This window comes from Pollachius pollachius (genome assembly GCF_949987615.1).
Source record: "Pollachius pollachius genome assembly, chromosome: 13".
Lineage (NCBI taxonomy): Eukaryota > Metazoa > Chordata > Actinopteri > Gadiformes > Gadidae > Pollachius > Pollachius pollachius.
In genome coordinates, this window is record NC_136946.1 from 22,385,119 (window position 1) to 22,450,994 (window position 65,876).

The following is a 65,876-nucleotide window of genomic DNA, read 5'->3' on the forward strand; positions in this document are numbered from 1 at the left end:
TCAGGTGCTGGGCCACCTGAGCTGTGTCGGGATGGTGGTGTGCCAGCACCCGTCGGGCGTCCGGCGGCAGCCGACGAAGGGTGTTGTCTATTATCAGCCTGTCGATAGGGCTGGGTCCTTCTCCTGTTGCCAGCCACCGCTTCACCAGTCAACTGTGCTGGGCGATCTGCGTCCGTACGGCGCCCCGGACGTCGAATCGCCAGTCATGGAGGCGTTGCACGCGAGCCGCGAGGTTGTGACCGTAGTACGCCAGGATCGCCTGTTTGAGGGCCGGGTACTGTCCGGCAGTCTCCGCCGGTAGGTCCTGGCTCGCCTGCTGGGCGGGCCCGGTGAGGAACGGGGCCACAATATGGGCCCACTGCTCCTCTGGCCAGCTTTCCCTCTGGGCGGTCCGCTCAAAGACCTCCAGGTACGCCTCCACGTCGTCGTCGGGCCCCAGCTTGGTGAGCCGGCTGGCAGGGGCAGCGGTCGGGGTGGGTGGACGGCGTGCTGGGTGAGCCGCACTACGGCCTCGCGGAGCAGGGCAATGCTCTCCGAGGTCTCCCGCTGCTGTTGCTGGGCGGCCGTCGCCGCGGTTCCGTCCGGGTTCTGCATGCCGGACTGGTGGTGTAGTGGGGTCCTTCAGACTGCCTGCATTCTCCACCACATGTGGTAGCCCGCTTCCCAATGTGCCAGGGTTCAGGTACGAATCACACGTTGAACAAGGGTTAAGCCGCACTCTGCATTTATTCAACAAGAATCAGAAATACAGGTACTCGATCTAGGGTCTCCGTGAGCCTCTAGTCCGCGGGCGTGTCGAGTAATCCCTTTGTGTCGCTCTTCTCCCGTCTCCCGCTCTGTGGTCCTTTTTAAGATGGCTCCGGGGCTTTCTCCTCCCTGCGGCCAGGTGTTCCCCATCTCGCTGATTGGGGGGAGAGACGTGGTGCTCTCTGCCACCGGTTGGTAGGTGGCGGCGGTATACCCCGTCCACCACTGATTCTCGGACCCGCCCGGGTCGAGGTTTAAGGGGCGGGATGCCACACTGTGTATGTGTGTGTGTCTATGTGAGTGTGTGTGTGTGGTGTGTGTGTGTGTGTGTGCGCACTATAACCTACTCAATGACTCTCTCCTTGGGGTTGGACAGTCCCAGAGAGTCCAGTCCTTGTTTACTCATGACCTGCAGAGAGAGACAGCTAGTTAGCCACAGCTAGTTAGCCACAGCCAGTTAGCAACTGCTAGTTAGCCACAGCCAGTTAGCCATAGCCAGTTAGCCACAGCTAGTTAGCCACTAGTCATAAGGTCAGGTCTCCATAGAGTCATTCAGTAGGGTTGGTTAAGTGCTCTCATACTGGGACTGGTTCTGCCTCTCCGCTGGTTTCCAGTTCCATGCCACTCATACAGATCCCGCCCCCGGCAACATGATTGGTCGACCAAAACTCTGTGACCTCGGATGGCCCAGCAGCTCAAAGATGGGTGGGGCCTTCCTCTGAGGTGGGCTTGGCCTCCTCTCTGAGGTGGGCGTGGTCTCCCTCTTGGGTGGGAGGAGGACAGGAAGTGCATGGGGAGGAGGACAGGAAGTGCATGGGGAGAAGGACAGGAAGTAAATTGGGAGGAAGACAGGAAGGGGAACATGAAGAGGAAAGAATACGTTTTCTATCTACAGTGGTTTCAGTTGGCTTGCTAAGGTGAGGCCGTCCAGTACACAACACTGGACTACACAATGCAGTGACGCTGTGCAGTACTCCCAGTACTGGAACATGGCAGCACAGCCCCAGGAGGAGCCCTGACCTGAGCGCGGCCGCAGACGGCCTCGTAGACGGGGTGGAGGGCTGTGACCTGGTAGTCCAGCAGGTTGGTGGAGACCTGGGCCAGCTGGGGCTCCTCCAGGTACCAGCCCAGAGCCTGCACCTTCTGGGGGGGGTCAGGGGGGCTCCCACCGCACACACGCCCCGGGGCGGACCCCAAGGGGGCCCTAACCCCCAGATGAAGACTATCTAACCCCCCTGTATCTGGTCCTGGTACCTCCCCCCAGATGAAGACTATCTAACCCCCCTGTATCTGGTCCTGGTACCTCCCCCCCCCCAGATGAAGACTATCTAACCCCCCTGTATATGGTCCTGGTACCTCCCCCCAGATGAAGACTATCTAACCCCCCTGTATCTGGTCCTGGTACCTCCCCCCCCCCAGATGAAGACTATCTAACCCCCCTGTATCTGGTCCTGGTACCCCCCCCCAGATGAAGACTATCTAACCCCCCTGTATGTGGTCCTGGTACCTCCCCCCAGATGAAGACTATCTAACCCCCCTGTATCTGGTCCTGGTACCTCCCCCCCCCCAGATGAAGACTATCTAACCCCCCTGTATCTGGTCCTGGTACCTCCCCCCCCCCAGATGAACACTATCTAACCCCCCTGTATCTGGTCCTGGTCCTGGGGGGTCTCCCCAGCTCCCTGAGGTCCAGCCCGGTGCAGTCCTCCTGCTCCTTGGTGCTGATTGGTTTACGTTGAAGGTGAACAGGAAGTGACACGCCCCCGTTACCATGGTGCCCCAGGAGGGGACGAAGGAGGCGGGGCCAAAGTCAGGGCCCCCATTCATCCTGCTCCAGCTGGGAGGATGAGAGAGAGAGAGAGAGAGAGAGAGAGAGAGAGAGAGAGAGACCGGGTCAGAGCAGGTAGAGGGGAAATAGAAAATATCAACTCATCAGGTTCAAATGTGCTCATGGCTCTTAAAGGGGATGGGAGACGGCACTATCATTGGTTTATTGCACGTTACGCCCAAACCACACCTACGGGAAATTAGGCTACTTCAGGGCAACCCTTTTTAGATTTGCGTCGGGCGCAAGACTAATGTATCCACCATTATAATAGCAACAGAGGCAGAGCCCCGCCCACAAAGCTACTTCCGTTTTGCGCTTCTCACTTGCGTTTCAAACCGCTAAAATAGGGCTCTAGGAGTCTATCAGCGGTGTTCTGAACAAGCAGGAAGCTTTTCTGACAGATTTTCTCAATTGTTTAAACACGTTTTCTGAAACTATAGCTCAATTTCTCAAAACGCTAAGGACAAATCTGAAAAGAGTTTACCATTTTGTCAAATCTCCACAAATCTCTTTCAAAATGAACCACAGCACTCAATACCATGTTTTCTCATCTCAAAACAGATTTTTTTCCACCAAAACGAGAAACACAGTGATCATATGAATATCTATTAGAGAGCATCAATTAAACACTTGTGTGATACATTTAAAACACTGCCATCAAAATACTGTTTACCTTTGTTTTGACTTTATGAGGCCATGTTACATATTCAAATGTATTCAATTGTTTAGAAAAAACGTCTTTTTTAAAGTTGCAATTATGTGGTACATACAGTATAAATATTCTTGCCATATTTTAATACAATACTGTGAATATATCACATCATTATTGCATTGACACAATTGTATCTCGATAGGATACAATGCATATTTGTCTATCCAATGAGCTTCAATGGGCTAAACTCACAATCCCAGAGTCATGCTTTACACCTATAGTTGATACTGCAACATTGTTGGAGTTCTGAAAATACACCAATGTTACCAATTTTGGCAAAACTCACAGTACAGTAATTGCACTGATAAGTAAAATGAAAAACACTACAGTAAGAGAATGTTTTTTCAGGGGATTTAATGATTAAATCAGTGCACAAGTTCAAAAATGTAACTTATTTGTTACTGTAATACAGTTAAATGTTCAGCTGAACTGACTGCAAAAAAAGCTTCCCTTAGGCCAAAAAAAATAGAAAGATTATAAATGAGGTGAAGGTGAAACAGATCTATACGTGTTCGATTTCTGCTCATTTCTAAACTGTTTGTAAAGACTGCTTTGTGTATTTCTCCCTCGTAGTAGTAATTCTTGAAGTGGAAATCAAATCAACTTGCCAGGTTGGGTCAGAGGGTTGAATAGCAGGTTTATTGGAGGATGTAATACAGCACAGGTACAGATTTAGGTGGGATAGTCTCAGTGTAGGAGGTGAGGAACAGTCTCCAGACGTGCTCCTTGGCTGTCGATCCCTCTTCTCACCGAACCAAAGGTTTAAGGCCAGTATTATAGGAAAGAAAGCGTGAATAACAAAATAACAGTGTCTCCCTTGATAAGGTATATGGCCCTGGCTATGTCCAAGACGACCGGGTTGGTTCGTCCTTGTTGGGACATCACAAATGATGGAATGGAATGTTGGAAATAACACCTTGTACAGTAGGAGAGGCACTGGCCTGGTCCTAGACTAAGAGATGTGAACACAGAGAGGCATTAAAATACACCAACATTCTACATTCCTCCCTCTCCATCATATTAAACATAGTTTAAAGATCACCCATTAAAATGACAATTCAGTGTATCTACTGGTAAACAATTAACAATTATCTAAATCAACAAAATGAAGCATAAAAGGCAATAGCAAACATAAAAAAGTATACTCATCAACCACAAGTAAACCAGGTGTAGGCTAATTAAAAAATAAAAAACTCATTAGGTTACTCATGATTAAACCAAAACAGATTTAAAATTGTAAAATAAAGGAAATGGACTGTCCAGACACCTCCCTCTGCTGGGCGGTGAAGCTCCACCTTTCTCTGACAGCTCTCTCTGTCCCCAGCAGAAAAGTGGTTCTGTTAGTCTAACAACATTAAAGGGCCCAGAGGAAGGCTCAGCCTTAGAAACGTTGGGGAGTTTGGGGCACCAGACCTTGGGACGGGGTGGGCTCTCTAACACAGCTACCCTGAGGGGGGGCAACAAGATCGGGTCAGTCCCCGGGGGGGTCGGTTTGGGGGTCGGTCAGCCGGTGAAACACACAGGGAGATAACTCGATGACCACATAGAGCATAATAACGGAAAGGACAAACGGCAGAGCCATTTGGACTATCTGAGAAAACATAGAGCCACCCAACCCGCTGAGCCATCCCACACATGTAAATCAGTCTGTATCCCACCTCCATCCTGATCAGGCCAGAGCAGCTCATCTCCAACACAGCAGAGCTCACCTGAGGCCTCTTCTATGCTCTCACACATGACTCAAGGGTTCTGCCAGTTGAGTTTGAACAGGAGAGAAGTGAGCGAGACCAGTTGGTAATTGGGTGTCTCACCCTCCCCCCCCTCCCCAAGCCCCCCTCACACACCCTTCATGTGTGTGTGTGTGTGGGCGCATGGTTGTGTCATGTATGCATTATGTAATGCATACATACATGTACTGCATTAAGTGTTATGTATGTGCGCGCGTGTGTGTTAATATATGAGAGTGTTGAGAGAGAGAGAGAGAGAGACTATAACTGACACAGAGACACTGAGGCCCCTAACCCAGAACACAGGGACCCTCAGAACCCCACTGTGTGTGTGTGTGTGTGTGTGTGTGTGTGTGTGTCTACACCCTCACCCCCCCTCCCCCTTAGCCCCCCCCCAACTCCCACTCAGAGACACTGAGGCCCCGCCGACCCCCGAGGACCCTACCCAGCACCCTTTGTGTGTGTGTGTGTGTGTGTGTGCGTGCGTGCGTGCGTGTGTCTACAACCGACAGAGAGACGCTGAGAACCCCCGCCCCCATACCCCGACCCCAGGGAGGAGGTCCTCCTGGGTGAAGGAGGACCAGAAGGTGTGGAGGTGTGTCAGTGTGTCTGAGGACCCTCCTCCACCTGGGGACACTCTGTAGAAGGACAGAGAGCCAGCAGGCCGGTCCAGATACACTCCTACTCTGGTGGAGCCAGCGGGGGGGAGAGGGATGGCTGTATGTCTACCGTTGTACCAGGCAGAGTAACGATCATCATTACAATAAAGACTCCAGGACTTTTTGTTCTCTCCAAGCCTGCTGTCACCACCCACTCCTCTCCTTGTGATTCCTCTGTATGTCACTCCTATCTCAACAGCTCCTTCCCACTCTACCTCCCAGTAACAGCGGCCAGTCAGAGCCTCTCTACCCAACACCTGGAGCGGGGAGTCAAATCTCTCTGGGTGATCCGGATACGACTGGTCCTCTCCAACCCACGTCACCTTCCTGTTGTCCTCAGACAGAGAGAGTCGTCTGTGAGCCGTGTTGGGGTCCAGGGTGAGTTCACAGGCATCTGAGGGAGAACCAGACATGATGAGCTGCTGAACCGCTCTTCATCCTCATCATCATCATCATCATCACTAGTACTGTTCTCCTGCGCTTTTTTTTTTATTCTCTTTCACTCTTTTTGTGATCGTTCTCTCTTCTTCAAACATTAACATAGAAAGACAAAAAATATATCATATGATAGGTACTATATTGGAATCATGTGCTGTATATTTTCTAAGCAATAGGACACATTGTGTTTAAGATAATTAAAGTTAAAGTTGATTGGAAATCCCATGTGTGTGTGTGGCTGTCTCAATCAAAACATTGAAACGAGGACAAATGTATAAAGTGCATTTACTCCCTCAGTATTTACTTTACATTAACATATCATACAGCAAAATGTTCGGTATGATGAGCTTATTACACCCATGAAATATCTAAACAATATTTGTAATGTCTTCCAAGATATTCCACTTTTGGATTTCCCAATACACATACATGTCACTCAACCTTCAAAGGGACACCTGTGTAAAGAACAGACTGAAGGAGCTGAGCTCACATACAGGCTGGAGATGGAGTGATGAACCATAGAACTGGTTCATTTATTATAGACATGTACTCAGACATACACCTGCTCACCTACACATACATATACACATCACTGGGGGCACTTGGCTAGGATTCATATCATACACACAGACAGGCTGGAAATTAACTGTCAAAACTTGTATGTATACTATGAATGTATGTATACTACATATATATTGTGACATAATTCACACATTCTAACAGGCCACATATGCCCTTGCCAATTAAAGAGGCTTCTCTCTCATCTTAGGGAGGGATCCTGAGCCTACGGAGGCGTCCAGCTCATACAGGAAGCCATTCATCATGTGTCAATTCTAGAGATACGAGCGGTTAAGATGTTGGAGAGACCCAGACGCTCAAGTCCACAAAAACAAGAGTAACTCCCGCACATAGCCACAAGAGATCAGCATAGAGAACACAGGAGGCGGGAGTTCAGCACCATGCTTAACCAATCAGAGCACATAACTGAGTCCACGCCTGCCCAGTATTAAAGTCCCAACACATAGCCCAGGGGGCAGAACGCTCCAGGTAACGCATCCTTCAGATGCCCAACTAAGTGCATCTCCACGCGTGCCTATACAATTCCCCTCCTTTTGCTTCATAGAGACTAGTCCAAACCTTTACCAAATACAGTGAGTTAAAGTGATCCTTGCTCGGCAAACTATTTCCAAAAAGAACACGGCAGTAGGTAGGTAGGTAGGTTGTAACGTGAGCGTTTGGCTGAGCCCAAGTGCACAGACTGGCGAAGAGCGTGGAACAGTGTCAATCGTTTATTCGGATTCAGGATCGGCAGGCAGGATAGTCACAGGCGGGGATCAGGAGCATGCAGGATAGTCGGACAGGCGGGAGTCAGGAGCAGGCAGGATAGTCAGACAGGCGGGGATCAGGAACCGGCAGAATAGTCAGACAGGCGGGGATCAGGAGCAGGCAGGATAGTCAGACAGGCGGGGATCAGGAGCAGGCAGGATAGTCAGACAGGCGAGGATCAGAGAGCAGGCAGGATAGGTGGTAGGTCAGGATTCGAATCACGGGAAAGCACTGTGAAACACAAGAGACAATCTGGCAGGGAATGTTTGGGAGGAAAGGACTGATATAGGGGAAACACAGGTGGAGGTGGTTGGGTTAATTGGGAGTGATCAGGGTGGCAGGCAGGTGAATGGGAAAACCAGGGGCGGATCATGACATAGGTAGGTAGGTAGGTAGGTATGTATGTACGTATGTATGTATGTATAAATGTATGAATGTATACATAAATATATATACATAAACTAAAGAGACACTTACATCTCTGTGGAACTGGTTTCAGCCTCCACACTCCACCGTGCTCCACACTGGGGGGGAAACAAAGTGAGAGCAGCATGTTGAAACATTCACCTTCATCATCTGCCGTCTCATCACGTTCTACACAACATGAGTGACAGCTGCCTCTTCAAACCACTTCATCTAGCAGCGGCTTGAATCCTCATAGGAGACTTTGTCCCTGAGTGGTGAGCTGTCCTCTCCATACCTGAGAGTGTCCAGTCTCCAGCGTGGATCCTCCAGTCCAGCAGAGAGCAGCGCAGCTCCAGAGTCTCCTGGGTGATTGTAGCTCAGGTCCAGCTGTCTCAGATGGGTGGGGTTGGAGCTCAGAGCTGAGGCCAGAGAAGAACAGCCTTCCTGTGTGACCAGGCAGCCAGACAAGCTACACACACACACACACACACACACACACACACACACACACACACACACACACAAACACACACACACACAATTTATTATATTTATTCTGGTTGAGAGCAGTTAATACTAAAGTAACCACATTTATAAAGTGTATTCATTCCATTTGGAGGACAAGGAGAACAGTAAGAGGAAGTGGGGAGATGACATCATCACAGACATCAGAACTTCCTTCACTTGGATGTGAAACAGGATCATAAACAAATGCTTGTTTCTCAATAGCTACAACTCAATGAGATATTGTTTGGTTAGAGTCAGGAGAAGTCCGCTGTGTTTGGTACGCTGAGACCGTTTCTTCACAGGTTCTAACATTGTGTAGAACAAGGGAGAGTTTTGTCAGCAGGCAAAAGAGCAACAGAAATGCATCGGACATGAGCAGCACTACACCAAACTAATGTGAAGTTAATAAAGTCCATCTTTAATGTTCAATATGATTCACTTTACCACGGCCAGTGATGTTCTATGGTGAGGTGTACATTATATTCAGATCACAGCACGGCTAAAGCCTCATCCCCATGTCTACGCTAATGACAACTCCTCAGCTCACATCAGCTGGCCAGAGTTACATAACATAAAACAGACATAACATACTAGTAGTTAACAGGTCAACCCCTAACCCTCACATCAGCTGGCCAGAGCTACATAACATATAACAAACATAACATACTAGTTGTTAACAGGTCAACCACTAACCCTCATATCAGCGGACCAGATTTACATATTAAACAACCCCAAGACCCGGTTTGAAGAGGCTTAAAACAGACCTGAGAGTTTCCAGTGTACAGTGTGGACTCCCCAGTCCAGCAGAGAGCAGCTTCACTCCTGAATCCTGCAGATCATTGGTACTCAGGTCCAGATCTCTCAGACTAGAGGAGTTGGAGCTGAGAACTGAGGCCAGAGCTTCACAGCATCTCTCTGACAGATCACAGCCATTCAGCCTTCACGCAAAATAAAGAGAACAGGTAAGGAACTGTGATTAAAAAAACTTACATCTTCAACTTATTACATAATGAAGAAATTGTGGTTATTCAAATTGGATGTAAAATGTATAACAATAAGATAGTTGTTTTGCAGCATTTGAAAAGTCGTTTTGTATATTAATATTACTATTTGTTGCAGTGTTATGCATATTATGTATTTTATTGTAAGACATGTCATCAGTTAAACTATAGCAATGTTTTGCATATGATTAGAAGTTTTATTCCAATATTATGTAAATGTGTTTTGAGGGGAATAAACCTCAAAGCGATCGGGAAACACCTTCAGATCACGAGAACTAAAGGTACAGCCACACTGAACGCGTTACGCACGTAGGATTAGGCCTAACCTGCCGCTTCATCATTGTGTGTCACAAAAATGGTTCAAAGCGCCTTCCGCGCCTACGATGGTAGATGAGCCCGCCCAAAACTTATTTTCCCCCACTACTTTTCTTTTGCTCCACAAACATGGCTGAGATCACCACCATCGCTGCGGTGTATTTGTTGTGGGAGTTCGAGGAGAGTAGGAAACCCAAACGCCGTCGTGTTTGGGAGCATGACATCCTCCGTAGGCGCTCACAGCTGGGTGAGTTTCACCACCTCCTCCAGGAACTCCGCCTGGATGACGGCCGGTTCTAGCGGTATTTTCGGTTGCCTGGGGCCATGTTCGATGACCTGCTAGCCCGGGTTGGGGCCAGGAACTTCCGTCAGGACACCAACTACAGGCGCTTCATAACAGCTGCGGAGTTGCGGAGAAACTGTCCGCCGTCTCTCTGCCAGTGACGTTGGGTCAAGCTCAACGCTGATTGGCTATCGTGGCAAAGAGTCACGCGTAGGAGCGTAAACAATTCAAACTTTTCAACTCTGCACGTAGGTACGTTGGGCGCGTTATACGCGCTGCTTTAGCGCGTGTTACGCATCTACGCGTCTAAACCAATGGTTCCCTATGCAAAAATGGGAATTTTCTACGCCTCTAACGCGCGTAACGCGTTCAGTGTGGCCGTACCTTTAGACAGCATTTGTGCGCTTGGGGGTGTCAGTTGTGTGCTGCTTCACTTTATGTGTGCACTTTTATGGATGTAAATCTGTTAAATGTCTTCTGATATTGAACCTTGTGGTGTAACTGTTTGACCATTGGGTAAAACTGACCTGAGAGTTTCCAGTGTACAGTGTGGACTCCCCAGTCCAGCAGAGAGCAGCTTCACTCCTGAATCCTGCAGATCATTGGTACTCAGGTCCAGCTCTCTCAGACTAGAGGAGTTGGAGCTGAGAACTGAGGCCAGAGCTTCACAGCATCTTTCTGACAGATCACATCCCTTCAGCCTTCACACAAAATAAAGAGAACAGGTTAGGAACTGTGATTAAAATAACTTACATCTTAAACTTATTACATAATGAAGAAATTGTGGTTATTCAAATTGGGTGTAAAATTTATAACAATAAGATAGTTGTTTTGCAGCGTTTGAAAAGTAGTTTTGTATATTAATATTACTTTTTGTTGTTGTATTATGTATATTATGTATTGTAATGTTATCAGTTAATCTAAAGCGATGTTTTGTAGATAATTAGAAGTTTTATTCCAATATTATGTATAGTGTGTTGGGATGAGAATAAACATCATAGCGATCAGGAAAACACCTTGCGAGCACGAGAACTAAAAGGTACAGCCACACTGAACGCGTTACGCGAGTTTGATTAGGCCTAACCTGCCGCTTCATCATTGTGTCACAAAAATGGTTCAACGCGCCTACGGAGCTAGATGAGCCGGCCCAAAACTTATTTTACCCCGCTACTTTTCATTTGCTCCACAAACATGGCTGAGATCACCACCATCGCTGCGCTGTATTTGTTGTGGGAGTTCGAGGAGAGTAGGAAACCCAAACGCCGTCGTGTTTGGGTGCATGACATCCTCCGTAGGCGCTCACAGCTGGGTGAGTTTCACCACCTCCTCCAGGAACTCCGCCTGGATGACGGCCGGTTCCAGCGGTATTTTGGGTTGACTGGGGCCATGTTCGATGACCTGCTAGCCCAGGTTGGTGCCAGGATCTCCCGTCAGGACACCAACTACAGGCGCTCCATATCAGCTGCGGAGCGCCTGTCCTCCGTCACTCTGCCAGTGACGTCGGGTCAAGCTCAACGCTGAATGGCTATCGCGGCTAAGCGTCACGCGTAGGAGCGTAAAAAGTTCAATTTTTTGAACTCCGCACATAGGTGCGTTGGGCACGTAGGTGCACTGGGCGCGTTATTTAGGTGCGTAAAACGCGTCTAACACGCCTAAAGCGCTACTTTTAGCGCGTGAACGCATCTACGCCCCAAAAACCAATAGAGGGTTTTCACGGCGCGTCATCAGCGCGTCATCAATCCGGCAGTCGCCATGTTGGAGGTACTCGGCAAGGTAAATAAAGCGCACGCCAAGGTAAATAAAGCGCACGCCGCAGTAGATCCCGAATATCTTCGTGGAAAATGGTAAATTATTGCCGTGTTTTTGGCTGTACCAATCGGTCAGACCGCGAAAAACATTTGGAGTATTACAGACTGCCAAAAGTTATAACTAATCAAGGAGAACAATGCCAAAAGTTGTCAGAGGAAAGGAGGCGCTTGTGGTTAGCGAAGCTGAACCAGGATCTACGTGGCAAAAATCTGGACAACGTCCGAATTTGTTCGGCCCATTTCTTGTCAGGTAAGTGACATGTTTTTATGTTGCATTATTGACTTAATATCTGATTAGGATCATATTTAATAGCCTGCTACAGTAGCAACACAGTTCTTAAAATGTAGAGCTACAATGTGCTGTATTTCTCATTGTATTCCAGGTAAAAGGTCTGACCTTTATCAAAAGGATGACCCAGATTGGGTGCCATCTGTCGGAATGACAGGTCAGCACAGGTCTCCTGAAAAAGCTGGGACATCATCACGCTACAGCCGTCGTAGGAATAGAACCCAGCAGAGACTGAGAGAAGCTGCTGCTGATGCTGCTGCTGGTGCTGGAGTTGCTGCAGAGACTGATGATTCTGAGACTGATGACCCAGCTTTGTTCACCTGTCTGTTGTGCTCTGGTGAACCTTTGCCCATCCATTGTTGATTTTGACTGAAGAATATTTTTATATGCACTTTGTCAATAAAAAGACTATATAGCCTAAAATTATTTATAAATGGTTGTTAATTTACAGTTTTTGTTAATGTATTGTTGTGGAAGAGAACACAACACTATCATCAGAACACAGATTTATTAAAGGAAAACCACACAGTTATCAGAACAGATAGCTTATAAACTATACAGTACTATAAATTATAGTATATACAGTATACTATAGTGCGAACATAATTTTGTATGTAATTTGAGTTTTACAACTTTTTTTGTCAGTATAGCATTGCAAAATCTCACCAACTTGAAATCAAATGCTAAAAATATTTAAAGAACAGTTTCAAAAAAGGTACACGTTTCTAAATAAATTAAATATTGTTTTAACCAACATTAAAACAAAGTGCCTGAAGTGCGTAACTTCACAACAGTCCACTAAAAAATACAGTTTTGTTTTTTTACTTCAAAGGTTTCTTTCCCTTTTTTGGCTCAAACTTAGGTAGCTTTTGGCACTTTGGGCAATACCATTTTCCCTTTGGTGCAACCTTGACATTAATGCACGAGTAGTGAAACCACTTAATATGACATTTTGCATTGTCACACAAAATCATCTTTCCAACTCAACCTGGCCACAGAAACACCAGGTTTCTTCTTGGCCACTGGCACTTGCAGCACAATCAGAGTCATGTGATTCAGCCGAGGTAGATACTCCAGGTTGCGAGGACACATTGGCCATGGTAGATGAAAGCCTTGTGCAAAACTTGCCAACTAACTCTGGCATAATGGCTGTGTCAAAAATATTCTTGCTTTTCTGGCATATTGTGTCCCAAAACTCTTCATCAAATAAAATGCACTCAACATGCAAATCCTTTTCTGTCCAAACAACTAAATAGGCAGATTCCAGTTTGCACACCCCAAGTTGAGTTTGCACCTGGTAGAAATACTGGTGGTTTCGGTTAAGTGTCAGTTTCCCTTCACTGTCCTTCTCCAAATAGGATACACTGTCCAACATGTCACTTTTCACACAGAATGGACACTTCACTTCAATTACACTGACACCACAACAATCACAAGAAACAAGGCCATCGGGAGAAGCACCCAAGAATGGCACACTTGGATTTATGAAAAAACCTGTGTCGTGTACTTTAACATTTTCATGAGATTCCTTATGTACATCTATAAACATATCACGTGCAAATTTAGTGGCCCCAGGTAGTGGCTTTTGATGTGAATCTGTATGACTAAGGATAGCATACACTTTTGATTAAGCTCTGAACTGGCTGTTTTGGATCACTGCAACATGCAGTTTTCATTTTAGATGCTGTGATTCGACCAGCGCGAAATCTAAACCACAGTTTAGAGGAGCTTGATCCCTTGTAGCGGCCTCAACTGCCTTTGCTTGCTCCTCTGAAACAGAAATTTCAACATCTTTGCATGTGGACAATAGCTCACTATAGTCCATGTGAACTGCTTCGTCTTTTCGCAATTCCGTCAACACAAGAGGTAAATTTTCTCCAATTGATTTTGGAACAAAACTGTCAGAGTAAGGCTCAATCAGGGACAAAATAGCAGACTTTGATCCAGTCGCGCTAAGAGCACTGAATAATGATGACAGTTCATCACTGGTTGGCTGTTGCGGTTTCCCAACTGTAACAGTAGAAGAAGTGGAAGTATCACTTGGGTCCTCAAGTGGCTGTCCAAGAGCAGCACATTTCATCCTGCCAGCTCTTTTACTTGAGACCTCTTGGTTACAGTGAAGTCAATCTTCCGGCATTCCCTGTATTCCACCTTAGACAGTGCAGTAGGTAACAGCCAATACGCCTTCTCTTGCGTCACTGTCTTTGAGTCCCTCAACTTCACTGTTTCTTCTATGAGAAACAATAATGCAGCAACATGTGTGCACGTCTCTCCGAGGCCAGCCATACACGTGCAGTGGGCTCCAAGTATCCGACCAGACTTCTCAGCGATTATCCAGGGTTCCAGGGGTGTTTCTCGGATTGATTGAGAATGGAGAACCTGAATAAAAGACATGACAACCAAATAAGTAAGAATAACAAAATAGTTTCTCACCGTTTCACTTTAAAAAAATGAATAACAGTTAGGCTTATCTGCATCACTTGTTCACAATGTGGCCACACAGGCCCCCAGAGGTTATAAACTCTGATAGTGATAAATGCACTATAAATAAAGTTGATAGTGTACAGTGTACATAGCAATCTAGACTGTGGTCTGTGGACTGCATATCAAACTGGGGGTCCTTGAAATGAAAAACGGTTGAGAATCACCTGGCTACACCTTGGGTATTGCAATGATATCATACAGTTATGGTTAGGTTGATTAAAGACATTATTGCATTACTTACTTTGGCCTTCGCAACACATCTGTCGTCGATGACTTGGTATTGAATCTCCCTCACCCATCCACACACCATCTGGTTATAGGCCTCCAAACTTTTGTACGCTTTAAGGTCTTCCGCTGTGTATGGGCTTGGCGAGAAAACCAGGTAGTTGACGATGTCAGGATAACAAACAGACGGAAGACTCTCCGGGTCGTCATTGATCCAAGACGAGGGAGCCAACTCGTAGGGATCTGCACCACCAATCAAATCTAACTTCCTCAAATATCGTGCTTTTTCGCCCGGTCCAAGTCCTTCCCTGTATGCCTTTGCATCTATAACGCCTTTTGACGAGCTTTTCTTGGGTTTATGACCTTTATCCATCGCAGCGTTTTCGTTTATCCAGCGCAGAGTTTACATGCATTACAGCGCAGTGTTTACATCGAGTGCCTCCAACATGGCCGCGCATCCGGGTTACTGCCCAAGACGTGACGTCGGTGAAAACCCTCTATGGTTCCCAATGCAAAAATGCGGATTTTCTACGCCTTTAACGAGCATGAAGCGTTCAGTGTGGCCGTACCTTTAGACAGCATTTGTGCGCTTGGGGATGTCAGTTTCGTGCTGCTTCACTTTACGTGCACACTTTTATGGATGTAAATCTGTTAAATGTCTTCTGATATTGCACCTTGTGGTGTATCTGTTTAACCATTGGGTAAAACTGACCTGAGGGTTTCCAGTGTACAGTGTGGACTCCCCAGTCCAGCAGAGAGCAGCTTCACTCCTGAATCCTGCAGATCATTGGTACTCAGGTCCAGCTCTCTCAGACTAGAGGAGTTGGAGCTGAGAACTGAGGCCAGAGCTTCACAGCATCTCTCTGACAGATCACAGCCCTTCAGCCTTCACACAAAACAAAGAGAACAGGTTAGGAACTGTGATTAAAATAACTTACATTGTAAACTTATTACATAATGAAGAAATTGTGGTTATTCAATATTGGGTGTAAAATGTATAACTATATGAAATTTGTTGTGAAGAGGCGGCAGTAGCTCAGGAGGTATAGCGGGTTGGCTGGTAACCTGGAGGTTGCTGGTTCAATCCCCGCTCCTCCTAGCTGAGTGTTGAGGTGTGCTTGAGCAAGGCACCTGACCCTAACTGCTACCGACGAGCTGGCTGTCGCCTTGCATGGCTGACTTCGCCGTCGGTGTGTGAATGTGTGCGTGAATGTGAGGCAATATTGTAAAGCGCTTTGGGTGGCCAAAGGTTAGAAAAGAGCTATATTAATGCAGTCCATTTAAAATTGTTTTGCTGTGTTTGGAAATCGTTTTTTCTATTAATATTAGTTTTTGTTGCAGTATTATGTAATGTATTGTAATACATGTTATTAGTTCATCTAAAGCATTGTTTTGCGTATAATTAGAAGTTTTATTCCAATATTATGCATATTGTGTTTAGAGGAGAATAAATATCATAGCAATCAGGAAAACACTTTGCGAGCACAAGAACTATGAAAGCATTTGTGCGCTTAGGGATGTCAGTTGCTTGCTGCTTCACTTTATGTGTGCACTTTTATGGAGGTAAATCTGTTAAATGTCTTCTGATATTGCACCTTGTGGTGTAACTGTTTGACCATTGGGTAAAACGGACCTGAGAGTTTCCAGTGTACAGTGTGGACTCCCCAGTCCAGCAGAGAGCAGCTTCACTCCTGAATCCTGCAGATCATTGGTACTCAGGTCCAGCTCTCTCAGACTAGAGGAGTTGGAGCTGAGAACTGAGGCCAGAGCCTCACAGCATCTCTCTGACAGATGACAGCCCTTCAGCCTTTACCCAAAATAAAGATAACATGTCAGGAACTGTGATTAAAATAACATACATCGTTAAGTTATTCAATAATGAAGGAATGTTATTAGTTTAACAAAAAAAAACCTAAATAATTAGATGTATAAATGAATACTCCTATATTCTATTTTTCTGAATATTCTCTTATGTATACTATAATACATTACACGTTAATAGGACACCTACAGAGATGTTTTGTATATTATTATAACTAGTATGTTTATTCTGTTATGAGCAGAATAGTAATACATGTTGTAATGAACCTACAGAAATCTTTTTCATATTATTTTAACCTTATATTCCAGTTGTATTTATATTGTGTAGTGTGTATTGTAATACATGTTATTAGTGAACCTACAGAGATATTTTGGAGGCTTTGACCACTGGCAGCAGCCTGAGAAGACCATCTTCTGAAGCAGAGTATTTTTTCAGGTCAAACACGTCCAGCTCCTCTTCTGATGCCAGTAAGATGAAGACCAGAGCTGACCACTGAGCAGGGGAGAGAGATTCTCCGGAGAGACTTCCTGATGTCAGGTACTGTTGGATCTCCTTCACTAGAGAACAGTCGTTCAGCTCATTCAGACAGTGGAACAGATTGATGCTTCTCTCTGGAGATAGGTCTCCTTTTATCTTCTCCTTGATGTAAGACACTGTTCCCTTATTGGTCTTTGAGCTGCTTCCTGTCAGTCGCAACAGACCTGTTTTAATCTGAGTGGTCAGTGATCTTTTTTTCTGTCCCAGCAGACCGTGTAGGACAATCTGATTGGTCTCCAGAGAGAGGCCCAGGAGGAAGCGGAGGAACAAGTCCAGGTGTCCGTTCTCACTCTGTAAGGCCTTGTCCACAGCACTCTGGTAGAAGAGGAGTTTATCTTTCCTGGAGGTTGGTGGTTCTTCTGAGAGCAGATTGACACCAGTATCGATGAAGGACAGAAAGACATAAAGGGCAGCCAGAAACTCCTGGATGCTCAGATGGACAAAGCAGAACACCTTGTCCTGGTACAGCCCACACTCCTCTTTAAAGATCTGGGTGAACACTCCTGAGTACACTGAGGCTGCTCTGATATTGATGTCACACTCTGCCATATCTGCCTCGTAGAAGATCAGGTTCCCTTTCTCCAGCTGGTTAAAAGCAAGTTTTCCAAGAGAAACAATGATCTCCCTGCTCTCTAAACTCCAGTCCGGATCTGTTTCAGCCCTCCCATGGTACTTCCTGTCCCCCTGTATGGACTGAACCCTCAGGAAGTGGCTGTACATCTGAGTCACGGTCTTGGGCATCTCTTCGATCTGGGATTTTTTTAAGATGTCTTCCAGAACTGAAGCAGTGATCCAACAGAAGACTGGGATGTGACACATGATGTGGAGGCTTCTTGATTTCTTGACGTGGGAGATGATTGTGGTGGCCAGCGTCTCCTCTCGGAATCTCTTCCTGAAGTACTCCTCCTTCTGTTGGTCGGAGAACCCCCTCACCTCTGTCACCATGTCAACACACTCAGCAGGGATCTGATTGGCTGCCGCAGGGCGTGTGGTTATCCAAATGCGAGCAGAGGGAAGCAGGTCGCCCCTGATGAGGTTTGTCAGCAGCACGTCCACCGAGGTGGACTTTGTGACATCATTCCATATCGGGTTGTTCTGGAAGTCCAGAGGAAGTCGACACTCATCCAGACCATCCAAGATGAAGACAACTTGGAACCGGTCGAATCTGCAGATTCCTGCTTCTTTGGTCTCACTAAAGAGGTGATGAAGAAGTTCCACCAAGCTAAACTCTTTCCTTTTCAGTAAATTCAGCTCTCTGAAAGTGAGGAGAAATGTGAAGTGTATGTCCTGGTTGGTTTTCCCTTCAGCCCAGTCCAGAATGAACTTGTGTGTTAAGACGGTTTTACCAATGCCGGCCACTCCAGTTGTCATCATTGTTCTTATTGGTTGATCGTTTCCAGGTAAGGGTTTAAAGATGTCTTCACATCTGATTGGTGTTTCTTCCTTGGCTGGTTTCCTGGAAGCGGTTTCAATAAGTCTGACCTCATGTTCCTTGTTGACCTCACCGCTGCCTCTCTCTGTGATGAAGATCTCTGTGTAGAAGTCGTTCAGATCTGTTCGCTTTCCTGCTTTAGCGATTCCCTCAAACACACACCTGAACTTCTTCTTCAAATGAGACTTGATTTTATGCTTGCAATCGACAGCATCAGATCCTAAATGAGAAAACAACAGATGACATCAGTTAGTGGATGGTGATCAGTGGAACCAGGTCAATATTTCCTGTTAAATTATCAACTTCATGATATTTAGTGGCTTCATTACTTGGTGGTCGGAAAAGCTGGTTGTGAAGGACTGCATGTAACAGATTCAAAATGGTAAGGACTATTATTTCCGCAGCAATATGATTGTTCTAATGATAGTAATAATGATAGTGAATCAGTGTAAAGTGATTTGCTATGCTGATACAACAAGACAGGGTTTCATCACTTCCACTGAGTTGTTCTGCTGTTGGTCACCAGTATAATGTTTAACGTTAATGTGGCTTCATAACTTGTGGTCGGAGAAGCTGGTCGTGACAAAGACTGCATGTTACATATTCAAAATGTTCAGGACTTTGTTTTTTCCACAGCAATATGATTGGTCTAATGATAATAATAATGATAATGAATTGGTGTAAAATGACATGCTGATATAACAAGATAGTGTTGCATCTCTTCCACAGAGTTATTCTGCTGTTGATCTGCAGCTTACGTTTAATATTAATAATAATAATAATAATAATAATAATAATAATAATAATAATAATAATAATAATAATAACAATAATAATAATAATAATCATAATAATAACAATAATAATTACATTGAATAACATTTTATTATAAGGCACCTTTCATGACACCCAAGGTCCCATTACAATTCATAAAACAATCTAGGGTCAAGAACAGCAGGAGCTGCATAGCCAACAGCATGATCAAAACAAGACATAAGACCCATGTAGGAGGGGGTAAGAACAGTGAGGAGACCCAGGTAGGAGGGGGTAAGAACAGTGAGGAGACCCAGGTAGGAGGGGGTAAGAACAGTGAGGAGACCCAGGTAGGAGGGGGTAAGAACAGCAGTGAGGAGACCCAGGTAGGAGGGGGTAAGAACAGTGAGGAGACCCAGGTAGGAGGGGGTAAGAACAGTGAGGAGACCCAGGTAGGAGGGGGTAAGAACAGTGAGGAGACCCAGGTAGGAGGGGGTAAGAACAGCAGCACAACGAGGATACGAGGGGAACCCACGGTAGGGGGTCATTACAGCGAGCAGGCCAGTGGGAACACATGTGTTTTGAGGAGGGATTTCAATGTTGTCAGGGCGTCTCTTTCAGTTCAGCTGAGAGCCCTAGCACCCACGGTGCTGAGAGCCCTAGCACCCATGGTGCTGAGAGCCCTAGCACCCGCGGTGCTGAGAACCCTAGCACCCACGGTGCTGACAGCCCTAGAACCCAAGGTGCTGAGAGCCCTAGCACCCACGGTGCTTAGAGCCCTAGTACCCACGGCGCTGAGAGCCCTATCACCCACGGTGCTGAGGCGGGAGGTCGGGACGGTGAAGACCAGCTGAGGATGACGAAGGGAGCGGCAGGGCCTGTCCTCCTGGAGGAGGTTGGGGAGATAAGTGGGGGCCACGTTGTGGAGGGCTTTGTCGGTGAGCAGAAGGGTTTTAAGGTCAATCCGGTGTTGGACACTGAGCCAGTGTAGTTGGACGAGAATGGGGGTGATTTGGTCGGGGGATTTGGTGCTGGTAATGATGATGTTTAACATTCTTTAACCTGAGACCCCCACCATTACCCTACATATCCGGATCAAACCATTTAACCTGATACCCCACAACAACCCCACATACTGGATCAAACCATTAAACAAAGAAGGAAAAATTGAAAGAGGAAAAACTCAAAGAGGAAAGATTGTCTCCACATAGAAGTATGAAATGTATAAGTCTCACACTATGTAATTTAGTCTGAAGAGAACAAATAATAATCTCCTACTGCTCATCAAAATGTGTATTTCTTCTCTGTTTTCAAGATAAGAGCCTCTTACCGCCCCCCAGTGTGTCGGCCAGTTCCTCCTGGTTCATCTCCAACAGGCAGAGCTTTGTGATGTCCACCACTCCCTCTATGGCGCGCCTCCTCTGCTCCTCCTTCTTACCATCCATCTCCTCCTCCCCCACCCTCTGACCTTCTGAGCATTGTGGGTAATCTGAGAAGAGATCCCTCCAGAGCTTCTTCAGCTCCTAGTCTAGGAAAGCGTGTGCGTTCTCCTCAGCCCTCTGGAACAGAACAAACATCAAGGAGAACTTTACTCTGAACTAACTGAGACATCAGAAGCATCTGTCCTGGATCCACGTCCCGCTGGACAAGAGATGCTTTCTAATGTCCATGGAGAGCTGAAGTCAAACGTCTTGGTGGACATTTACACACCTTGATCAGCTCTGTTTGATGCTGCCGTAGAGCCTGAGCACTGGTAACCTTTGACCTCTTCTGGTGTCTGTGGGGAACACACACACACACACACACACACACACACACACACACAAACACACACACACAATTATATTTCGCCAGACTTGTAGATATCATTATCAGTAGAGTCTGATAACAACCAACTGGTCTGTTTTCATCGTCTGTTTGAAACCCCTACCTCTCCTCTCTGGAGGGGCGTCCATCTTTAAAGTCCAATGGTACATCCATAGAGCGGTCACTCTTCATGGAGACACAGCTGGGTCCAGGGGAGTCTGCTCTCTCCTGCTGGACTCTTCTAGAAAAACAAGACCAAGGATTTATGGACGTTTGATTAAAGTTTTGTCTGTATGATCCCTGAAAAATCCTCACCTTGTCTCAATAGACTGATTTCCATCTTTAAAGGTAACAGGATCTTCCATAGAGTGGTCACTCTTCATGGAGACACAGCTGGGTCCAGGGGAGTCTGCTCTCTGCTGCTGCTCTGTGCTTCAACACACACACACACACACACACACACACACACACACACACACAGCCTTTACTCAGACTAATGATGGAGTCATGATGAATCACTGCTGAGCTGAACAGTAGTTAAGTGGTTATTGTTTCTTTCCATTAAATAGTATTGTCTTGGGCAGGCCCTGAACAGTCACAGACAGAGAGATTCTCTTCTTACCTCTTAGCTTTGCTCCGGCGGCCATGTTCCCCAGACAGATTGGTCTTAGAGGTAGGACCCCCCTCCTCTCTCTCCTCATCCATAGCAGACTGGAGACCTGGACACAAACAGAACTCCATACTGTTTCTACTGCCACTCGGCGTTGGTTTACTCTCTGCTTTTATACGAGCTCTGTATTCCGCTCACAGGGGGCCGTTGTCTCTGTTAACTTTGGACAAGACGCAGACGCAGATTCATAGACGCAGATTCAGAGACCTTCTCAATCCCAGACGTTTCTCATATACTCTCTAATAACGTATCATCATTCAACACAGAAGGTCTCAAAAAGCTACAAAATGTCTGATAAGATCAAGTTCACGAGCGGATATCATACCAACTGCTCCCTGTGCTGGTTAAACCGCTCTGAAGGCAGGACCATACATGGACTTCCTCATGTGGTATGACATCACAACCAGATCTGTGAGGCAGGCCCACAGAGAACAAGACCCGGTAAGAGAAGACGTTTAAACACCTTCACAAAGCAAGATGGCCTTCTTCCTGTCTAAATAATGTTATCATAATACCGCACTACAAATATAACAGCTGTACATTCTGTCCTAAGTACCTTTAAAGTCACCCAAGGACACACAAGAAGAAAAAGTCATTATTAACGTCAACCAAACACTTGGCTCCAGACTAGAAGGTTCTGGGTTCGATCCCCAATGCCCACAGTCTAACACGTAATATTCTGCAGAGCAGGAATCTTAAAAATGTTCAACCTACTGATAAGATTCAAAGTTATTCATATGTATGATCTATTACAGATTATAGTGGACTACAGTATCTTAGTCTTCTTCCTACAGTGATAAAGTGAGCCACACCAAACCATCCGACTCATAACAAGGAAATGGTGAACCAACCAGTTGGACCAGTTCCCCTCCCAGTTCATACTAGGGCTGGTAAATTAATATTCGAATTTCGGATATTCCTCGAATATGGGAAAAATATGTATATTCGAACGTGAAAATGAATATTAGAATAATTTACAAAATATATATTTTATTGCTCAGGGCAGCGCACGCATTGATTTTCCTCCGTTGTGTCCCATGGTGCGTCGCTTACTGGCCTGCGTGTAGCTGCAGTCACGTGTCACAACAAGGTAGCATGGACTGCGCTCCACCACCTCCACCTCCCCACCTCACTGTAGACACCGATAAATGTATGAAAATGTATGAAACACAAACCAGCGAGCCCGAAAAACAAACCGGGGAAATGGAATCCGGTGAAGTCAAGAACTCCACCACGGACAAAGTGAATTTTAAGCCAGATAATTTAAGAAGTACTGTTTGGCGCTTTTTTGGATTCTGGTCAGTTGGAGGTAAAGTTGTCGACAAATCCAAGGCTGTTTGCAAGTTATGCGATGCGGAACTGGCATATCACTCGACTACCACAAATTTGAGGATGCATTTAATAGTTGTTCACCCGACCGAATGGAACAAAGTTGGTGAAGACGAAGCAGACGGCCCGCTTCCCAAACAACCCAAGCTAACAGCGTTTTACAGCCCGACCACTTCTCTTCCCGCTGCAAAACAAGAGGCCATCACTAAAAAGTTAACGGAGTTCATTTGCAAAGACATGCGACCAATCAGTATAGTTGACGGCGTAGGTTTTCAGAAATTTATCCACGAAATAAATCCACGCTATCAAGTCCCTTCCCGTGGAACTGTTAATAATAGGATTGTTAAACTGTATGATATAATGGGGTACTGTTACAATAACAAGTCCTATTCTCCGCGGGGAAAAAATAATTAATTAATTAATAATAATATTCGAATATATTCGATATTCGGACCATTTTTTAAGACCAATATTCAAATTTAACTTCTGGGGAATGTTACCAGCCCTAGTTCATACTCCTCCCACACTAACCTCTTATAGGCGGATGATCCATGACCTCATTCAGTGATGAATAGTAATCACTGTTTTAAATATGAAGAATGGACAGAGAGCTCTGAGCTCTGTGCACTCTAAGTACAGAATAATCAGTGGACAGAGTACTCAGAGTGCACAGAGTACTCAGAGTTCACACACACACACACACACACACACACACACACACATACACACACACACACACACAAAAGAAAAAAAGTCACAAACGTTCTACTCTTCTGCAGTCTGTGATTCATTCAACACCAGCGGTAGTAGAGCGGATCATTTTGCTAGGTCCGTTTTGAAACCCTCGAAAAGGTGCACTGCATTACCACCTGCTGGTGAGAGGATGTCAGTGGGATTGGCTGAGCTGAAGAACACTAACCAGTCGTCACCAGGGACTTCTGTGTTGAGGCGGTCGCGGCAGTGTTAATTCACCTTGAAGGTCATGTCCTTCTCATACGAGTGATGCTCTCAGATATAGAGTAGGCCTACACTACTGCAGAATGATGCAGGCCCACAGAGGACAAGACCCAGTACAAGATGACGTTCAAACACCTTCACTAACCAAGATGGCTGTCTTCCTGTTGAAATAATGTAATAATAATACTGCACTACACTAACAACTGTCCATTCTATCCTCAGTACCTTTAAAGGTACCACAGGACTTTTGATTAAGAAACTATACTGAATCTGACGAAACAGTCATTATTAACCGCAACCTGATGCTTGACTCAAGGCTAAAAGTTTCTGGGTTCGAGCCCCAAAGCCCACAGTGTAACACGTAGCATTCCAAAGAGCAGGAATCTTCTAAATTATTCAATAGTAATTTTGACAAATAGCAATGCAGCCATACATTGACTATCGTTTTTAACCATGTGGTTTAACAGGAAACTAACTATCAACCTATTGATAAGATTCACAGTTATTCATATTCATGATCTATCACGGATCACAGTGGACTACAGTACCTTAGTCGTCTTCCTGCTGTGATGAAGTGAGCCACAACAAACCGTCCTACTCATATCAAGGAAATGTGTCCAACCAGTTGGACCAGTTCCCCTCTCAGTTCAAACTCCTCCCAGACTCTGTTTTTATACAAGCTAAATTTAATTTTATTTTATTTTATTTTTGGTCATTATTCACACCATTTTCTATTGTGAACTCCTCCAATTTTTTTCCTTTGTAAATTGGTTCCACAATTTTATTTTCCATAGCATACCTTTTTGTTTCCCTGGGGAGTGATTTGGCATTGCACCTATGTGTCCAGCTTCAGTGAGCACCGATGCTCGGATGCTTGTCGCTCTTAAACAATTATAGTCATTCACACCACTTTGTGACATGCTTTTGGGAACGCGGGAGAAGTACCCGGTGTGCAGACAACGTCATTAAAATGTTGTAAAAAAACAGACTTTTAATCAGAGCTGGCAACTTTTAAGAAAACCTTGGAGTAAGATTTTAGTGAGGGGGCTAACCAATATTACCCCCGACAACGCAGCCACACAAGTTGGTGGCTCAGATTTTAGAGAATTTCATGGATGTTGGATGTTGAACCCATGTTGTACCTGCATTTTGGTGGTTTGTAGGGAGGCCCAAAGCCGTTGATAGGGGCGGCTTACTGGAGATGGACAATATTGGTTACATTCTGTGAAGCAAAGACTGAAGGTCCACCCCCAGGAAATTTTGGATTAAGTAGATGTGATTTCGTGCATTCTATTGGATTTTTGGGTGGTCTACTAAAGATGTGCAATACCTGAACTTATTATGAATTGTGTTTGGCATCAGGACTTGTAGGGCCTAGTCTGGAGTTGAACATTAAACCAGAAAACTATTGTTGTGCCTAAATGACTGCCTATGTGCCACAATATAGCCTTATTCATAGACCAGTGTTTAAGATTTAATCTAGGTAGGTTGATTGATATTTTGATCACAACAATGGTATTAAACAAATTCTGAACTGAAACCTAACCTATGTTGTGAATAATGTATTCTTAAGAGCGCTTAATGATTTATGTTCAGCCAAAAACGACAAGATTAGTTAGGGAGATGTTATTCTTCATTCAAAGCTTCCCACCACATGGTCCATTCAAAACAAATAAAGTGCAACAAATAAAGTGCTTGAAGTGCTTAAACAGTACAACTTTTTCAAGCAATAAAACAGATGGACGCATTACAAAAATAACTAAAAATGAGGTCATCAATATCAGATGCAGATCAGAAGCTAGTCCTTGTCTATGATCTGGGGGCACCGTTATACTGGCCTCTGGCCTCCTTGGAGGACTTGATGACATCTGAGGGGGGCTCCCATTTGAAACAGGGCTCCAGGTCGGCCATCTTTATGGTCATTATTGAGGACAGGGTGCCATCCAATGCTAGGCTGTTTCTGGTCTTGGTTTTGTTCAGTCCCACAACTGAAAACACCCTCTCAGAGCCTCTCAAATTCGTTGGCTCCTGTCACCTAGGGAAAATGCATCAAGAACACAATGGAAAAACATACCTTGATTTTCTATTTATTAAAACTGTAAGTATACTGTAGGTGGATCCATAAACAGTTCAGATGAAAATATGCAAAATTTGCAAAATGCATGACAATATATGCATGCGACAATTTTATAGCAACACAGCCAAGCCACACCTGCCAAATGGAAACACAAAAAATAAATTCTTTACCTTATGTTTCCGGGTTGCCATTTCAGTTTTGTCATGCAGGGATATCATTGGCATGGTCTGTCTTTTACATGACCCCCGGTGGGGGGCCCGGAGCCTCGCCGACCCAGCCACTACACCTTGGGGACCAGGACTCCGGAGCTGGCCCTCCCGCTGGGCCTGGACGTGAGTCTGTTCTGATGAGGTCGCTGCTTTTACCGCGTTCTCCGAGTCTGCTTCATCCCGTCATGTGTTGCATGCGGAACGCGTCCGTTGGCCCAGGTGAGTTTTGAGGCGTTTTACACACCTTGTTTTCACAGGTCCGTGCCCTTACGTCATCTAGCTCCATTCAGACTTTTCTTTCACTTTCTCCCAACTGCAGTTTAGAATCAGTAGGGAACGTGTCGCACGCGAGTTGATAAATGCGTTAAGAGTGTCCACTAGACCGCTAGAGATCCACTAGATTACACCCACTGCTGGTCCTCCACCAACACCAACCACCATAGCGGACCTCAGTCCTCACCAACCCATTTATACAACAGCAATTACTAGTAACTCACCCATATCAGGATGTCCACCCTCGACCACCCCCCTTTGGTCACTGGGCCTAATGGCCTCTCACTGGGCAGCGCCAGCCCCCCGTCGTCCACCAGAGGGCGCCTGTACCTTTGGTTTCTCCACCACTCTCCCGACTAGCAGTACCTGCTCCTGAAAACAACAGAGTTATATTAGCACTGATTTAAATAATGAACAACGAAAACTGTTCACCTTTACTGCCCAAATTCAAACTCATTCTCACTCACCCCCTCCAATCACTGTTTTAAATGCAAAAAAAGTCTCCCCTTATCGTCTTTATTTTATTCACATTTGCATAAAATATCACATCTATTTCTTTTGATTATAGCTTTTTTGTTTTAAGGTTGCAAAAGCTACAGGTCCATCTTTAGTTGCTTTTGCCCGTGCATATCTTCCCTTGCACCACCAGATGGCGTCAAGGGAATGATCCTCTATCCCTAACCCTCACCCTGACCCTGACCCTAACCCTCACCCTGACCCTGACCCTAACCCTAACCCTCACCCTAACCCTAACCCTGACCCTGACCCTGACCCTGACCCTGACCCTGACCCTGAACCTCACCTGAGCCCCGTTCCCACTCTAGTGGAGACACACACACACACACACACACACACACACACACACACACACACACACACACACACACACACACACACACACTCACGGACACACACACACACACACACACACGGACACACACACACACACACACGGACACACACACACACGGACACAAACACATACACACACACACACACACACACACACACACACACACACACTCACGGACACACACACACACACACACACACGGACACACACACACACACACGGACACACACACACACGGACACAAACACATACACACACACACACACACACACACACACACACACACACACACACACAGACAACCAGCCCCTAACACACACCCCCTACCTCCACTCACCCACATCACCAAGACATACTTTAAAACGATACGAGCAGTTCACCACCAAGCAGTCATCCCCCCATCACCACCAGCACCCCCCCATCAGGGAGGGGGAGACAGGGGAACACATGAGCAGAGTCCATTAAACCTGCTCCCCCCCCATACCTTCCACAGGTGGAGCAGAACACGGACGACTGGCTGAAGCAGAACCTGCTTATTCTACAACAGCCCTCCGCTCACTTTAACCCCCCTCCTTCTAATACCGCCCCCCCCCCCCCCCCCCCCCCCCCCCGGTACTTCCCTTAGCCCCACCTTAGACCTCCCGGCCGGCAGAACGGTCCCCACGGGGGCCCAGGTCCTCAACACGGCCCCCCACTCACTGAGGGGCCCGTTGACCTCACAGCGTTCACCCACCGCCAGCCAGAGACAGCCCCCCACAGCTCCACACACACACTAACACACACCGGCTCAGCCACAATATATTAACTAATATATACACCTCCACACACACACTAACACACACCGGCTCAGCCACAATATATTAACTAATATATACACCTCCACACACACACACTAACACACACCGGCTCAGCCACAATATATTAATTAATACATACACCTCCACACACACACTAACACACACCGGCTCAGCCACAATATATTAACTAATATATACACCTCTACACACACACTAACACACACCGGCTCAGCCACAATATATTAACTAATATATACACCTCCACACACACACACTAACACACACCGGCTCAGCCACAATATATTAACTAATACATACACCTCCACACACACACTAACACACACCGGCTCAGCCGCAATATATTAACTAATATATACACCTCCACACACACATTAACACACATCGGCTCAGCCGCAATATATTAATTAATATATACACCTCCACACACACATTAACACACATCGGCTCAGCCGCAATATATTAATTAATACATACACCTCCACACACACATTAACACACATCGGCTCAGCCGCAATATATTAATTAATACATACACCTCCACACACACATTAACACACATCGGCTCAGCCGCAATATATTAATTAATACATACACCTCCACACACACATTAACACACATCGGCTCAGCCGCAATATATTAATTAATACATACACCTCCACACACACATTAACACACATCGGCTCAGCCGCAATATATTAATTAATACATACGCCTCCACACACACATTAACACACATCGGCTCAGCCGCAATATATTAATTAATACATACGCCTCCACACACACATTAACACACATCGGCTCAGCCGCAATATATTAATTAATATATACGCCTCCACACACACACTAACACACACCGGCTCAGCCACAATATATTAATTAATATATACACCTCCACACACACATTAACACACATCGGCTCAGCCACAATATATTAATTAATACATACACCTCCACACACACATTAACACACATCGGCTCAGCCGCAATATATTAATTAATACATACACCTCCACACACATACATTAACACACATCGGCTCAGCCGCAATATATTAATTCATATATACGCCTCCACACACACATTAACACACATCGGCTCAGCCGCAATATATTAATTAATATATACACTTCCACACACACACATTAACACACATCGGCTCAGCCACAATATATTAATTAATATATACACCTCCACACACACATTAACACACATCGGCTCAGCCGCAATATATTAATTAATACATACACCTCCACACACACATTAACACACATCGGCTCAGCCGCAATATATTAATTAATACATACACCTCCACACACACACATTAACACACATCGGCTCAGCCGCAATATATTAATTAATACATACACCTCCACACACACACATTAACACACATTGGCTCAGCCGCAATATATTAATTCATATATACGCCTCCACACACACATTAACACACATCGGCTCAGCCGCAATATATTAATTAATATTTACACCTCCACACACACACATTAACACACATCGGCTCAGCCACAATATATTAATTAATATATACGCCTCCACACACACACATTAACACACAGCGGCTCAGCCGCAATATATTAATTAATATATACGCCTCCACACACACACATTAACACACATCGGCTCAGCCACATAGTTACCCTGGTCTCCCCCTCAATAGAATTAGATCTCAGTCCACCCCCCACTCACTCTGTTCCTCCCCCTCCTGTAGATTCCACCAAGCAGCGGCCCCCACCACAGACCCGGACTGGTACAGGTACAGCGGAGAGACTCAATGAGGTGGCTGAACAGAACACCATGATGATGGGTCAAAGCAAAGGGAAATGTCCCACAAAGCAATCCCAATCTGAAGCCACCTCTAACATCACCAAGTCTCCTCCGCTGTCCGTCCAGTCCACGAGCACACCCTCACAGCGCACTGTGCAGCTTAGACTCCACCACGCCCTTAATTCGGCCATGTTAAGTCCCCTCACCATCACTCCCGAGCGCCGACGGCCGAGTGTAACCACCGACCCGAAGCCTCGACCGAACAAGACGGTATTCAAAATGACCAGACACGATCCTACGGGGCATAAAGTTAGCGATTGGACTATTTGATCCATCAATCCCATAGTGATCATCGGTGACTCAAACTTGAGTCGGATGCCTCCCCACACACACACAGACGTCCACATTGACAGTTATCCCGGTGCCAAATACCAACACATCACACAGATCTTAGATGAAAATCCTCCCGATTCACACACCAATATCGTGGTGGTCGCTCTGGGCATCAACCATAGGGACAACCTGTTGGAGTCGACGACGGACAAACCCGCAGGCCACCATCTATGTCCCCATCATTCATTTCTCACATAATTTAGCTGCACCACATCAGACGCTATTAACACGACTTAATACATTCATCACTACATAATACAACTCACCATTTGAAATACACCACTCTGAATTCCACACAACTCACGACCACATACATTGGACAGCGGACACGGCATCACACATACTACAACATCGGCTGGCTCAGTTAAACTTCGGGCGGGGGCTACGTCCCAACAGGGACCCCCCCGTCCCCAGGAATCTAACATTCTGAACCTATCCACCGTCTTCCATCTGTCAGGAACGGAGACTCAGCTGCTGCAGAGGGGCCTTAGTTTCATCCCCACCCCCCGTCCACCATTACAACCGGTCACTTAAATGATTAGAACCCTTCCATGGCCGTCCCGGTGGGCCCATTCCACCGTTTCAGGGGCCGTCCAGCTGGGAACCACCGCCGGGCGCCTTGTCGGAGAACCTCACCACACTCCTCCGTACCAATAAACACACAGCCATACATAACCACTCAACAACACTTTAGAAACACCCAACACTACTGAACAAGAATATACAGCACTGGACACATGCCTAATTACAAACACATAGTCATTTAACCTGCAGACAAAGGCTCAAAAATAGTCATCTTAGATACACAACAATACCTCTTAGAAGCACACAGACTGTTAGGGAATCCATTACATTACAGACCCACACAGGATTCACTCCAATTGGCCACACAACATCAAATTCACAATATATTTGCTGACCTCCATAAACGTAAATACATCACACAAAGACAGAAAATATACTTAGACGGTCCAGACACTCAAACAAATGTTTTATCTTCTGCCAAAGATCCAAAAGGCGCCCGGGTCCTGGACGGTCCCTTTCTTAGTGCCGCCGGGGCGACCAATCATCTCCCACTGTGGGAGCGAGTCCTCTGCAGCAGCTGAGTTTATAGAGTACCACCTCAAGCCCATCTCCCGGAAACACCCCAGCTATCAAAGATACCTACCACCTCATCCAAACACTGAATAACACACCGCTTTACACACAAGCCTTTTTATTTACAGTTGATCTAGATTAATTCTACACCAACATGGACATGGATCCTGGCCTGCGGGCTGTCCGCTCTGCACTCCTCCGGTACCCAGACCCCCGACAGCCCCCCCAGTCACCTGTTGGAGTCACTGACCATCAACCTGCAGGAAGGACTTCGTTTATAACAACAAGCATTACCTCCAGACACACGGGACGGCGGTGGGCAAGAGGTTCCCCCCCAGCTATGAGAACATCTACATGGCTGGGTTCATACTGTCGGTTCCTGGACGACATCTTCGGGCTCCGACCACATAGCTTAGATCACTTTCTGCTACTACACATACACATCACGCTACTATTAAGGTTAAATATACACAACATGCGCAACACATCAACACTTATTGTAATGCACTTATTGTAAGTCGCTTTGGATAAAAGCGTCTGCTAAATGCCCTAAATGTAAATGTTAATGTAAACATCGATTTGTAATCACAACTGTTTTTTTTCCCAGACACAAACGCACCACACACACCAGGGGTTCCTGCGCTCCCATCTTGGCCGGCCAATGGCGGAGCTCGGGCCGGGGGCCTCCTCGCGGGACCCCCGCCGTCTGGGTCTTCGTCCCCCCCCTCCCCCTGCCCTAACCTTAACCCCTCCTCCCCCTGCCCTAACCTTAACCCCTCCTCCCCCTGCCCTAACCTTAACCCCTCCTCCCTCTGCCCTAACCTTAACCAACCTTAACCTCCGTGTGTCTCCTCCTTCTCACCCCCCAACCCCCCCCCATCGCACCCTAATCATCCTCATTCCATCCTCGCCAGCTCTCCCTCCCCCCGTGTCACCTTAACCTCTCGTCACCCACTCCGTCTCACCTTAACCTCTCGTCACCCACTCCGTCTCACCTTAACCCCTGGTCACCCACTCCGTCTCACCTTAACCCCTCGTCACCCACTCCGTCTCACCTTAACCCCTCGTCACCCACTCCGTCTCACCTTAACCCCTCGTCACCCACTCCGTCTCACCTTACCCCCTCACCCACTCCGTCTCACCTTAACCCCTCGTCACCCACTCCGTCTCACCTTAACCCCTCGTCACCCACTCCGTCTCACCTTAACCCCTGGTCACCCACTCCGTCTCACCTTAACCCCTGGTCACCCACTCCGTCTCACCTTAACCCCTCGTCACCCACTCCGTCTCACCTTACCCCCTCACCCACTCCGTCTCACCTTAACCCCTCGTCACCCACTCCGTCTCACCTTAACCCCTCGTCACCCACTCCGTCTCACCTTAACCCCTGGTCACCCACTCCGTCTCACCTTAACCCCTGGTCACCCACTCCGTCTCACCTTAACCCCTGGTCACCCACTCCGTCTCACCTTAACCCCTGGTCACCCACTCCGTCTCACCTTAACCCCTGGTCACCCACTCCGTCTCACCTTAACCCCTGGTCACCCACTCCGTCTCACCTTAACCCCTCGTCACCCACTCCGTCTCACCTTAACCCCTCGTCACCCACTCCGTCTCACCTTAACCCCTGGTCACCCACTCCGTCTCACCTTAACCCCTGGTCACCCACTCCGTCTCACCTTAACCCCTCGTCACCCACTCCGTCTCACCTTAACCCCTCACCCACTCCGTCTCACCTTAACCCCTCGTCACCCACTCCGTCTCACCTTAACCCCTCGTCACCCACTCCGTCTCACCTTAACCCGCCTGGGGCCTCCACTGCGGACCCCCACCACCTCCCTAACCCTAACCAGCTTCCCTCCTCTACGCCTCACCTTAACCGGCTCCCCTCCCACACTGGAGGGGCCGACTTAGGGTCCGCCCCCGTCCACAGGCCGGCTGAGGGGTGGCCCCACTAGGAGGGCCTGGATACCTGAGTCAGGTGGTCTTCCCCAACAGGTTCCCTGAGAGGACCCCTGACATCAGGAGCGGAGACGATCGGGGGGGGGGGCAGCCACACACACACATCATACCCCTCATCAGCACATTGACACCAAACATTACACACACTCCAAACTGAAACACGCATCCACACGCACACAACACAACAATCCCACACTCCAGAATCATAAAATAATATCAGCTTACAGGAAAGTCCCGGGACCTCCAGGATGTCCTGGTGCGGGCCGCTTCTCCACAGATATTAGAAGCCCCCCCTGTCAACACCGAGGCCACTTTCAGCAGCTGGCGGTCTTCAGGAACCGGCACGCCTCCACCTCCAGCCCTGTTCCGCAAAAACTCACCATGCAGGACAAAAACATCATCTACTCCATCACATGCTCCGAATGCCACATCATATATGTCGGCGAAAAAAAGCACACCATACTCGCCAGACTTAAACCGCACTTATATACTACACACATAGGCACACTCAACACTCAAACGGTCCAACACTTCCAAACACACCCCATCACCTCACTATTCATCACCGGGCTGGAGATGAAGGCGTGCTGGTGGGACAGACAGAGGAAGGCGGCGGAGCATAGGTGGATAGCCAAGCTTAGGACCCTTCCCCCCTTGGGCCTGAACATCAGGGAGTAGGGGCCGCGCTGGGACGCTGCTGGGGGCGCTGGGGGGTCCTGGGACTCCTCCTTGGGGGTTCCCTGCATGGCGTCGGGTCCACTGTGTGTTTTAATATGTTGCATGTTTTTATCTTTACTGTGTGCTTCCTTTGCGTCATTATTTAACTGAGGCCTTCCACCTCTTTCACTCCCCCATTTATTACAATGGAGGCTTCTTTTATGTGAAAGGATGGTATGAATGTGTGAATGGTTTTTGAATGTGTGAATGAGCACTTATTTTTCCCTGTGTGTTTTTAATACTTCTTGCATGCTTTTACCATGTTTTTATAGATATGTATATTTGTAAATTGTTACATAAAAGGGGTTCCTGTATTTTTCACCCATGAATTCCTCAGATTGCAGTGTGATCCTTTTTATTCCTATATTTTGTATTCATGTGCAAGATTTACTATTTATGAGAGGATGTGTATGGATGAGTCTGTATGCGTGGATAAATGTGTTTGTGTGTGTCTCTCTCTCTATACATATGTTTATATATATATATAAACATATGTGTAGATATATATATATATATGCATGTGTGTGCGATCTTCAGATCCCGCCCGTGTGTGTATATGTGTGTGTGTGTGTGTGTGTGTGTGTGTGTGTGTGTGTGTGTGTGTGTGTGTGTGTGTGTAGTGTACCACGTGAAGGCGGACGGCTGGGTGAAGGTGTGTAAGGAGGACGTCTCAGAGCTGATCCACAGATACAGGAAGGACATGTTCTGACCTCTGACCTCCCACCTGGAGCCCCATGTGACCCGGCCAGAGGACGGGCTCTGACCTCTGACCTCCCACCTGGAGCCCCATGTGACCCGGCCAGAGGACGGGCTTTGACCTCTGACCTCCCACCTGGAGCCCCATGTGACCCGGCCAGAGGACAGAGTCTGACCTCTGACCTCTGACCTCCCCCCTGGAGCACCATGTGACCCGGCCAGAGGACGGGCTCCTGATCAACTCTCATAATCACATCACTCATTATCACCGAGCGTCGTGTCCAGGAACGTTTTAATAAAGCGCTGAGATCAAAACGCTGGGACTCCTGTGAGATCATTACACCAAACATACCCAACGCCTTTAGTTTCAGGATGTTTTCATCTACAAGCTTCAGTTAAAACCCCTAAACAGCATCGCTCTGTTACATTGGAACTCCTCTGAAAAGGTGATGAGTGATTAGTGACTTTTCCTTTGTTTTTCCTGACCTTCCAAGCCCTCTAAGACAGACTTCCAGTGGTGGCGTCAGATAAAACACGAAGTCTTGGATAAAGTGAAGAGAAGATTCAGTTAAGCCTGTAAAATGTGCATCCGAAAAGTTAATACACACAATTTCAATGTGTTTGAATCACACATTATAGCCAAGCTTGTGTTGTTGTTAGTGTAGGATCAATAGGTCGATTAGTGAAGCTCCAGATTGACGCTCCGTTTTCCCCTCGACGCATACCTCACCCAATATCCACAAAAATGAAGTTTAAAAGGTTTACTTGTCAAACGCAAACTACATAAATCCTTTTCCACAAGATGAGGTTATGATTAGTGGTGAGAGATAGAAAGAGAGGTCAAAAAACTATGTGGCTCCACGTTGTTATCCTGACTGTCTGTCACCGGTAGGTAACACCAATAAGTTCCTCTCACACTTCAAAATAAAGTAACTAAATGCGCACATACAATAAAAATATTGCAAGTGAATTTCAAAATAAAATTCTACGCATTGAAAAGTAACACAATTGACCATTATATTATTTCACTTTTGAAAAATCCATAAAATATGGATTTTATGGATTATGGATTCATGGAACCCCTAAACAGCATTGCTCTGGTACATTAGAACTCCACTGAAAAGGAAGTTCATAAAATATGAACTTAAATAAAGTAAACAGGCATTTAGGCTCCTACATTGAGCATGAATGCTACGTTCAGGTATCCAAATGATCTAGTGGTATTCAGGTTGGCTACAGGCTACGTGATAACTAAACCAACATCTAGACATTGGTAATTCATGAATAGTAGTTATTGGTAATAAATACATTGTGGTACATCGTAGTACTCGGTGTCCGTGACAACCTGACGCAGCGCGCACTGTGAAGAAAACACCAGCCTGCGGGGGGGGGGGGGCTCCTGGGTCTTCACCACCCTGCCCTGGAGACGGGGGGGGGAGAGGGAGACGGGGGGAGAGGGAGACGGGGGGGAGAGGGAGACGGGGGGGGAGAGAGGGAGACAGGGGGAGAGAGGGAGACGGGGGGAGAGGGAGACGGGGGGGGGAGAGGGAGACGGGGGGAGAGGGAGGGAGACGGGGGGGGGAGAGGGAGACAGGGGGGAGAGGGAGGGGGAGACGGGGAGAGAAAGAGAGACAGAGTGTGTCCGTCCGTCTGTCTCTGGTTTCTTTCAACAACTGACACAGAGACACTGAGAACCCCCCCAACCAAAACCCAGGGAGGAAAAACATTTGTGCTTTTATTTATAATTTCTGATTAATATTAGGTCTTTCAAGCGATTAAAAAACATAATCTAATTAATTAAAGGCTCTAATTAATCTAAATTAATCTCATACTTTTCCGATTTTTCCGAGAAGGTATTTTAAAAAATAATTTAATTCAAGTAAATGATGGCAGATGAGTGTCTTTCATTAACATACGGTGCATGTTAAGATCAAATGAATAACATTTCCGTCTCACTCAGGATTCAATGCATCTCAGTCGAGTGTGGCTTGACGAGGCTGGCTGCTAGCGCCAGCTTCAGGGGCGGTGGCAGCTCGTACCTGCCAGCTTGCTACGAAACGTTTTGGGTTGAGGTGATATTTAAGGGTTGATGAACTCCGGTGATAGGAAAATTCCTTACTACAGAGATTGCAGATAACGGTGTTCCTATCTACAGTTCTGTCTGGGAGTTTAAACTTGAACTTTCCGAGCACGGGGCCGAGCAGCGTCTTCTCGTCTGCCTCCATTTTGTTTCAACGCAAATGAAGCACCGGGTCAAAGGGCACTATAGAAGTGCGATCAATCTACGTTATTTTTTCTGTGATAAATTAATCGGAATTAACGCGTTAATTTGACAGCCCTAATTAATATATTATTTTTCTTAAGGCACTTATTGAAGCATTATTCACAAAAAAAATGAGAAATCATCGGCTGAACACACGAGAACATTCAGTTGGATCCACCGAGTTGTTTATTGCAATTATGCTTCATTAACAAATACAACAGAAAAATAATCCCTTACATGTACACAATAAACAGGAGGACTAAAATAATAGAAGCAGCAGACTTTACAAAGCATCAACAGCTGTGCACATATCTTTAATAACTGAACATGTTCTGCGGACACTTGGTTCCCATCAGAACACAAAAAATCAAGATTCAATTTAAAGTAATTTACAACATGCAACATTATCCCATAGACCTCTTGGTTATTATTAATAAAATATAAAATCTGCTTTAAATCAGGTTGTAAATCAGGGTTATAACAAAAATGATGATATCAGAGCCCTTAAGACCAAAACTGGTGACGTCTGAAAACATACAAACATTTACCATCAATAGGTATTTTATATACGTTTCAAATAATAAATGTGCTTCTCAAACTATGGGAGATCTTAAAAGTCTTTTCATGGTTTATCATACCATACTGTCTAGAAGAGGGAGAGAGAGGGAAAGAAAAAGAGAGAGAGAGGGAGAGAGAGAGAGAGAGAGAGAGAGAGAGAGAGAAAGAAATAGAGAGAGAGTGTGAGAGAGAGAGAGAGAGAGAGAGAGAGAGGAAAGAGAGAGAGAGAGAGAGAGAGAGAGAGAGAGAGAGAGACTATAACTGCCACAGAGACACTGAGTCATCAGTCCTCTCAGTGTGTGTGTGTGTGTGTGTGTGTGTGTGTGTGTGTGTGTGTGTGTGTGTGTGTGTGTGTGTGTGAGTGTGTACACCTGCGAGGGAGGGCGATCAGACGCAGGTGAGCGATATATAAAGGGAAGCGGAGACTGGCTAATGAGACGTGTGGGTCCAGTGTAGGGCCGAGGACCGGACTGAGATACGCTCCCAGGACGGACCACTGCAGCCGAGACCCGAGGAGTCCGACAGGCCAAACGGACGGAGCGCTGCCTCCCACCAACGGGAAAATAACGCCTGAGAGAGACTGAGAGCCCCGACTTTGATTTATAGTTCCGCCGGGATGGGAGATTCCCCATTTTGTATTATTTTCCCCTGAATAAATGCGCCGTTGCCGGCCGTTTTCGCATCAGAGACTTGTATTGATTGTGGGGAGGCGGGGCACGACTGAACCGGGTAACCACCATGTGTGTGTTTGTTTGTGTGTGTGTGTTTGTGTGCGGTCCTCCTCCACCGCGCCCGCTTTTTTTTTTCCTACAACCGACACAGAGACGCTGAGGCCCCCCGCCCCCATACCCTAAACCCCGGGAGGAGGTCCTCCTGGGTGAAGGACGACCAGAAGGTGTGGAGGTGTGTCAGTGTGTCTGAGGACCCTCCTCCACCTGGGGACACTCTGCAGAAGGACAGAGAGCCAGCAGGCCGGTCCAGATACACTCCTACTCTGGTGGAGCCAGCGGGGGGGAGAGGGAGGGCTGTTACTGTACCGTTGTACCAGGCAGAGTAACCATCATCAGAACACTCAAGACTCCAGGACTTTTTGTTCGCTCCAAGCCAGCTGTCAGGACCCCCTCCTCTCCATGTGATTCCTCTGTATGTCACTCCTATACCAAACCATCCTTCCCACTCTACCTCCCAGTAACAGCGGCCAGTCAGAGCCTCTCTACCCAACACCTGGGGCCAGTAGTCAAATCTCTCTGGGTGATCCGGATACGACTGGTCCTCTCTAACCCCCGTCACCTTCCTGTTGTCCTCAGACAGAGAGAGGAGTCCGTTGGCCGTGTTGGGGTCCAGGGTGAGTTCACAGGCATCTGAGGGAGAACCAGACATGATGAGCTGCTGAACCGCTCTTCATCCTCATCATCATCACTGGTACTGTTCTCCTGAACATGACATGTGAGGGGGGGGGGGGTCATGTGATGTTGTAGTAACGCTATTGCTTCAGACTCCACCTTCACCCCCCCCCCCCCCCCCCCCCCCGAGCCCAGACCCTCCCCTCAGCACCCTTTGTGTGTGTGTGTGTGTGTGTGTGTGTGTGTGTGTGTGTGTGTGTGTGTGTGTGGACCCTCAGCCCCATCTCCCCCCCCCCTCCCCCTCCCCCGAGCCCAGATGTAATCTTCATGATGATTGGACAGTATTAATATATGGAAGATACATGATGTCAGCCATCATCCTCATTCCCAGTAGGATCTGATCTCACTTCCTGCTGTGTGGATGGACTTTCCATCTCAGTAGTGAGTGTGTGATGTGATGAATCAAACAGACACTCACATCTCTGTGGAACTGGTTTCAGCCTCCACACTCCACCGTGCTCCACACTGGGGGGGAAACAAAGTGAGAGCAGCATGTTGAAACATTCACCTTCATCATCTGCCGTCTCATCACGTTCTACACAACGTGAGTGACAGCTGCCTCTTCAAACCACTTCATCTAGCAGCGGCTTGAATCCTCGTAGGAGACTTTGTCCCTGAGTGGTGAGCTGTCCTCTCCATACCTGAGAGTGTCCAGTCTCCAGCGTGGATCCTCCAGTCCAGCAGAGAGCAGCGCAGCTCCAGAGTCTCCTGGGTGATTGTAGCTCAGGTCCAGTTCTCTCAGATGGGAGGGGTTGGAGCTCAGAGCTGAGGCCAGAGAAGAACAGCCTTCCTGTGTGACCAGGCAGCCAGACAAGCTACACACACACACACACACACACACACACACACACACACACACACATACACACACACTTTATTATATTTATTCTGGTTGAGAGCAGTTAATACTAAAGTAACTACATTTATAAAATGTATTCATTCGATTTGGAGGACAAGGAGAACAGGAAGAGGAAGTGGGGAGATGACATCATCACAGATATCAGAACTTCCTTCACTTGGATGTGAAACAGGATCTTAAACAAATGCTCCTTTCTCAATAGCTACAACTCAATGAGATATTGTTTGGTTAGAGTCAGGAGAAGTCCGCTGTGTTTGGTACGCTGAGACCGTTTCTTCACAGGTTCTAACATTGTGTAGAACCAGGGAGAGTTTTGTCAGCAGGCAAAAGAGCAACAGAAAGGCATCGGACATGAGCAGCACTACACCAAACTAATGTGAAGTTAATAAAGTCCATCTTTAATGTTCAATATGATTCACTTTACCACGGCCAGTGATGTTCTATGGTGAGGTGTACATTATATTTAGATCACAGCACAGCTAAAGCCTCATCCCCATGTCTACACTAATGACAACTCCTCAGCTCACATCTGCTGACCAGAGTTACATAACATATAACATACATAACATACTAGTAGTCAACAGGTCAACCCCTAACCCTCACATCAGCTGGCCAGAGCTACATAACATATAACATACATAACATACTAGTAGTTAACAGGTCAACCCCTAACCCTCACATCAGCGGTCCAGACTTACATAACATATAACAAACATAACATACTAGTAGTTAACAGGTCAACCCCTAACCCTCACATCAGCTGGCCAGAGCTACATAACATATAACAAACATAACATACTAGTAGTTAACAGGTCAACCCCTAACCCTCACATCAGCTGGCCAGAGCTACATAACATATAACATGCATACCGTCTTGTGTGTTCTTTTCGATAACGGTCTAACTAGTCGTGGACCATCCCTTACATATTAAACAACCCCAAGACCCAGTTTGAAGAGGCTGAAAACTGACCTGAGAGTTTCCAGTGTACAGTGTGGACTCCCCAGTCCAGCAGAGAGCAGCTTCACTCCTGAATCCTGCAGATCATTGGTACTCAGGTCCAGCTCTCTCAGACTACAGGAGTTGGAGCTGAGAACTGAGGCCAGAGCTTCACAGCATCTCTCTGACAGATCACAGCCCTTCAGCCTTTACACAAAATAAAGAGAACAGGTTAGGAACTGTGATTAAAATAACTTACATCTTCAACTTATTACATAATGAAGAAATTGTGGTTATTCAAATTGGGTGTAAAATGTAAAACAATAAGATAGTTGTTTTGCAGCATTTGAAAAGTCGTTTGTATATTAAAATTACTTTTTGTTGCAGTATTATGTATATTATGTATTGCAATGTTATCAGTTAATCTAAAGCAATGTTTTGTATATAATTAGAAGTTTTACTCCAATATTATGTATATTGCGTTGTGAGGAGAATAAACATCACAGCGTTCAGGAAAACACTTTGCTAGCACGAGAACTAAGACAGCATTTGTGCGCTTGGCTTTGTCAGTTTCGTGCTGCTTCACATTATGTGTGCAATTTCATGGTTGTAAATCTGTTAAATTTCTTCTGATATTGAACCTTGTGGTGTAACTGTTTGACCATTGGGTAAAACGGACCTGAGAGTTTCCAGTGTACAGTGTGGACTCCCCAGTCCAGCAGAGAGCAGCTTCACTCCGGAATCCTGCAGATCATTGGTACTCAGGTCCAGCTCTCTCAGACTAGAGGAGTTGGAGCTGAGAACTGAGGCCAGAGCTTCACAGCATCTCTCTGACAGATCACAGCCATCCAGCCTTCACACAAAACAAAGACAACAGGTTAGGAACTGTGATTAAAATAAAATACATCTTCAACTTATTACATAATGAAGAAATTGTGGTTATTCAAATTGGGTGAAAATTGTATAACAATAAGATAGTTGTTTTGCAGTGTTTAAAAATCGTTTTGTATATTAATATTACTTTTAGTGACAATATTATGTATATTATGCATTGTATTGTAATACATGTTACCAGTTAACCTAAAGCGATATTTTGTATGTAATTAGAAGTTTTATTCCTATATTATGTATATTGTGTTGTGAGGACAATAAACATCATAGCGATCAGGAAAACACTTTGCGAGCACGAGAACTAAGACATCATTTGTGCGCTTGGGGATGTCAGTTGCGTGCTGCTTCACTTTACGCGCACACTTTTATGGTTGTAAACCTGTTAAATGTCTTCTGATATTGAACCTTGTGGTGTAACTGTTTGACCATTGGGTAAAACTGACCTGAGAGTTTCCAGTGTACAGTGTGGACTCCCCAGTCCAGCAGAGAGCAGCTTCACTCCTGAATCCTGCAGATCATTGGTACTCAGGTCCAGCTCTCTCAGACTACAGGAGTTGGAGCTGAGAACTGAGGCCAGAGCTTCACAGCATCTCTCTGACAGATCACAGCCCTTCAGCCTTCACACAAAATAAAGAGGACAGGTTAGGAACTGTGAATAAAATAACATACATCTCCAACTTATTACCAAATGAAGAAATTGTGGTTATTCAAATTAGGTGTAAAATGTATAACAATAAGATAGTTGTTTTGCAGTGTTTGAAAAGTCGTTTTGTATATTAATATTACTTTTAGTTACAATATTATGTATATTATGCATTGTATTGTAATACATGTTATCAGTTCATCTAAAGTGATATTTTGTATGTAATTAGAAGTTTTATTCCCATATTATGTATATTGTGTTGTGAGGAGAATAAACATCAAAGCGATCAGGAAAACACTTTGCGAGCACGAGAACAAAGACATTATTTGTGCGCTTGGGGGTGTCAGTTGCATGCTGCTTCACATTACGTGCACACTTTTATGGATGTTAATCTGTTAAATCCCTTCTGATATTGAACCTTGTTGTGTAACTGTTTGACGATTGGGTAAAACTCACCTGAGAGTTTCCAGTGTACAGTGTGGACTCCCCAGTCCAGCAGAGAGCAGCTTCACTCCTGAATCCTTCAGCCGATTGGTACTCAGGTCCAGCTCTCTCAGACTAGAGGAGTTGGAGCTGAGAACTGAGGCCAGAGCTTCACAGCATCTCTCTGACAGATCACAGCCATCCAGCCTTCACACAAAACAAAGACAACAGGTTAGGAACTGTGATTAAAATAAAATACATCTTCAACTTATTACATAATGAAGAAATTGTGGTTATTCAAATTGGGTGAAAATTGTATAACAATAAGATAGTTGTTTTGCAGTGTTTAAAAATCGTTTTGTATATTAATATTACTTTTAGTGACAATATTATGTATATTATGCATTGTATTGTAATACATGTTACCAGTTAACCTAAAGCGATATTTTGTATGTAATTAGAAGTTTTATTCCTATATTATGTATATTGTGTTGTGAGGACAATAAACATCATAGCGATCAGGAAAACACTTTGCGAGCACGAGAACTAAGACATCATTTGTGCGCTTGGGGATGTCAGTTGCGTGCTGCTTCACTTTACGCGCACACTTTTATGGTTGTAAACCTGTTAAATGTCTTCTGATATTGAACCTTGTGGTGTAACTGTTTGACCATTGGGTAAAACTGACCTGAGAGTTTCCAGTGTACAGTGTGGACTCCCCAGTCCAGCAGAGAGCAGCTTCACTCCTGAATCCTGCAGATCATTGGTACTCAGGTCCAGCTCTCTCAGACTACAGGAGTTGGAGCTGAGAACTGAGGCCAGAGCTTCACAGCATCTCTCTGACAGATCACAGCCCTTCAGCCTTCACACAAAATAAAGAGGACAGGTTAGGAACTGTGAATAAAATAACATACATCTCCAACTTATTACCAAATGAAGAAATTGTGGTTATTCAAATTAGGTGTAAAATGTATAACAATAAGATAGTTGTTTTGCAGTGTTTGAAAAGTCGTTTTGTATATTAATATTACTTTTAGTTACAATATTATGTATATTATGCATTGTATTGTAATACATGTTATCAGTTCATCTAAAGTGATATTTTGTATGTAATTAGAAGTTTTATTCCCATATTATGTATATTGTGTTGTGAGGAGAATAAACATCAAAGCGATCAGGAAAACACTTTGCGAGCACGAGAACAAAGACATTATTTGTGCGCTTGGGGGTGTCAGTTGCATGCTGCTTCACATTACGTGCACACTTTTATGGATGTTAATCTGTTAAATCCCTTCTGATATTGAACCTTGTTGTGTAACTGTTTGACGATTGGGTAAAACTCACCTGAGAGTTTCCAGTGTACAGTGTGGACTCCCCAGTCCAGCAGAGAGCAGCTTCACTCCTGAATCCTTCAGCCGATTGGTACTCAGGTCCAGCTCTCTCAGACTAGAGGAGTTGGAGCTGAGAACTGAGGCCAGAGCTTCACAGCATCTCTCTGACAGATCACAGCCCTTCAGCCTTCACACAAAATAAAGAGAACAGGTTAGGAACTGTGATTAAAACAACTTACATCTTAAACTTATTACATAATGAAGAAATTGTGGTTATTCAAATTGGGTGTAAAATGTATAACAATAAGATAGTTGTTTTGCAGCGTTTGAAAAGTCGTTTTGTATATTAATATTACTTTTTGTTGTTGTATTATGTATATTATGTATTGTAATGTTATCAGTTAATCTAAAGTGATGTTTTGTAGATAATTAGAAGTTTTATTCCAATATTATGTATAGTGTGTTGGGATGAGAATAAACATCATAGCGATCAGGAAAACACCTTGCGAGCACGAGAACTAAAAGGTACGGCCACACTGAACGCGTTACGCGAGTTTGATTAGGCCTAACCTGCCGCTTCATCATTGTGTGTCACAAAAATGGTTCAACGCGCCTACGGAGCTAGATGAGCCGGCCCAAAACTTATTTTACCCCGCTACTTTTCATTTGCTCCACAAACATGGCTGAGATCACCACCATCGCTGCGGTGTATTTGTTGTGGGAGTTCGAGGAGAGTAGGAAACCCAAACGCTGTCGTGTTTGGGTGCATGACATCCTCCGTAGGCGCTCACAGCTGGGTGAGTTTCACCACCTCCTCCAGGAACTCCGCCTGGATGACGGCCGGTTCCAGCGGTATTTTGGGTTGACTGGGGCCATGTTCGATGACCTGCTAGCCCGGGTTGGTGCCAGGATCTCCCGTCAGGACACCAACTACAGGCGCTCCATATCAGCTGCGGAGCGCCTGTCCTCCGTCACTCTGCCAGTGACGTCGGGTCAACGCTGAATGGCTATCGCGGCTAAGCGTCACGCCTAGGAGCGTAAAAAGTTCAATTTTTTGAACTCCGCACATAGGTGCGTTGGGCACGTAGGTGCACTGGGCGCGTTATTTAGGTGCGTAAAACGCGTCTAACACGCCTAAAGCGCTACTTTTAGCGCGTGAACGCATCTACGCCCCAAAAACCAATGGTTCCCAATGCAAAAATGCGGATTTTCTACGCCTTTAACGAGCATGAAGCGTTCAGTGTGGCCGTACCTTTAGACAGCATTTGTGCGCTTGGGGATGTCAGTTTCGTGCTGCTTCACTTTACGTGCACACTTTTATGGATGTAAATCTGTTAAATGTCTTCTGATATTGCACCTTGTGGTGTATCTGTTTAACCATTGGGTAAAACTGACCTGAGGGTTTCCAGTGTACAGTGTGGACTCCCCAGTCCAGCAGAGAGCAGCTTCACTCCTGAATCATGCAGATCATTGGTACTCAGGTCCAGCTCTCTCAGACTAGAGGAGTTGGAGCTGATAACTGAGGCCAGAGCTTCACAGCATCTCTTTGACAGATCACAGCCCTTCAGCCTTCACACAAAACAAAGAGAACAGGTTAGGAACTGTGATTAAAATAACTTACATCTTAAACTTATTACATATTGAAGAAATTGTGGTTATTCAATATTGGGTGTAAAATGTATAACTATATGAAATTTGTTGTGAAGAGGCGGCAGTAGCTCAGGAGGGAATAGCGGGTTGGCTGGTAACCTGGAGGTTGCTGGTTCAATCCCCGCTCCTCCTAGCTGAGTGTTGAGGTGTGCTTGAGGAAGGCACCTGACCCTAACTGCTCCCGACGAGCTGGCTGTCGCCTTGCATGGCTGACTCCGCGGTCGGTGTGTGAATGTGTGCGTGAATGTGAGGCAATATTGTAAAGCGCTTTGGGTGGCCAAAGGTTAGAAAAGAGCTATATTAATGCAGTCCATTTAAAATTGTTTTGCTGTGTTTGGAAATCGTTTTTTCTATTAATATTAGTTTTTGTTGCAGTATTATGTAATGTATTGTAATACATGTTATTAGTTCATCTAAAGCATTGTTTTGCGTATAATTAGAAGTTTTATTCCAATATTATGCATATTGTGTTTAGAGGAGAATAAATATCATAGCAATCAGGAAAACACTTTGCGAGCACAAGAACTAAGAAAGCATTTGTGCGCTTAGGGATGTCAGTTGCTTGCTGCTTCACTTTATGTGTGCACTTTTATGGAGGTAAATCTGTTAAATGTCTTCTGATATTGCACCTTGTGGTGTAACTGTTTGACCATTGGGTAAAACGGACCTGAGAGTTTCCAGTGTACAGTGTGGACTCCCCAGTCCAGCAGAGAGCAGCTTCACTCCTGAATCCTGCAGATCATTGGTACTCAGGTCCAGCTCTCTCAGACTAGAGGAGTTGGAGCTGAGAACTGAGGCCAGAGCTTCACAGCATCTCTCTGACAGATCACAGCCCTTCAGCCTTCACACAAAACAAAGAGAACAGGTTAGGAACTGTGATTAAAATAACTTACATCTTTAAGTTATTCAATAATGAAGGAATGTTATTAGTTTAACAAAAAAAAAACTAAATAATTAGATGTATAAATGAATACTCCTATATTCTATTTTCCTGAATATTCTCTTATGTATACTATAATACATTACACGTTAATAGGACACCTACAGAGATGTTTTGTATATTATTAAAACTAGTATGTTTATTCTGTTATGAGCAGAATAGTAATACATGTTGTAATGAACCTACAGAAATCTTTTTCATATTATTTTAACCTTATATTCCAGTTGTATTTATATTGTGTAGTGTGTATTGTAATGCATGTTATTAGTGAACCTACAGAGATATTTTGGAGGCTTTGACCACTGGCAGCAGCCTCAGAAGACCATCTTCTGAAGCAGAGTATTTTTTCAGGTCAAACACGTCCAGCTCCTCTTCTGATGTCAGTAAGATGAAGACCAGAGCTGACCACTGAGCAGGGGAGAGAGATTCTCCGGAGAGACTTCCTGATGTCAGGTACTGTTGGATCTCCTTCACTAGAGAACAGTCGTTCAGCTCATTCAGACAGTGGAACAGATTGATGCTTCTCTCTGGAGATTGGTCTCCTTTTATCTTCTCCTTGATGTAAGACACTGTTCCCTTATTGGTCTTTGAGCTGCTTCCTGTCAGTCGCAACAGACCTGTTTTAATCTGAGTGGTCAGTGATCTTTTTTTCTGTCCCAGCAGACCGTGTAGGACAATCTGATTGGTCTCCAGAGAGAGGCCCAGGAGGAAGCGGAGGAACAAGTCCAGGTGTCCGTTCTCACTCTGTAAGGCCTTGTCCACAGCACTCTGGTAGAAGAGGAGTTTATCTTTCCTGGAGGTTGGTGGTTCTTCTGAGAGCAGATTGACACCAGTATCGATGAAGGACAGAAAGACATAAAGGGCAGCCAGAAACTCCTGGATGCTCAGATGGACAAAGCAGAACACCTTGTCCTGGTACAGCCCACACTCCTCTTTAAAGATCTGGGTGAACACTCCTGAGTACACTGAGGCTGCTCTGATATTGATGTCACACTCTGCCAAATCTGCCTCGTAGAAGATCAGGTTCCCTTTCTCCAGCTGGTTAAAAGCAAGTTTTCCAAGAGAAACAATGATCTCCCTGCTCTCTAAACTCCAGTCCGGATCTGTTTCAGCCCTCCCATGGTACTTCCTGTCCCCCTGTATGGACTGAACCCTCAGGAAGTGGCTGTACATCTGAGTCACGGTCTTGGGCATCTCTTCGATCTGGGATTTTTTTAAGATGTCTTCCAGAACTGAAGCAGTGATCCAACAGAAGACTGGGATGTGACACATGATGTGGAGGCTTCTTGATTTCTTGACGTGGGAGATGATTGTGGTGGCCAGCGTCTCCTCTCGGAATCTCTTCCTGAAGTACTCCTCCTTCTGTTGGTCGGAGAACCCCCTCACCTCTGTCACCATGTCAACACACTCAGCAGGGATCTGATTGGCTGCCGCAGGGCGTGTGGTTATCCAAATGCCAGCAGAGGGAAGCAGGTCGCCCCTGATGAGGTTTGTCAGCAGCATGTCCACCGAGGTGGACTTTGTGACATCATTCCATATCGGGTTGTTCTGGAAGTCCAGAGGAAGTCGACACTCGTCCAGACCATCCAAGATGAAGACAACTTGGAACCGGTCGAATCTGCAGATTCCTGCTTCTTTGGTCTCACTAAAGAGGTGATGAAGAAGTTCCACCAAGCTAAACTCTTTCCTTTTCAGTAAATTCAGCTCTCTGAAAGTGAGGAGAAATGTGAAGTGTATGTCCTGGTTGGTTTTCCCTTCAGCCCAGTCCAGAATGAACTTGTGTGTTAAGACGGTTTTACCAATGCCGGCCACTCCAGTTGTCATCATTGTTCTTATTGGTTGATCGTTTCCAGGTAAGGGTTTAAAGATGTCTTCACATCTGATTGGTGTTTCTTCCTTGGCTGGTTTCCTGGAAGCGGTTTCAATCAGTCTGACCTCATGTTCCTTGTTGACCTCTCCGCTGCCTCTCTCTGTGATGAAGATCTCTGTGTAGAAGTCGTTCAGATCTGTTCGCTTTCCTGCTTTAGCGATTCCCTCAAACACACACCTGAACTTCTTCTTCAAATGAGACTTGATTTTATGTTGGCACTCGACAGCAGCAGATCCTAAATGAGAAAACAACAGATGACATCAGTTAGTGGATGGTGATCAGTGGAACCAGGTCAATTTTTCCTGTTAAATTACCAACTTCATGATATTTAGTGGCTTCATTACTTGTGGTCGGAAAAGCTGGTTGTGAAGGACTGCATGTAACAGATTCAAAATGGTAAGGACTATTATTTCCGCAGCAATATGATTGTTCTAATGATAGTAATAATGATAGTGAATCAGTGTAAAGTGATTTGCTATGCTGATACAACAAGACAGGGTTTCATCACTTCCACTGAGTTGTTCTGCTGTTGGTCACCAGTATAATGTTTAACGTTATTGTGGCTTCATAACTTGTGGTCGGAGAAGCTGGTCGTGACAAAGACTGCATGTTACATATTCAAAATGTTCAGGACTTTGTTTTTTCCACAGCAATATGATTGGTCTAATGATAATAATAATGATAGTGAATTGGTGTAAAATGACATGCTGATATAACAAGATAGTGTTGCATCTCTTCCACAGAGTTATTCTGCTGTTGATCTGCAGCTTACGTTTAATATTAATAATAATAATAATAATAATAATAATAATAATAATAATAATAATAATAACAATAATAATAATAATAATCATAATAATAACAATAATAATTACATTGAATAACATTTTATTATAAGGCACCTTTCATGACACCCAAGGTCCCATTACAATTCATAAAACAATCTAGGGTCAAGAACAGCAGGAGCTGCATCGCCAACAGCATGATCAAAACAAGACATAAGACCCAAGTAGGAGGGGATAAGAACAGTGAGGAGACCCAGGTAGGAGGGGGTAAGAACAGTGAGGAGACCCAGGTAGGAGGGGGTAAGAACAGTGAGGAGACCCAGGTAGGAGGGGGTAAGAACAGTGAGGAGACCCAGGTAGGAGGGGGTAAGAACAGTGAGGAGACCCAGGTAGGAGGGGGTAAGAACAGTGAGGAGACCCAGGTAGGAGGGGGTAAGAACAGCAGCACAACGGGGATACGAGGGGAACCCACGGTAGGGGGTCATTACAGCGAGCAGGCCAGTGGGAACACATGTGTTTTGAGGAGGGATTTCAATGTTGTCAGGGCGTCTCTTTCAGTTCAGCTGAGAGCCCTAGCACCCACAGTGCTGAGAGCCCTAGCACCCACGGTGCTGAGAGCCCTAGCACCCACGGTGCTGAGAGCCCTAGCACCCACGGTGCTGAGAGCCCTAGTACCCACGGTGCTGAGAGCCCTAGCACCCATGGTGATGAGAGCCCTAGCACCCACGGTGCTGACAGCCCTAGAACCCAAGGTGCTGAGAGCCCTAGCACCCACGGTGCTGAGAGCCCTAGCACCCACGGTGCTGAGAGCCCTAGCACCCACGGCGCTGAGAGCCCTAGCACCCACGGTGCTGAGGCGGGAGGTCGGGACGGTGAAGACCAGCTGAGGATGACGAAGGGAGCGGCAGGGCCTGTCCTCCTGGAGGAGGTTGGGGAGATAAGTGGGGGCCACGTTATGGAGGGCTTTGTCGGTGAGCAGAAGGTTTTTAAGGTCAATCCGGTGTTGGACACTGAGCCAGTGTAGTTGGACGAGAATGGGGGTGATTTGGTCGGGGGATTTGGTGCTGGTAATGATGATGTTTAACATTCTTTAACCTGAGACCCCCACCATTACCCTACATATCCGGATCAAACCATTTAACCTGATACCCCACAACAACCCCACATACTGGATCAAACCATTAAACAAAGAAGGAAAAATTGAAAGAGGAAAAACTCAAAGAGGAAAGATTGTCTCCACATAGAAGTATGAAATGTATAAGTCTCACACTATGTAATTTAGTCTGAAGAGAACAAATAATAATCTCCTACTGCTCATCAAAATGTGTATTTCTTCTCTGTTTTCAAGATAAGAGCCTCTTACCGCCCCCCAGTGTGTCGGCCAGTTCCTCCTGGTTCATCTCCATCAGGCAGAGCTTTGTGATGTCCACCACTCCCTCTATGGCGCGCCTCCTCTGCTCCTCCTTCTTACCATCCATCTCCTCCTCCCCCACCCTCTGACCTTCTGAGCATTGTGGGTAATCTGAGAAGAGATCCCTCCAGAGCTTCTTCAGCTCCTTGTCTAGGAAAGCGTGTGCGTTCTCCTCAGCCCTCTGGAACAGAACAAACATCAAGGAGAACTTTACTCTGAACTAACTGAGACATCAGAAGCATCTGTCCTGGATCCACGTCCCGCTGGACAAGAGATGCTTTCTAATGTCCATGGAGAGCTGAAGTCAAACGTCTTGGTGGACATTTACACACCTTGATCAGCTCTGTTTGATGCTGCCGTAGAGCCTGAGCACTGGTAACCTTTGACCTCTTCTGGTGTCTGTGGGGAACACACACACACACACACACACACACACACACACACACACACAAACACACACACACAATTATATTTCGCCAGACTTGTAGATATCATTATCAGTAGAGTCTGATAACAACCAACTGGTCTGTTTTCATCGTCTGTTTGAAACCCCTACCTCTCCTCTCTGGAGGGGCGTCCATCTTTAAAGTCCAATGGTACATTCATAGAGCGGTCACTCTTCATGGAGACACAGCTGGGTCCAGGGGAGTCTGCTCTCTCCTGCTGGACTCTTCTAGAAAAACAAGACCAAGGATTTATGGACGTTTGATTAAAGTTTTGTCTGTATGATCCCTGAAAAATCCTCACATTGTCTCAATAGACTGATTTCCATCTTTAAAGGTAACAGGATCTTCCATAGAGTGGTCACTCTTCATGGAGACACAGCTGGGTCCAGGGGAGTCTGCTCTCTGCTGCTGCTCTGTGCTTCAACACACACACACACACACACACACACACACACACACAGCCTTTACTCAGACTAATGATGGAGTCATGATGAATCACTGCTGAGCTGAACAGTAGTTAAGTGGTTATTGTTTCTTTCCATTAAATAGTATTGTCTTGGGCAGGCCCTGAACAGTCACAGACAGAGAGATTCTCTTCTTACCTCTTAGCTTTGCTCCGGCGGCCATGTTCCCCAGACAGATTGGTCTTAGAGGTAGGACCCCCCTCCTCTCTCTCCTCATCCATAGCAGACTGGAGACCTGGACACAAACACAACTCCATACTGTTTCTACTGGCACTCAGCGTTGGTTTACTCTCTGCTTTTATACGAGCTCTGTATTCCGCTCACAGGGGGCCGTTGTCTCTGTTAACTTTGGACAAGACGCAGACGCAGACGCAGATTCATAGACGCAGATTCAGAGACCTTCTCAATCCCAGACGTTTCTCATATACTCTTTAATAACGTATCATCATTCAACACAGAAGGTCTCAAAAAGCTACAAAATGTCTGATAAGATCAAGTTCACCGAGCGGATATCATACCAACTGCTCCCTGTGCTGGTTAAACCGCTCTGAAGGCAGGACCATACATGGACTTCCTCATGTGGTATGACATCACAACCAGATCTGTGAGGCAGGCCCACAGAGAACAAGACCCGGTAAGAGAAGACGTTTAAACACCTTCACAAAGCAAGATGGCCTTCTTCCTGTCTAAATAATGTTATCATTATACCGCACTGCAAATATAACAGCTGTACATTCTGTCCTAAGTACCTTTAAAGTCACCCAAGGACACACAAGAAGAAAAAGTCATTATTAACGTCAACCAAACACTTGGCTCCAGACTAGAAGGTTCTGGGTTCGATCCCCAATGCCCACAGTCTAACACGTAATATTCTGCAGAGCAGGAATCTTAAAAATGTTCAACCTACTGATAAGATTCAAAGTTATTCATATGTATGATCTATTACAGATTATAGTGGACTACAGTATCTTAGTCTTCTTCCTACAGTGATAAAGTGAGCCACACCAAACCATCCGACTCATAACAAGGAAATGGTGAACCAACCAGTTGGACCAATTCCCCTCCCAGTTCATACTAGGGCTGGTAAATTAATATTCGAATTTCGGATATTCCTCGAATATGGGAAAAATATGTATATTCGAACGTGAAAATGAATATTCGAATAATTTACAAAATATATATTTTATTGCTCAGGGCAGCGCGCGCATTGATTCTCCTCCGTTGTGTCCCATGGTGCGTCGCTTACTGGCCTGCGTGTAGCTGCAGTCACGTGTCACAACAAGGTAGCATGGACTGCGCTCCACCACCTCCACCTCCCCACCTCACTGTAGACACCGATAAATGTATGAAAATGTATGAAACACAAACCAGCGAGCCCGAAAAACAAACCGGGGAAATGGAATCCGGTGAAGTCAAGAACTCCACCACGGACAAAGTGATTGTTAAGCCAGATAATTTAAGAAGTACTGTTTGGCGCTTTTTTGGATTCTGGTCAGTTGGAGGTAAAGTTGTCGACAAATCCAAGGCTGTTTGCAAGTTATGCGATGCGGAACTGGCATATCACTCGACTACCACAAATTTGAGGATGCATTTAATAGTTGTTCACCCGACCGAATGGAACAAAGTTGGTGAAGACGAAGCAGACGGCCCGCTTCCCAAACAACCCAAGCTAACAGCGTTTTACAGCCCGACCACTTCTCTTCCCGCTGCAAAACAAGAGGCCATCACTAAAAAGTTAACGGAGTTCATTTGCAAAGACATGCGACCAATCAGTATAGTTGACGGTGAAGGTTTTCAGAAATTTATCCACGAAATAAATCCACGCTATCAAGTCCCTTCCCGTGGAACTGTTAATAATAGGATTGTTAAACTGTATGATATAATGGGGTACTGTTACAATAACAAGTCCTATTCTCCGCGGGGAAAAAATAATTAATTAATTAATAATAATATTCGAATATATTCGATATTCGGACCATTTTTTAAGACCAATATTCGAATTTAATTTCTGGGGAATGTTACCAGCCCTAGTTCATACTCCTCCCACACTAACCTCTTATAGGCGGCTGATCCATGACCTCATTCAGTGATGAATAGTAATCACTGTTTTAAATATGAAGAATGGACAGAGAGCTCTGAGCTCTGTGCACTCTAAGTACAGAATAATCAGTGGACAGAGTACTCAGAGTGCACAGAGTACTCAGAGTTCACACACACACACACACACACACACACACACACACACACACACAAAAGAAAAAAAGTCACAAACATTCTACTCTTCTGCAGTCTGTGATTCATTCAACACCAGTGGTAGTAAAGTGGATCATTTTGCTAGGTCCGTTTTGAAACCCTCGAAAAGGTGCACTGCATTACCACCTGCTGGTGAGAGGATGTCAGTGGGATTGGCTGAGCTGAAGAACACTAACTAGTCGTCACCAGGGACTTCTGTGTTGAGGCGGTCGTGGCAGTGTTAATTCACCTTGAAGGTCATGTCCTTCTCATACGAGTGATGCTCTCAGATATAGAGTAGGCCTACACTACTGCAGAATGATGCAGGCCCACAGAGAACAAGACCCAGTACAAGATGACGTTCAAACACCTTCACTAACCAAGATGGCTGTCTTCCTGTTGAAATAATGTAATAATAATACTGCACTACACTAACAACTGTCCATTCTATCCTCAGTACCTTTAAAGGTACCACGGGACTTTTGATTAAGAAACTATACTGAATCTGATGAAACAGTCATTATTAACCGCAACCTGATGCTTGACTCCAGGCTAAAAGTTTTTGGGTTCGAGCCCCAAAGCCCACAGTGTAACACGTAGCATTCCAAAGAGCAGGAATCTTCTAAATTATTCAATAGTAATTTTGACAAATAGCATACATTGACTATCGTTTTTAACCATGTGGTTTAACAGGAAACTAACTATCAACCTATGGATAAGATTCACAGTTATTCATATTCATGATCTATCACGGATCAGAGTGGACTACAGTACCTTAGTCGTCTTCCTGCTGTGATGAAGTGAGCCACAACAAACCGTCCTACTCATATCAAGGAAATGTGTCCAACCAGTTGGACCAGTTCCCCTCTCAGTTCAAACTCCTCCCAGACTCTGTTTTTATACAAGCTAAATTTAATTTAATTTAATTTTATTTTTGGTCATTATTCACACCATTTTCTATTGTGAACTCCTCCAAATTTTTTCCTTTGTAAATTGGTTCCACAATTTTATTTTCCATAGCATACCTTTTTGTTTCCCTGGGGAGTGATTTGGCATTGCACCTATGTGTCCAGCTTCAGTGAGCACCGATGCTCGGATGCTTGTCGCTCTTAAACAATTATAGTCATTCACACCACTTTGTGACATGCTTTTGGGAACGCGGGAGAAGTACCCGGTGTGCAGACGTCATTAAAATGTTGTAAAAAAACAGACTTTTAATCAGAGCTGGCAACTTTTAAAAAAACCTTGGAGTGAGATTTTAGTGAGGGGGCTAACCAAAATTACCCCCGACAACGCAGCCACACAAGTTGGTGGCTCAGATTTTAGAGAATTTTATGGATGTTGGTTGTTGAACCCATGTTGTACCCTGCATTTTGGTGGTTTGTAGGGAGGCCCAAAGCCGTTGATAGGGGCGGCTTACTGGAGATGGACAATATTGGTTACATTCTGTGAAGCAAAGACTGAAGGTCCACCCCCAGGAAATTTTGGATTAAGTAGATGTGATTTCGTGCATTCTATTGGATTTTTGGGTGGTCTACTAAAGATGTGCAATACCTGAACTTATTATGAATTGTGTTTGGCATCAGGACTTGTAGGGCCTAGTCTGGAGTTGAACATTAAACCAGAAAACTATTGTTGTGCCTAAATGACTGCCTATGTGCCACAATATAGCCTTATTCATAGACCAGTGTTTAAGATTTAATCTAGGTAGGTTGATTGATATTTTGATCACAACAATGGTATTAAACAAATTCTGAACTGAAACCTAACCTATGTTGTGAATAATGTATTCTTAAGAGCGCTTAATGATTTATGTTCAGCCAAAAACGACAAGATTAGTTAGGGAGATGTTATTCTTCATTCAAAGCTTCCCACCACATGGTCCATTCAAAACAAATAAAGTGCAACAAATAAAGTGCTTGAAGTGCTTAAACAGTACAACTTTTTCAAGCAATAAAACAGATGGACGCATTACAAAAATAACTAAAAATGAGGTCATCAATATCAGATGCAGATCAGAAGCTAGTCCTTGTCTATGATCTGGGGGCACCGTTATACTGGCCTCTGGCCTCCTTGGAGGACTTGATGACATCTGAGGGGGGCTCCCATTTGAAACAGGGCTCCAGGTCGGCCATCTTTATGGTCATTATTGAGGACAGGGTGCCATCCAATGCTAGGCTGTTTCTGGTCTTGGTTTTGTTCAGTCCCACAACTGAAAACACCCTCTCAGAGCCTCTCAAATTCGTTGGCTCCTGTCACCTAGGGAAAATGCATCAAGAACACAATGGAAAAACATACCTTGATTTTCTATTTATTAAAACTGTAAGTATACTGTAGGTGGATCCATAAACAGTTCAGATGAAAATATGCAAAATTTGCAAAATGCATGACAATATATGCATGCGACAATTTTATAGCAACACAGCCAAGCCACACCTGCCAAATGGAAACACAAAAAATAAATTCTTTACCTTATGTTTCCGGGTTGCCATTTCAGTTTTGTCATGCAGGGATATCATTGGCATGGTCTGTCTTTTACATGACCCCCGGTGGGGGGCCCGGAGCCTCGCCGACCCAGCCACTACACCTTGGGGACCAGGACTCCGGAGCTGGCCCTCCCGCTGGGCCTGGACGTGAGTCTGTTCTGATGAGGTCGCTGCTTTTACCGCGTTCTCCGAGTCTGCTTCATCCCGTCATGTGTTGCATGCGGAACGCGTCCGTCGGCCCAGGTGCGTTTTGAGGCGTTTTACACACCTTGTTTTCACGGGTCCGTGCCCTTACGTCATCTAGCTCCATTCAGACTTTTCTTTCACTTTCTCCCAACTGCAGTTTAGAATCAGTAGGGAGCGCGAGTTGATGAATGCGTTAAGAGTGTCCACTAGGCCGCTAGAGATCCACTAGATTACACCCACTGCTGGTCCTCCACCAACACCAACCACCATAGTGGACCTCAGTCCTCACCAACCCATTTATACAACAGCAATTACTAGTAACTCACCCATATCAGGATGTCCACCCTCGACCACCCCCCCCCCCCCCCCCCCCCCCCCCCCCCTTTGGCAACTGGGCCTAATGGCCTCTCACTGGGACAGCGCCAGCCCCCCCGTCGTCCACCAGAGGGCGCCTGTACCTTTGGTTTCTCCACCACTCTCCCGACTAGCAGAACCTGCTCCTGAAAACAACAAGCAGAGTGATATTAGCACTGATTTAAATAATGAACAACCAAAACTGTTCACCTTTACTGCCCAAATTCATACTCATCCTCACTCACCCCCTCCAATCACTGTTTTAAATGCAAAAAAAGTCTCAGCTTATCGTCTTTAGTTTATTCACATTTGCATAAAATAACACATCTATTTCTTTTGATTATAGCTTTTTTGTTTTAAGGTTGCAAAAGCTACAGGTCCATCTTTAGTTGCTTTTGCCCGTGCATGTCTTCCCTTGCACCACCAGATGGGGTGAAGGGACTGATCCTCTATCCCTAACCCTCACCCTGACCCTCACCCTCACCCTCACCCTGACCCTAACCCTCACCCTGACCCTAACCCTCACCCTGACCCTGACCCTCACCCTGACCCTGACCCTCACCCTCACCCTCACCCTAACCCTCACCCTGACCCTCACCCTCACCCTCACCCTGACCCTGACCCTCACCCTAACCCTCACCCTCACCCTGACCCTAACCCTAACCCTCACCCTGACCCTAACCCTGACCCTCACCCTGACCCTAACCCTCACCCTCACCCTCACCCTCACCCTGACCCTGACCCTGACCCTAACCCTCACCCTCACCCTAACCCTGACCCTGACCCTGACCCTAACCCTAACCCTCACCCTAACCCTCACCCTGACCCTCACCCTCACCCTCACCCTGTCCCTGACCCTGACCCTCACCCTGACCCTGACCCTCACCTGAGCCCCGTTCCCACTCTAGTGGAGACACGGACACACACACACACACACACAGACACACACACACACACACACACACACACACTCACGGACACACACACACACACACACACGGACACACACACACACACGGACACAAACACATACACACACACACACACACACACACACACACACACACAGACAACCAGCCCCCAACACACACCCCCTACCTCCACTCACCCACATCACCAAGACATACTTTAAAACGATACAAGCAGTTCACCACCAAGCAGTCATCCCCCCATCACCACCGGCACCCCCCCATCAGAGGGTAAGACAGGGGAACACATGAGCAGAGTCCATTAAACCTGCCCCCCCCCCATACCTTCCACAGGGTGGAGCAGAACACGGACGACTGGCTGAAGCAGAACCTCCTTATTCTACAACAGCCCTCCACCTCACTATAACCCCCTCCTTCTAATACCGCCCCCCCCCCCCCCCCCGGTACTTCCCTTAGCCCCCACCTTAGACCTCCCGGCCGGCAGAACGGTCCCCTCGGGGGCCCAGGTCCTCAACACGGCCCCCCACTCACTGAGGGGCCCGTTGACCTCACAGCGTTCACCCACCGCCACCCAGAGACAGCCCCCCACAGCTCCACACACACACTAACACACACCGGCTCAGCCACAATATATTAATTAATATATACACCTCCACACACACACTAACACACACCGGCTCAGCCGCGATATATTAATTAATACATACACCTCCACACACACACATTAACACACATCGGCTCAGCCACAATATATTAATTAATACATACACCTCCACACACACATTAACACACACCGGCTCAGCCACAATATATTAATTAATACATACACCTCCACACACACACATTAACACACATCGGCTCAGCCACAATATATTAATTAATACATACACCTCCACACGCACACATTAACACATACATTGGCTCAGCCGCAATATATTAATTAATACATACACCTCCACACACACACATTAACACACATTGGCTCAGCCGCAATATATTAATTAATATATACACCTCTACACACACACATTAACACACACCGGCTCAGCCACAATATATTAATTAATATATACACCTCCACACACACACTAACACACACCGGCTCAGCCACAATATATTAATTAATATATATACCTCCACACACACATTAACACACATCGGCTCAGCCGCAATATATTAATTAATACATACACCTCCACACACACATTAACACACATCGGCTCAGCCACAATATATTAATTAATATAAACACCTCCACACACGCACATTAACACACATCGGCTCAGCCACAATATATTAATTAATATATACACCTCCACACACACACATTAACACACATCGGCTCAGCCGCAATATATTAATTAATACATACACCTCCACACACACACATTAACACACATCGGCTCAGCCACAATATATTAATTAATATATACACCTCCACTCACACACATTAACAGACATCGGCTCAGCCACATAGTTACCCTGGTCTCCCCCTCAATAGAATTAGATCTCAGTCCACCCCCCACTCACTCTGTTCCTCCCCCTCCTGTAGATTCCACCAAGCAGCGGCCCCCACCACAGACCCGGACTGGTACAGGTACAGCGGAGAGACTCAACGAGGTGGCTGAACAGAACACCATGATGAAGGGTCAAAGCAAAGGGAAATGTCCCACAAAGCAATCCCAATCTGAAGCCACCTCTAACAACACCAAGTCTCCTCCGCTGTCTGTCCAGTCCACGAGCACACCCTCACAGCGCACTGTGCAGCTAAGACTCCACCACGCCCTTAATTCGGCAACGTTAAGTCCCCTCACCATCACTCCCGAGCGCCGACGGCCGAGTGTAACCACCGACCCGAAGCCTCGACCGAACAAGACAGTATTCAAAATGACCAGACACGATCCTACGGGGCATAAAGTTAGTGATTGGACTATTTGATCCATCAATCCCATAGAGATCATCGGTGACTCAAACTTGAGTTGGATGCCTCCCCACACACACACAGACGTCCACATTGACAGTTATCCCGGTGCCAAATACCAACACATCACACAGATCGTAGATGAAAATCCTCCCAATTCACACACCAAGATTGTGGTGGTCGCTCTGGGCATCAACCATAGGGACAACCTGTTGGAGTCGACGACGGACAAACCCGCAGGCCACCCTCTATGTCCCCATCATTCATTTCTCACATCATTTAGCTGCACCACATCAGACGCTATTAACACGACTTAATACATTCATCACTACAAAATACAACTCACCTTTTGAAATACACCACTCTGAATTCCACATAACCCACGACCACATACATTGGACAGCGGACACTGCATCACACATACTACAACATCGGCTGGCTCAGTTAAACTTCGGGCGGGGGCTACGTTCCAACAGGGACCCCCCCGTCCCCAGGAATCTAATATTCTAAACCTATCCACCGTCTTCCATCTGTCAGGAACGGAGACTCAGCTGCTGCAGAGGGGCCTTAGTTTCATCCCCACCCCCCGTCCACCATTACAACCGGTCACTTAAATGAATAGAACCCTTCCATGGCCGTCCCGGTGGGCCCATTCCACCGTTTCAGGGGCAGTCCAGCTGGGAACCACCGCCGGGCGCCTTGTCGGAGAACCTCACCACACTCCTCCGTACCAATAAACACACAGCCATACATAACCACTCAACAACACTTTAGAAACACCCAACACTACTGAACAAGAACATACGGCACTGGACACATGCCTAATTACAAACACATAGTCATTAAACCTGCAGACAAAGGCTCCAAAATAGTCATCTTAGATACACAACAATACCTCTTAGAAGCACACAGACAGTTAGGGAATCCATTACATTACAGACCCATACAGGATTCACTCCAATTGGCCACACAACATCAAATTCACAATATATTTGCTGACCTCCATAAATGTAAATACATCACACAAAGACAGAAAATATACTTAGACGGTCCAGACACTCAAACGCCTGTTTTATCTTCTGCCAAAGACCCACAAGGCGCCCGGGTCCTGGACGGTCCCTTTCTTAGTGCCGCCGGGGCGACCAATCATCTCCCACTGTGGGAGCGAGTCCTCTGCAGCAGCTGAGTTTATAGAGTACCACCTCAAGCCCATCTCCCGGAAACACCCCAGCTATCAAAGATACCTACCACCTCATCCAAACACTGAATAACACACCGGTTTACACACAAGCCTTTTTATTTACAGTTGATCTAGATTCGTTCTACACCAACATGGACATGGATCCTGGCCTGCGGGCTGTCCGCTCTGCACTCCTCCGGTACCCAGACCCCCGACAGCCCCCCCAGTCACCTGTTGGAGTCACTGACCATCAACCTGCAGGAAGGACTTCGTTTATAACAACAAGCATTACCTCCAGACACACGGGACGGCGGTGGGCAAGAGGTTCCCCCCCAGCTATGAGAACATCTACATGGCTGGGTTCATACTGTCGGTTCCTGGACGATATCTTCGGGCTCTGGCCACATAGCTTAGATCACTTTCTGCAATTCATACACATATTCAATACACATCACCCTACTGTTAAGGTTAAATATACACAACATGTGCAACACATCAACACTTATTGTAATGCACTTATTGTAAGTCGCTTTGGATAAAAGCGTCTGCTAAATGCCCTAAATGTAAATGTTAATGTAAACATCGATTTGTAATCACAACTGTTTTTTTTCCCAGACACAAACGCACCAAACACACCAGGGGTTCCTGCGCTCCATCTTGGCCGGCCAATGGCGGAGCTCGGGCCGGGGGCCTCCTCGCGGGACCCCCGCCGTCTGGGTCTTCGTCCCCCCCCTCCCCCTGCCCTAACCTTAACCCCTCCTCCCCCTGCCCTAACCTTAACCCCGCCTCCCTCTGCCCTAACCTTAACCCCGCCTCCCTCTGCCCTAACCTTAACCAACCTTAACCTCCGTGTGTCTCCTCCTTCTCACCCCCCAACCCCCCCCCATCGCACCCTAATCATCCTCATTCCATCCTCGCCAGCTCTCCCTCCCCCCGTGTCACCTTAACCCCTCGTCACCCACTCCGTCTCACCTTAACCCCTCGTCACCCACTCCGTCTCACCTTAACCCCTGGTCACCCACTCCGTCTCACCTTAACCCCTGGTCACCCACTCCGTCTCACCTTAACCCCTGGTCACCCACTCCGTCTCACCTTAACCCCTCGTCACCCACTCCGTCTCACCTTAACCCCTCGTCACCCACTCCGTCTCACCTTAACCCCTCGTCACCCACTCCGTCTCACCTTAACCCCTCGTCACCCACTCCGTCTCACCTTAACCCCTCGTCATCCACTCCGTCTCACCTTAACCCCTCGTCACCCACTCCGTCTCACCTTAACCCCTCGTCACCCACTCCGTCTCACCTTAACCCCTCGTCACCCACTCCGTCTCACCTTAACCCGCCTGTGGCCTCCACTGCGGACCCCCACCACCTCCCTAACCCTAACCAGCTTCCCTCCTCTACGCCTCACCTTAACCGGCTCCCCTCCCACACTGGAGGGGCCGACTTAGGGTCCGCCCCCGTCCACAGGCCTGCTGAGTGGGGCCCCCACTAGGAGGGCCTGGATCCATGAGTCAGGTGGTCTTCCCCAACAGGTTCCCTGAGAGGACCCCTGACATCAGGAGCGGAGACGATCGGGGGGGGGGGCAGCCACACACACACATCATACCCCTCATCAGCACATTGACACCAAACATTACACACACTCCAAACTGAAACACGCATCCACACGCACACAACACAACAATCCCACACTCCAGAATCATAAAATAATATCAGCTTACAGGAAAGTCCCGGGACCTCCAGGATGTCCTGGTGCGGGCCGCTTCTCCACAGATATTAGAAGCCCCCCCTGTCAACACCGAGGCCACTTTCAGCAGCTGGCGGTCTTCAGGAACCGGCACGCCTCCACCTCCAGCCCTGTTCCGCAAAAACTCACCAGGCAGGACAAAAACATCATCTACTCCATCACATGCTCCGAATGCCACATCATATATGTCGGCGAAAAAAAGCACACCATACTCGCCAGACTTAAACCGCACTTATATACTACACACATAGGCACACTCAACACTCAAACGGTCCAACACTTCCAAACACACCCCATCACCTCACTATTCATCACCGGGCTGGAGATGAAGGCGTGCTGGTGGGACAGACAGAGGAAGGCGGCGGAGCATAGGTGGATAGCCAAGCTTAGGACCCTTCCCCCCTTGGGCCTGAACATCAGGGAGTAGGGGCCGCGCTGGGACGCTGCTGGGGGCGCTGGGGGGTCCTGGGACTCCTCCTTGGGGGTTCCCTGCATGGCGTCGGGTCCACTGTGTGTTTTAATATGTTGCATGTTTTTATCTTTACTGTGTGCTTCCTCTGCGTCATTAGTTAACTGAGGCCTTCCACCTCTTTCACTCCCCCATTTATTACAACGGAGGCTTCTTTTATGTGAAAGGATGGTATGAATGTGTGAATGGTTTTTGAATGTGTGAATGAGCACTTATTTTTCCCTGTGTGTTTTTAATACTTCTTGCATGCTTTTACCATGTTTTTATAGATATGTATATTTGTAAATTGTTACATAAAAGGGGTTCCTGTATTTTTCACCCATGAATTCCTCAGATTGCAGTGTGATCCTTTTTATTCCTATATTTTGTATTCATGTGCAAGATTTACTATTTATGAGAGGATGTGTATGGATGGGTCTGGATGCGTGGATAAATGTGTTTGTGTGTGTCTCTCTCTCTATACATATGTTTATATATATATATAAACATATGTGTAGATATATATATATATATGCATGTGTGTGCGATCTTCAGATCCCGCCCGTGTGTGTATATGTGTGTGTGTGTGTGTGTGTGTGTGTGTGTGTGTGTGTGTGTGTGTGTGTGTGTGTGTGTGTAGTGTACCACGTGAAGGCGGACGGCTGGGTGAAGGTGTGTAAGGAGGACGTCTCAGAGCTGATCCACAGATACAGGAAGGACATGTTCTGACCTCTGACCTCCCACCTGGAGCCCCATGTGACCCGGCCAGAGGACGGGCTCTGACCTCTGACCTCCCACCTGGAGCCCCATGTGACCCGGCCAGAGGACGGGCTTTGACCTCTGACCTCCCACCTGGAGCCCCATGTGACCCGGCCAGAGGACAGAGTCTGACCTCTGACCTCTGACCTCCCCCCTGGAGCACCATGTGACCCGGCCAGAGGACGGGCTCCTGATCAACTCTCATAATCACATCACTCATTATCACCGAGCGTCGTGTCCAGGAACGTTTTAATAAAGCGCTGAGATCAAAACGCTGGGACTCCTGTGAGATCATTACACCAAACATACCCAACGCCTTTAGTTTCAGGATGTTTTCATCTACAAGCTTCAGTTAAAACCCCTAAACAGCATCGCTCTGGTACATTGGAACTCCTCTGAAAAGGTGATGAGTGATTAGTGACTTTTCCTTTGTTTTTCATGACCTTCCAAGCCCTCTAAGACAGACTTCCAGTGGTGGCGTCAGATAAAACACGAAGTCTTGGATAAAGTGAAGAGAAGATTCAGTTAAGCCTGTAAAATGTGCATCCGAAAAGTTAATACACACAATTTCAATGTGTTTGAATCACACATTATAGCCAAGCTTGTGTTGTTGTTAGTGTAGGATCAATTGGTCGATTGGTGAAGCTAAAGATTGACGCTCCGTTTTCCCCTCGACGCATACCTCACCCAATATCCACAAAAATTAAGTTTAAAAGGTTTACTTGTCAAACGCAAACTACATAAATCCTTTTCCACAAGATAAGGTTATGATTAGTGGTGAGAGATAGAAAGAGAGGTCAAAAAACTGTGTGGCTCCACGTTGTTATCCTGACTGTCTGTCACCAGTAGGTAACACCAATAAGTTCCTCTCACACTTCAAAATGAAGTAACTAAATGCGCGCATACACCAAAAATATTGCAAGTGAATTTCAAAATAAAATTCTATAAATTTAAAAGTAATACATTTAATATTATATTATTTCACTTATGAAAATCCAAATGTCTTCATAAAATATGAACTTAGGTAAAGCAAACAGGCATTTAGGCTCCTACATTGAGCATGAATGCTACGTTCAGGTATCCAAATGATCTAGCGGTGTTCAGGTTGGCTTCAGGCTACGTGATAACTAAACCACCATTTAGACATTGGTAATTCATGAATAGTAGTTATTGGTAATAAATAAAGACGGGGGGGGAGAGAGGGAGACGTGGGGGGAGAGGGAGACGGGGGGGGGGGAGAGGGAGACGGGGGGAGAGGGAGACGGGGGGGGAGAGAGGGAGACGGGGGGGGGAGAGGGAGACGGGGGGGGGAGAGGGAGACGGGGGGGGGGGAGAGGGAGACAGGGGGGAGAGGGAGGGGGAGACGGGGAGAGAAAGAGAGACAGAGTGTGTCCGTCCGTCTGTCTCTGGTTTCTTTCAACAACCGACACAGAGACACTGAGAATCCCCCCAACCAAAACCCAGGGAGGAAAAACAATTGTGGTTTTATTTATGATGTCTGATTAATATTAGGTCTGTCAAGCGATTAAAAAACATAATCTAATTAATTACAGGCTCTAATTAATCTAAATTAATCTCATACTTACATTTTTCCGAGACGGTATTTCAAAAATTAATTAATTCAAGTAAATGATGGCAGATGAGTGTCTTTCATTAACATACGGTGCATGTTAAGATCAAATGAATAACATTTCCATCTCACTCAGGATTCAATGCATCTCAGTCGAGTGTGGCTTGACGAGGCTGGCTGCTAGCGCCAGCTTCAGGGGCGGTGGCAGCTCGTACCTGCCAGCTTGCTACCAAACGTTTCGCGTTGAGGT

The 65,876-nt window shown here is 46.2% G+C and overlaps 2 protein-coding genes across 17 annotated transcripts; both read right to left on the reverse strand.

Annotated features, from left to right (window-relative positions):
* Positions 1-3,904: 3,904 nt before the first annotated feature.
* LOC307085275 (uncharacterized protein) lies at positions 3,905-54,848 on the reverse strand. 14 transcript variants are annotated; one of them, XM_079749986.1, is made up of 20 exons: positions 54,819-54,848; positions 51,951-52,047; positions 51,650-51,766; positions 51,459-51,575; positions 51,235-51,301; positions 50,855-51,083; positions 47,114-48,941; positions 46,564-46,737; positions 45,642-45,815; positions 44,260-44,433; positions 43,604-43,777; positions 42,949-43,122; positions 42,293-42,466; positions 41,638-41,811; positions 15,467-15,640; positions 10,476-10,649; positions 9,114-9,287; positions 8,138-8,311; positions 7,915-7,961; positions 3,905-6,067 (listed from the first exon to the last, which is right to left on the reverse strand). In XM_079749986.1, exons 2-20 carry the CDS (start codon positions 52,031-52,033, stop codon positions 5,514-5,516), a joined length of 4,956 nt encoding a protein of 1,651 aa, XP_079606112.1. In that variant the 5' UTR covers positions 52,034-52,047; positions 54,819-54,848; the 3' UTR covers positions 3,905-5,513. The 14 variants fall into 14 exon arrangements, with proteins under 14 accessions (XP_079606112.1, XP_079606113.1, XP_079606111.1 ...); XM_079749987.1 differs by having other exon boundaries at positions 51,650-51,761; positions 54,819-54,829; XM_079749985.1 differs by lacking the exon at positions 54,819-54,848 and having other exon boundaries at positions 51,459-51,572; positions 51,951-54,711.
* LOC307085293 (uncharacterized protein) lies at positions 20,781-24,627 on the reverse strand. Of its 3 annotated transcripts, XM_079750015.1 has the most exons (6): positions 24,609-24,627; positions 21,727-21,823; positions 21,420-21,536; positions 21,229-21,345; positions 21,009-21,075; positions 20,781-20,857 (listed from the first exon to the last, which is right to left on the reverse strand). In XM_079750015.1, the coding sequence occupies exons 2-6, from the start codon at positions 21,807-21,809 to the stop codon at positions 20,822-20,824; spliced, it is 420 nt and encodes a 139-aa protein (XP_079606141.1). In that variant the 5' UTR covers positions 21,810-21,823; positions 24,609-24,627; the 3' UTR covers positions 20,781-20,821. The 3 variants fall into 3 exon arrangements, with proteins under 3 accessions (XP_079606141.1, XP_079606142.1, XP_079606140.1); XM_079750016.1 differs by having other exon boundaries at positions 21,420-21,531; positions 21,727-24,618; XM_079750014.1 differs by having other exon boundaries at positions 21,727-24,618.
* Positions 54,849-65,876: the final 11,028 nt, after the last annotated feature.

Bases quoted from the DNA above. Each gene is read 5' to 3' on its own strand.
- LOC307085275 (XM_079749979.1), bottom strand. From the start codon at position 52,069: ATGGAGTTGTGTTTGTGTCCAGGTCTCCAGTCTGCTATGGATGAGGAG. The intron at 7,962-8,137 runs GTATGGAGAGGA...TTTCCCCCCCAG, and splicing joins TGGAGACTGGACACTCTCAG to TGTGGAGCACGGTGGAGTGT. The intron at 6,068-7,914 runs GTAAGTGTCTCT...GTTCTCCCTCAG, and splicing joins GAAACCAGTTCCACAGAGAT to ATGCCTGTGAACTCACCCTG.
- LOC307085293 (XM_079750014.1), bottom strand. From the start codon at position 21,845: ATGGAGTTCTGTTTGTGTCCAGGTCTCCAGTCTGCTATGGATGAGGAG. The intron at 21,346-21,419 runs GTGAGGATTTTT...TTGTTTTTCTAG, and splicing joins AATCAGTCTATTGAGACAAG to AAGAGTCCAGCAGGAGAGAG. The intron at 20,858-21,008 runs GTGTGTAAATGT...GTTCTGTTCCAG, and splicing joins ATCAAACAGAGCTGATCAAG to AGGGCTGAGGAGAACGCACA.